Source organism: Myodes glareolus, chromosome 4 (genome assembly GCF_982192425.1).
Source record: "Myodes glareolus chromosome 4, mMyoGla1.1, whole genome shotgun sequence".
In the NCBI taxonomy this organism is placed as follows: domain Eukaryota; kingdom Metazoa; phylum Chordata; class Mammalia; order Rodentia; family Cricetidae; genus Myodes; species Myodes glareolus.
Window position 1 is genome coordinate 74037048 of NC_142029.1, and position 53584 is coordinate 74090631.

General features: G+C 48.6%; 1 protein-coding gene across 7 annotated transcripts; it reads left to right on the forward strand.

The window, feature by feature from the left end:
* The first annotated feature begins 2309 nt into the window (after window positions 1-2309).
* Tmprss13 (transmembrane serine protease 13) lies at window positions 2310-31686 on the forward strand. 7 transcript variants are annotated; one of them, XM_087905609.1, is made up of 15 exons: window positions 2310-2455; window positions 11943-12110; window positions 12171-12432; window positions 13548-13652; window positions 15949-15987; window positions 16092-16214; window positions 17337-17466; window positions 19844-19936; window positions 20860-20903; window positions 21578-21740; window positions 22542-22714; window positions 26694-26792; window positions 29073-29215; window positions 29368-29520; window positions 30104-31686. In XM_087905609.1, exons 1-15 carry the CDS (start codon window positions 2435-2437, stop codon window positions 30128-30130), a joined length of 1743 nt encoding a protein of 580 aa, XP_087761735.1. In that variant the 5' UTR covers window positions 2310-2434; the 3' UTR covers window positions 30131-31686. The 7 variants fall into 7 exon arrangements, with proteins under 7 accessions (XP_087761735.1, XP_085544805.2, XP_085544806.2 ...); XM_087905610.1 differs by having other exon boundaries at window positions 2316-2455; window positions 12171-12304; XM_085688679.2 differs by having other exon boundaries at window positions 11943-12432.
* Window positions 31687-53584: the final 21898 nt, after the last annotated feature.

A 53584-nucleotide genomic window follows, 5' to 3' on the forward strand; every position in this document is an offset into this window, starting at 1 on the left:
CCTCTAAAAAGAGAAAACTACCAGTGAAGTCTTATTGCCTGGGTGTGCCGAGCCCAGCTCAGCACTGTGTTCTCCCCAGCAGTGGCCTGCTCCTCTCGTACCTGTCCCAGCCGGACCCCAGGAGCCAGAGGATCAGTATTCTGTGCTTTCTGAATCCACTCTGATGAGGACTCTGTATGGGTCACAAAGCTTGATTAGCAAAGACTTTTGGGCAGGAAACCAAGAAAAAGCTGACTCTCTGTGCTTCAAAGCTGTTTTCCTGGGTCCTAAGCGTCATCATCGCTGGTTTCCAGACGGCACACCCACTCGCAGACTTCCAAACTACCTTTGCCTTCAGTTGTTCCCCCTGACTCGCTCAGAACTACCATTTGTCTGAGCTCTTTCCAGAGGCGGGGGAGACCTGGATTGAAAAAGGCAAGAGACCTCCAGGCCCGGCCTCTGGATGCCGAGAGGCTCAAGCATACATAGACTTGTAGTTTAGTGGTACTCAGAAGGGGGTCTCCTTAGGCGATGGGAGAAGGAGGATCCAGGATACAACACCAGCCTGTGCCCAGACCTGGATAACCAGAGCGTGGACAGTAAGAGGGAGTGGATCAAGGCTAAGTTCTGTTCTCTTGGAGTGCAGTCAGTGAAGCAGCGCACCCAAATCAGAGGCTCCTTGGCTCTCTTCCTGGACCTTCCAGGATTTTTCCCATGATCCTCTGTGTTTTAGATTTCCTTGACCATCCTAAACTGGGGCAGTTTCCACATCCACTCATGTAAATGAGGGCAAGAGCCAGCCTCAGACTTCACCCTAGCTGCCATCCCTGATCACTTGTCCTAACTGTCAGGGTAACCCCAGTCTCCTCCATCCTTTCCTGCCTTGCTTTCCTCTGACTTCCCTGCCTGAAGACGTATGGCTCCATTGATTTGCTGAGTTTTGTCAGCCCCGCCCCACGTCAGTGTTGGTCCTAAAAGTCCAGGGGTCTAGCCCTTGTGGGCTCCTAGGACTTCATGTAAACCAAGAATTCATAAAAGAGAGTCTTATTCAGGTACCGAGTCCTTGCATGGGGGAACACAGACCCAGTTGGGGAATCCATGGTGCTCCTCCTCCGCAGGAGCGTGCCTAGCGGAATTAAGTGGGACTGGGGCAAATTTGGTGGTTAGAAACTGGAGCAGACCAGAGTGGCCACAATTTTAATTTTTATTCTCGAGGTACCAGGTTGAGGCAAACTGATCTATCTTATATTTTTCAACCCTTGCCAGGTGTTGTTAGATTTCGGAAATCAGTTTCTCTATCAGATTCAATTCCTCTTCTGGTATCTCTGAGGTAATTTGCTGACACAAAAATCCCCAAAACGTAGGAAAGGATTTTGGTTCAGTTTTGACCATTCCTCGGCCACGCAGTTGTTGGAGCCGGGCCAGGCCTGTCATGGACACTCTGTAAACACTTGTCGAGTGAATGGGTGGTGGATAGTGACGCTTGTCATGGGTGCTGGCATCTCCCGGTTGCTGCTGCGGCTGTCTGTGGCTGTTTGCTCCCTGTGAATTCTGCCGATGCCCTAGTCATTCTGGTCGCCAGGCTTTCGTCTGTAGAGTGAGACGGAAGGAATTGTCAGTACATTGCCGAACTCTCTAAATGCTCAGAACCTGGGGCATCCTTTCCAAAGTCCACCTGACGCCTCTTCCCCCACAATTCTTAGCACAGCTACTCTAGGCTAAGGACACACATCTCTTCCTGTTTCTTTTGTCTCTGACGATCAGAATGGAGTGCAGGGTAGGAGGCTGTGAGTCACCTTAATATTCCCTGGACCAGTTTCCATTCACATACCTACATGATTTATACTAATTGACTTCAGTATAGTTCATAATAGTTTATTGCTGTCAGTGGATGTAATTTGTTATGTGTGTTATTCAAAACCACCCGATTTAATTTTTTCTGTTGTTAACTGTTTTCATAAAAATAAACAGGATTCAGAAAAGCCTAGAAGTCCATCTCGTGTGCCCAGATTTGGGATTTGGACCTGGGAGCACTTGGGAATGAACACACTATGGGGACTGGGCTGTCCCTGGTATGCTCAGGTGCACATATTTTGAGTGTTTCTGAGAGCTTCCTACAATCCCGGAGTCTGTCTGATGCCTTCTGGGAGGGACAGCGAAGGGGACCCCACACACAGAGGCTCCACGTAAACTCTGGTGGTGGAAGTTTCAAGAGCCCAGGTATTAGCTGAGTAACAGGGATGGCCTGGGATGGGGCTGAAGGACAGGTCTGGCAAGTTCCAGGCTGTTTATACCCGAGATTACCTCACACATCCGACCAGTTTCCCCGCCCCATCTGCTGGGGGCCGGCCCTCAGCCTTCAGTCTCCTTTTCCTGACATGCTGGAGGACCTGGGGGTCAACATGGATCTTCCCCTTGACATCAGCTGAGCCTAGAAGACGCATCCTCTCAGACCATGGACAGAGGCAGCCACCGGGTGAGTATGCCAACATCTCCCAGGCTCTCCCAGACTTGAGCAGGGACGGGCTGGAGACAGGCGGGGCACTGCCAAGGCCTGCCCTGGGTTTAGGGACAATAGAATGCCTCTTCTAACTGGACGCTGCCTAGGACCCGGAGATCTCAACCTCCTTTTATCTTCATCCCTAGAAGGAGCTCTAGGAGGAGAAAACCATAAAACATGGGGTCTGGTTACTAGGCACGCCAGGACTGTGTGGCTGAGGCATGGACAGGACTTTGTCTATGCTTGGCAAAGACATCGCTGCTGTTACATGGTCAACTTGGCTGGTTGAGAATCTGATTTAATCTAATTTATTTTTTGCTGGTTTGAGAACCAAGAACCTCCTAAACCTTCCCAGGAAAAAATGTGACTTTTCTATATACATTTAAGATTTTCAAGGAGGATTTTATCTACTCTTGGTCACTAATTAGGGGACTTAATGCACATGGAAAGTTCTTACTTATGTCTAACCATAGTATCCTCTGATACAACTCAGGCTTCTTTCTTCTGCTGCTTTTAGAGGTGACGGATAGCAGTGGGGGTGTCCTTCGTGAAAAGCGAGTGCATCAGGTATCCCCAAAGCTTTGTTCAATGCACCCCTTTCTCCTTAACTTTCCCTTGGCTCCTGTTTTCTGTTTCTGTCCACACTTTTGTACTTTATTGACACTGTGAGATCTGAGACTCTGGGAAGGATTAACAAGTCCTGGGTTTGAGGATGCTCACCCCATCCTCTGTTCTAGGCTGCGGTTAGCTTGTGGTCCGTTCTGACCCTGGGTATGTGTCTGCTGAGGGTTCTGTCTTCGTCTCCTTTTCCAGACACCTCTAGACTCTTCCTCTCCTCAGCTGCCTCCCTTGCTCTCTCTACCCTCTGGTCCTTTTGGCTCATGTCTTCAAGCTCAGCAGAAAGGGGCTACACAGGGAAGAATGATGTATTGTAGGAGGCATGGGACCCCGTGGCCACAGCCATGGATTGCCCTTCTTGGAAATTTGCTAGTCCCTAGATTCAAAGAAAGTGCCTGAGTTATCTAAAAGGTGGTGAGTTTGAGCTGGGCACAGGCAGAGAGCTTACCCCTTTTCCTGAGCTGGGTTAGAGAGGTGATATCTATCTGAGGAACTTACCTCCCCAGAATTAGGAGCAAGGAGTCTATAGTTGCCCCCAATCTTGTCTCATAAGATTCCCTAAGTTAAATAAGAGCAGGATGAAGCAGCTAGGTGTGGTGGTGCATGTCTGTAATCCCAGCAACAGGGAGACAGAAACAGGTGGATCTTTGTGAGTTCAGGCCAGTCTGGTCGGCATAGTGAGTTCCAGTGGTGGTCAGTGGGCTTCAGTTGCTGGTGCTCCTGCAGCATGTGCTGACCTTCAGGAGGCTCATAGCAAGGGGTGGAGAAGGCAATGTTGCTGCTCTGTATTCTAATAGAAAGCAGAGTTGGATGAACTGGGTGGTACCCGTCTGCTATGCCCACTATGCTGGAGGTTGAGGCAGAAGGATAAAGAGTTAGTCCCAGGCCTCCCTGGGCTACATAGCAAGACTGAAGTTGCAAAATAACCCGAGAAAGAGCCACTCGTTATGGTAGACAGAAGTGATAGAACACATTGACTTCAGCTTCCCGGCCCTTGGTGTCTTCACCTATTAAATGGAGCAGCTGTCTCAAGGACTTCCACAAGTCTTCTGTATAGTCCGGCTCCTTTTGAATGGCATCTGGTCTACCACAGCTGCAGACACAGTCATGGCATGTAGCTTTCTCATCTCCATCTCCATCTGGAGTCTAGTGTTGGCTCCTCTAAACTGGGACAGACTCTTCTTGTTATACCTCAGTTTCCTCACCTGACAAAGAGAAGGGCTGGACTAATGGTCCTGAAGATCTCTTTCTGCTTTCACGGTAGTTGCTGGAATGATGCACAGTGGGATTGCAAGTATGTACTACTGGGTGTACGTGCTGTTCTTGTGCTTTTGCCAAGGGGGTCATGTTTTTCAATGCTTGGAGGAACTGAGTGCCTTCTAAGGAAGACTGAAGTCAACCCATTGATCAAGCAGTGGCACTTTGGAGAACAGATTTTCCTGTGTCTGGAGTTCCTGCAGTGCGGCTGGCTATATGTGAGGATATGTGAGGCCCAGGCTGAGTCAAGACGCACACCCTTCCCAAAAAGCTGACTGTGTCCACAAGATGGAGGACCGGTACTCTCAGGACCCCTTGACACCCTACTGCCCCAACCTGAGGCACTGTCAACAGCTTGCCTTTGTCCTGTCGGGTCACACCCCTCTCTGGAACACCTGTTTCGTGCTGTCACTGGTGCTGATCAGCATGCACCTGGCACACCCCACCGAGTCTCATTCTGTCTTGTCCCCTGTGACTTAGTGTGAATATGTGGGAGTGAACATTGGGCTCCAGGCTCAGCACTGGGCGGGAAGAGTGGCTGATGTAACAGTGGCCACTTAGCTTAAGTGTCTTGTTTTGGCAACACAGCTTCCTCCTGTATAGCAACAATGGGGGTGGACTGTACCCTGGCAGGTGGACAGGTGGGAAAACACAACAAGACATCAGCTTGTCCTCCAAATGAAGGCCTTGGCATTCATGGGTTGAGGCTCCTCTGTTGGAGACAGCCTAAAATACCCACTAGGCCCTAGTTCCGTACATCACCACCTTTGTGTGAAGACAGGAGAGGCTTAGCAGGGAAACAGAGGCAGACAATACCATTTGCTTGGCAACATTTTGAGCACTCAGTGTTTTGTTTTTATTTTTAATCTTTATGTAGTTATATGATGTATAGGTGTTATACATTCTCTCTCTCTCTCTCTCTCTCTCTCTCTCTCTCTCTCTCTCTCTCTCTCTCTCTCTTTCTCTCCAGGGCTTGTGTGGGAGTCAGAGGACATCCTTGAGAGTTGGCCCTTTCTTGAGATGGACTCTCTGATTTTCACTGTTGCATACATGCTTTAGGTTAGCTGGCCCATTCCCTTAGAGAAATCCTCCTGTCTCTGCCTTCCATCTCACCATAGGAGCACTGGGATTACAGATGTGCGCTGCCATGTTTGACTTTACATGGGTTCTGGGGATTTGAACTCAGATCTTCACACCTTCATGACAAGTACTGTATCCCCGAGCCATCTCCCTGGGTTCACACACCATGTTCTTTGAACAAATGAGCAAATGATGAATGAACAGATGGATGAATGAATGAAACAAATGAATGAATGAACGAATTGATGAATGAATGGCTGATCCATCAAGTGAAGAGTGAGGTATGATCTCATGGTTCCTCCTTTCGATCTCTTTCATGTGCCAAGGCATTCTAAACTGGAAAACTTGGGATGCTCGCTCACCCACGGCAGTCATTTTCAAGTTCTTGCAGTAGTTGCCTCTTCTATTCAAACGAAATACTGGGTAGAGGCCACTGCATGAAAAAAATGTGAATTTCTGTCTGGAGGGGGGTAGAGGGCTCAAGCCCTACCGTGAGGGCCCATGACTGAACTCCATGCTAAGTCTATGAGACCTTAATGTTATGGAAACCTCTGGGAAACAGTTGCCAATCCCTTCATTTTAGGCATTAAGGAGCCCAGAGCCTTCAGGGACATAACTGTCCCCTAGCTCACACAGCTGCCTAGGCTTGAAGCAAGCTCTTGTACTTCACACAGCGTTTGCTGGTCAGGCTGACAGGGTCCCTGAGCTCATATTGCATGCAAATGCTGGGAAAGCTGGTACTGTGTTTGGGAAGAGGCAATAGAGGACGGCCTGTGTTCTGAAGGGGCTTGTGTCTGTGGGGTTCTCTAGAGGAGGAGCATTGGGGAGAGCCATGTCCCAAGGGGCACCATAGAGCCTGGCTTTGTGTTGGACCAGTCTGGTCCTCGTGGGGGTGGGGTTTAAACTCCCCTGTCCTCACTCCAGTAGCCAGGAACTTCTAGGTTTATCAAACGCAGATCGTGGACTAGACAAGGGAAGGCGTATGTTAAAGAAGGAGCGGTGGGCTGTGTTCCTGCCCAGATCCAGGCTAGCTTACTCCCGAAATAATTACAAAGAAACTTCATTCATTTAGTCACTGCCTGGCCCTTTATCTGTAGCCTCTTATTGGCTAACTCTTACATATTGATCTAACCCATTTCTAATAATCTGTGTAGCACCACGAGGTGGTGGCGTACCGGGAAAGATTCAGCATGTCTGACCTGGCGGCTAGTTCCATGGCGTCTGCCTCACTTCCCTTCTTCCCAGCATTCTGTTCAGTCTACTCCACCTATCTAATTCCTGCCCTATCAAAAAGCCAAGGCAGTTTCTTTATTAACCAATGAAAGTAACATATAGACAGATGACCCTCCTACATCAGGCTTACCTATCATTCCAGCTCTTGAAAGGCAGAGGATTGGGAGTTTCAGCCCAGCCTGGGCTATATAGCAAAATTCTTGAAAAACACAATGATAGATTAAAAAAAACAACAACAATAGTTTCCAGTAGGAATTAGGACTCCAGAGTGCTGGGCTCTGACCATGGTCTAGCCCATGCGTCTCCTCCTTTGACAGTCCCTAAAACTTAGGGTCACTAGTAAAGAGGGATGCCCCAGAGCCCAAGTTTGGGCTTGCTTACTGGAGGTGGCAGGAAGAAAGCAATGGCACATACGGCATTAGATAGCAGCAACTCAAGGATGGGACCAGGTGACCTGTGGCCCTGCCACTGCCTCCAGATGGCCTCTTGGGCTCGTCAGAGCCTCTCTGGACCTTGGCCACCATCTTAGAAAGAAAGCTGCGATTAGTGGGGTTTCAAGGTCCTTCCATCCCTTGACGGTTCTATGAGGGAGTGGCCCTGGAAGGGAGCTCCCACAGGCCTGTCTGAGGTGAGGCTGATGGTCTGTCACTGCAGAGGCCGCTGCACATTTTCTGGGTCCAGCAGAAAAGCTTGTGTGGGGCTGAGGAACCAGGGAGCTCAGCCTACAGCAACAGCTAGCTAGCTAATGAACCTCCAGGAGACTCAGGGGAGGTCAATCAGGACACACTCCGGCTGTTAACTAGCTCCCGTGCCCCACCACCTAAGAGAACAAAACAATGCCCCATTCACCTGGGGGTGAGGAATCCATCCCTGGGAGCTGAGGTAGAAGGGACACAGGACTAGAAATGGGGACTTGAGGGGCTTTAGCTCCTGTTCTGTTATATGGGTCTTTGGAAAAAATATACATATGTGTGTGCATGTGTGTGTGTGTGCGCACGCGCTTACCTGCATGCATGTGCTCATGTGTGTGGTGCATGCATGTGAGTGCACAGGTATATGAGTATGTGGCCGTCAGAGCAGGGTGACTACTGTCTTCCTTTATTGATGTCCTCCTTATTGCCTTGAAACAAGGTCTCTCCTTGAACCGGAAGTGTACTGATTCTATTAGCCTGTGCCTGGTGAGCTCTAAAGGTCGGAGTCTCCGTGTCCCCAACACTAGGATGACAGCCACACACAGCCATGTCCAGCTTTCTGCCTTCCTTCATGGTATACCCTTCCTGCCCTCTTGGTCTCTAGTGACGCACCAGGACCTCTAGACAGTTCAACAAACTGTGAACAGGTTCCCCGAAGCTTCTCAGGCGCAGCCAGGAGCATCAGAGGTGACAGCATGTAGCGTGTTTGATGCCTGATTGTTATGAAAAAGGATGACCTTTGAGACCATGGGGTGGGATCAGAAGGAATTAATGGTAGTGGTAGGAAATGTCCCGAGTTATCCAGGTGCTAACTTGGTCATCAACACCTGCCCATGCAGCTTGCATGGCCTCTGCAAGGCCTACAGTCTGTAGGAGGTGTGTAAATGCACGGCCTCTACAGGCCTACGGTCTGTAGGAGGTGTGTAAATGGCAGGGCCCTGCAAGGACTTGATCACAAGTTCTTTTCCGGGAGGCTGTGCTCACTGGCAAAGGCTGGGATTGGGAGGCCTGAGTTTTGGTCCCCTGGTTCTACCTTAGTACCTAAGGACGTTGGGCAAGAAGTCTCCTCCCTTCCTGGGGCCCCATCTGTTGTCAGGGCGAAGTCAAGCCTCATATGGGAGGGTGGCATCTCTGCCATTGCTTTCCAAGGATGGAGGGGGAGGAAATGAGTTAATGCTGTAGTAGGTTAGACATCAGGAAACACTTCCAGAAGGGTGGAGTGGCAGGACACGAAATGCATTCAGAGGGAGGCTGTGGGCTCTGGAATTTTCCTCATGGGCTCTGAAGATGAGGGTGCTTCCTAATGACCTGTGAAGTCTGGGTCAAAGTTCAGTGACTTCCGTCTTCTTGTCTTAAAGCTGTCCTTCCATTCTGACTCCTTCCTGGGGCTCACAGTTCTCCTAGTGTTATTTCTCATGAAGATTTTGGGGTTCTAGGTCCTACCGCATAGGTCTGAGAGGCCCTACACTACCCAGTTCCCCAACCCCCGCCCTGATAACACAGTGCTAAGTCTGTCAAGACTGGGGCTGAGTACTCTCTGACCCGGACTCCCCACCAGCTTTCCAGCAGTTCCTCCTCTAGCTTCTACGAGCTTCTCACCTTGCTGTCCCAACACTAGTTTCTTCTCTGTTCTCACTCTCTCTCACTCCAACTTCACAAATCTCCCCTCCCCTAATTTCCCTGTATTCCTTGCCCTGGACCTTCTTAACCTCCTCCCCTCAAGCCCTTTGTGATGAGGTGCCAGGATCACAGGGTCAAGCTCAGTTGGAGACAGCTAGGGTCCTTGGCTGGGGACTCAGAATATTGGGAGTTCCTTTAACTGGGAAGCTGGGGCCATTCCCCTGAGTCCCTGCTCCCTTGGATAGAGTGTGGATGGCTGATCCGTGACTGTGGCTTAGGCAGGTAGTGTGCAAACCTAGGATGTACAAAGCCCTGGATTTGATCTTCACCTTTGCCCAAACTGGGTATAATGACACATACCTGTAGGTAGATCAGAAGTTCAAGATCATCTCTGGCTACATCAGGAATTCAAGACTAGCCTGAGCTACATGAGACCCCATCTCAACAAACAGACAAGCAACTGTGTAAACAAAACCAGAGAAGGAGAGCAGAGATGGCCATTCTTACCAGGCCCTTTGGGAGAACCAGACTGGACAGTATGTGTGAAACTCTACAGATGGTGAGTCCAGGAGTCACGAGGGAGACTGCTCTGATCATTTGTGACATCATTGGTTACAAGTTGGTCTGTTTAGAACACAAGCCCTCTTCCTTACTCGACCTAGAAATTTGAAAATTGATCACCTTTTTATTATTAATTTTTTGCATATGTGTTGTGTGTGGTACACTCACAAGAAGGTCAGAAGATAACTTGCAACAATCATTTCTCTCCTACCATGCAAGTGGACAGGAATCAAACTCTGGTTTCAGGATTGACAGTGAGCTCTATTACCAGTCCTCAGTTCTAATATCTGTAAAGTGGAGCCAACACTATCAACTACAAAAAGGGAGCAGGAGCTTGACATGGGACCAAGTAAGGTGCTCATGGGCTGTTACCTTCATTATAGCTTGACCCTCGTGTATAGTCCAGGCTTGTTCACATAGATTCCCGGTTGTATGGGGAAGGAGATGAGATTAGCCCTGTTTATGCAAGTCAAACAAGCTCTGGCTGGCTCTTGCCCTAGCAGGGAATGGGTGCAGCCCTGCTCAAGCAGATGAATCTCGAGCCAAGCATTCTCAAACATCAGGCAGACCCAACTGTCAACAGCCAGTGTCATCCCAGCCCTTACTATGTACAAGTGCTTTGCATGTCACATCTATGACTATTGAGATTCGAAGCCAGGTGATTACCCCCACCTCGCAGATAAGGAAGCTGATGTGGAAAGGTGTGAAGTCGCTTGCTCATATCACGAGGTTGAATTCGGGCATAGTCGCTGTAACCCTAGTGGCTGTAGTCCTGGGTCACAAGACTCCAACCAGGCCTGGTAGTCAGAGGGAATGGGGACAGGGAGGCAACCATAATTCACAACAAAAAGTACCACAAGGCCAAGATCCTACCAAGAAATCCCTGGGTTCCGCCTCAGCCCCCAGCGGAGCCCCTGCCTTACAAGGCCCCAGACACCAATTCTTTGGTCAGGCTTCAAATGCTCAGAGGGCCCTGTGTCAGTGTTCAGAAAACAGCACCAACAGTTTCTCACGGATGTAAGGAGCCCCGGGTGGGATCCTGACTCTGGTTTTGGTAATCCAACTCTAGAAAATTATCTTCTAGATGAACCAACTCTCAGGATGAGTTGAAAACCCCACAAGGACACAGATGTGAAAGTTTGTTGTAGATGCTAAAGTGTACTTTGCTATGTCAGACCATAGGAAGTTCCCCAGTGGTGGGGAAGAGTGGAGCGAGTTTGCAAGGATGGGCACCAGGGGAGGTGCTGTCACACGGGTCCCTGCCAGGAGTCAAGGTTCGGGCCACCACTGCTGGGGAGTTCGCTCAGGACATCGCATCGCTGAGGCCTGTCCCTCTAAATGAAGGGCCACAGTCTGGCTTTTTCCCAACACTCTTTTCTCCTCTCATTCACCCATACTCCATGGCCACTGCATCTCGGTTCTCTTGACCCTCTGCATGGAGAGACAAGGGGGAGAAGAAACCGTCATTTACTAGGTGACTTCTGCATCCTGGGCCCCAGCGAGGACTCCCCCGATGAGTGCCAGACTATTTTGCAGATGAACAGAAAGCTTTAAGAGACTCAGGGGCTGGTTCCAGTCCTTCTGCTATGCAAAGACGGGCCCAAGATTGGGCCCAAGGGCTGCCTGACTCTGTCAAGTGGATTCTCAGAGGAGAGAGTTGCTCAGGGGCAGAGTACTTGCCTAGTATACCCAAAGCCGAGTTTGGGCAAGGAGTGTAACACAGCGATGGAGCATTTGTCTGCCATACACGGTGCCCTGGGTTCTCCTCTCAGCACCCGTAGAAACAAGTATGGCTTCTCTAGTTCTGCCTTCCTTGTTCCCATCCTCCTTGTAGGGGCCAAATAAGTCAGCTAATTTTGGAAATCTATTCTCTAGACAGCAGCGGAAAGAGGGTGACCTTGGTGTCGGGACAGCTGGGGCAGCAGAAGCAGGTGCCTGAATGTCCCTAGACACAGTCAGATACAGCCCCGTGCTGCCAGCTGGGATGAGGGCACTCATGTGGAACTACCCCTGTCCATGGATGGGCCCCAGCAGTCTCTATGGGAGACTCTCTGGGTCCTGCCTTGAGTGTGGTCAAAATCTTCCTTGACCCCAGTACACGGGCCCCAGTAAAGTGAAGATGTGACCAATCCAATCACCTCTGAATCCCGGAGAAGAGGACTCGAAAATTATATTTGCTGTGTCTATGCAGTAGTGACAATGATCCCTGCTTATGTCCGATGTTCTCAAGAGGAGAACTCTGGACTGCTCTGCTCAGGACTTGTGTTGAATATGTTCAAGCACAGGCCGTTCTCTGTCCCCAGCCACTTGCCCCAGATTGTTCACCTCCCATTCAGTAGGGCCCACATCTGGAATGGGCTGGCTGGGAGTAGACACAGGAATGTCCTTCGCTCTGTTTGCAGGATGTTTCTCCAGCAAGGACACCACCTCAGGCTTCTCCAGCAAGGACACCTCCTCAGCCTTCTCCAGCAAGGACACCTCCTCAGCCTTCTCCAGCAAGAACACCTCCTCAGGTTTCTCCAGCAAGGACACCTCCTCAGCCTTCTCCAGCAAGAACATCTCCTGTCCTGGCATCTCCAGCAAGGACATCTCCAGTCCTGGCATCTCCAGCAAGGACATCTCCAGTCCAGGCATCTCCAGCAAGGACATCTCCAGCCCGGGCATCTCCAGCCCGGGCTTCTCCTCCTCAGGCTTCTCCAGCAAGGTCGTCTCCAGTTGGGGTATCACCTACCAGGTCATCGTCGGGCAGGTCATCATCTGCCAGGTCAGCCTCCACGACATCCTCCCCAACGAGAGTGTACCTTGTTAGAGCAACACCATTGGGGGCTGTCCCCATCCGGGCATCTCCTGCCAGGTCAGCAGCAGCCACCAGGGCCACCGGGGAGAGCCCAGGTAAGGGGGGCATCGCAGGGAGGGCAGAGAATCAGGGCAGTGTCTTTGGGCAGAGAGATGCTCTCAGAAATCACTCTGCTCCTCATGACCCTGGAATAATGACACGGGAGAGAGCCAGAGCGGGACATGGGGTACCTGGAGAGGTGAGGGTAGACAGGGACCATAGCATGAGAGCCTTAGACAGTGGAAAACTAGAGAAAAGGAGGGGGATCCCAAAGCCAGGAGCTAGGAAACTGTAACATTGAAGACTGCTCTGCCTATCGGAGAGCTCTGATTCCAAGAGCAAGGGTGCCTGGCTGGAGATGGGGCTGATCTGCATGTGTGCCGGGGAAGCTAGGGTCTGCAGTAGTGCAAGGTCATGATCAGTGTGTCTGTTTCTATGTGGAAGAAGAATGAGAGGGACTCTGACACTCTTCAAGCTTCCAAACTTGTGCTTGTGCGTGCTCTCTCTCTCTCTCTCTCTCTCTCTCTCTCTCTCTCTCTCTCTCTCTGTGTGTGTGTGTGTGTGTGTGTGGTGTATGTGGCAGGGAGGCGGTGAGGGGGCATGAGGTAAAGCAGTTCAATTGCTGGAAGGTCAAAGAGCGTGGTGGGCCTCCAGTCTCGGCTCTTCCCCTCAGGAGACTGCTCTCAGCCTGATCTCGTTGCCTTACCCCCATATACTCAAGCCTGGCTACTATTTGACTGTGAAGAAACATTCAAGGTTTAGGGTCCATCCTCGCTTGTCCCTGTCCAGGGTAGGAGAGGCACTTTGGTGGAATGGATTCTGAAATGAGACACTGCATTGGAATCTCTGACCAAATAGTCACTAGCTTAGCGACTTTGGGTAACTAATTGCATTTCAATGAGCATCAGTTTCCCTATCTAAAGAAATGGACCTAATAAGACTCAGCTCATGGGATGCTGTGAAGATGAAATGGTAGGACACATGCACAGTGCCTGGCCAAGGGGAGGGGGCTGCACAAGAGAGGTGGAGATGAGTAGGTAGGGGCAGAGATACATTGCAAGGCGCAAGGGTCCTAGCAAGATCGGCAGGGGCCAGTTTTGCTTCCTTCTCTGTCTTCCACCATGCTGGACTCCTCCCCAGCAGTTTTCCTTCCCTGCCACCCTGTTCTTAGGTCCCAGCTCGCCCAAGTTCTCCTGGCAGGAGACCCAGAGACAGCTGCCCCTCATCGGGTGTATCATCCTTCTCATCAGCCTGGTGATCTCACTCATCCTTCTCTGTGAGTTGAACAGAGGGGACAGGGTGGGTTTGGGTCATCTCGGAATGAAATGGGGTCATGGAGCCATACCACAGGGACAGAGGAACTCATATCCGCATAAGGGCCTTGGATTATGGGTCCCTTGAGACGACTGGGTTAAGAGTGTGGAGTACCATGGGATTCCGGGTTAGGGCCCATCATTATAGCTGAATTCTGATGATTCACTGGAGCAATCGCACTAACTCTATTGGGTTGTGTTTCCATAACATTAAATGGGATCCAGTTCATCATTAATCATTCAATTCAGCCCATACTTCATAAGATTCCACTTTACCTGGACCAAGAGAACTATATAAGGGAAGTGTACAATTTTTGGCATAAAATATCACTATGAAAACATATAGCTGTCTATGAAAACCCACATGCCATTAAAATAACGGAAAAGTCTCCGAAGGTCAAGGGATCAAAGTGTGCTGTCTGGGATACAGGCCCTTCATGTTGTCCTTTGGGAAAAGATACTCAGAACATGCCCTAGGCTCCTTGATCAGCAATCCGTTAGAAACCAGCCCAAGAGGGGGAGCCTAGAAGGGAGCGAAGATGAGCGCATCTCATGCTGTTCCGTCCCAGGAAGGGTCATCCACTCCTGAGGAACAGAGCTAAAAGTAAATCAGGCTGAGTGGCCTCAGTGCCACTGTTGGGAACAAGAGAGAGGGTGCATGCAATTCTAGGTGAGGACCTGGAAAGTATGAGAGCAGACGTGCCTCTCTTGGACGTCAGAGGTGTGTGTGCCTATGGGGGGGCAGGTGATAGAGTTCTGCATTGGGTGGAGGAGAGGAATGCATCTACCCAGCGGGGAGATGCACATTTGAGAGCCTGGAGCCCATCTGTTTAGTTACACGAGGCCGGAAAGCTTTAACCATAGACTGAGGATTCTGTGGAAGAGGCAGCATGAGATGGTAAACGGAGAGATGGATGGGTGCATGGAAACTTCCGGATGTCGCGGCTGTGAGGGGACGAGGGTAGCGTGCTGTTATAGCATAGTTTTGCGATCACACATTCCTGCTCTAGCATCCTGCCTCTGCTCCTCATGAGCCGTATGATGTCAGCAAGTTGCCATTTCCAGTCTCAGTTTCCCACCTGCTGACTGGGTGGTGCGGTCATGTAATGGCTTCCAGGTTGCCTTGATCTTGTATCTGCCCCTTCTCCTTTTGCCGGTAGAGTGCATTGTTTCTGAAAACAATGGGAATGACCCATAGAGGGACATGAGGCACTCAAAGGCAAGCTCATCGAGTAGCCTTAAAGCTCTAACCTGGCTCTGCAGCATTTCCCGAAGTCTCCATAGTTCCTTCATGGAGGCCAGAGAGGTAGTATGATCTATAGTCAATCCTGGCCTCCTGGTTTCTCTCCCATCACCACTCCATCCAAAACACTTCCCAGGGGTCCTAGACTGTGCAGTTTCCCAAGCACTGAGAGGAGCGCCCAGGACTCCTTAGAGCTTCAGCATCTGGGGTGTGGGAGGAGGAGCGAAAGTCACTGAGAGGAGAGCATACAGCCCTGAGGGAATCGGAGGCTGTGTGTCTGCACTGGGAAGGGACTGTCTCAGCAGGGGGCCTTCTCCTGAGTGACCACGACCATGGTGGAGCTGGGGAGACAATATGGGGTCAGAGCTGAAGAGATGCAGAGCTGGGATTCGGGATTTGGGGTTAGATGACAGGCCTGGGGGGCAGGGGGCTGCATAGAGAGCTGTCTCGGGCAGTAGAGTGATAGATCAGGCTTAGAGGCAGAGGAAGACTTGGAGCTGGTTCCTCAAGAAGGTGTGAGAAGCTTCCTTGCACATTTGGAAGTGGCCAGACGTTGTTGCTGACTGAGAAAACACAGAAAGGCATAAAGAGAGGCAGGGAAGCAAGGGCCAAAGACAAACGACACACGTTTAGGGGTGAGGGAGGAAGATGCAAACTTAGATCTGTTCAGAAAACAGGCCAGGTGGTGGTGGTGTTCTCTCTCCTCTCTGTCTCTCTTTCTCTCTTCCTCCTTCCCCCTTCTCTCTTTATGTTTGTGTGCATGTAGCACAGAGAAGAGGTGATTCCAGAGTGGTTCCAAGAGGGAACTCTGGGTACTGAAGGAGAAACTTCCTCTGGCTACTGTCCTTTCTAGCATATAGGGTAAAGAAGCTTCCAAAGTATGATCCTTGGCCATCTCTGGTTATTTCTCTGGTCTCTTTCCTTCTCTGGGTAGCTGGCTGTTCGAATCTGTCTGGGGCTGCTCTGATTGTGGGAGCTTTCTAGAACACTCCTGAGCAGCCTTTCTCTCCATACAGATGGGGGACGAGAGCCCCAGAGTCCAAGAGGGACTGCAGGTCGGTGTCTGAGAATCCCCAGGGCCTTGGGCTGCTGAGTGTGCTGCCCCTCAGTTGCTGGTAATGACCAGCTGTCTGCTCTGTCGATTGTTCTGTTTTTCTAGTCTACTTCTGGCGAGGCCACACAGGGATTAAGCACAAAGAACCAATAGAGAGTTGTTCCAACCACGCCGTTCGCTGTGATGGAGTGGCAGACTGCAAAATGAAAACTGATGAGCTGGGCTGTGGTAAGAAGACTGAGCACGGGAAGGCGTGCGTGTGTGCGTGTGTGTGTGTGTGTGTGTGTGTGTGTGTGTGTGTGATGGAGTGGCAGACTGCAAAATGAAAACTGATGAGCTGGGCTGTGGTAAGAAGACTGAGCACGGGGAGGCGTGCGTGCGTGCGTGCGTGTGTGTGTGTGTGTGTGTGTGTGTGTGTGTGTGTGATGGAGTGGTGGACTGCAAAATGAAAACTGACGAGCTGGGCTGTGGTAAGAAGACTGAGCACGGGGAGGCGTGCGTGCGTGCGTGCGTGTGTGTGTGTGTGTGTGTGTGTGTGTGTGTGTGTAGGCACCTGTTTATACACTCTGGGGACTTGACACAGTATGAAATGTAGTAGCTCGGGCAAAGGCAATGGGCAGAGAATTAGAAGATCTTGGTTTGAGTCACAGCAGACAAAGATTTGAAACTTGGTTTTGAACATTATATGACATGGGTGCACTACCTACGTCTTAGAGCTTCTGACTGCTAACTTGTGAAATTAACGGGCAGGATGAGATTGGTGACAGTGACATAAACTCTGTCGGACAGAGAAAAACAGGAAATCTGACTGGAGACAGGCCGAGGGTGCTCTGAGCCCAATTTCTATGTTTAGACTTGTGACCCCTTTGGTTTCTTCAAGTCCTAGCCGAGCACAAAGACCTGTTGGGCCCTAGCCCTCTGTGGCTGTGCTTGCGTGGTCTCTCACACCCTACTGAGGGGTGTGGCTGTCCCATCCTTTCAACTCTCCATTTATTGATGCACACACCCTTGCCCATGGCGCACCTATCTGCGAGCAAGCCTGTCCCACGAGCACACACTTGGGTCATCGATGCTGTGCTCCTTGTCATCTTTTCTTTTGAGCATGTCATTGCCTTCTAAGGGTGAGATGCTTGTCCGTCTCCCAGGAACAGCCTCCGGAGTCCTGATAGATGAACCCATCCATGTCCCTTGGCCTTCACTCTGTGCTTATGAAGGCCTTGGGCCTCCAGACATCACTGCTTGGGCAACCCAGCCTTCCCACAGCTCTCCCAGAGCCTCCCACAACTTGTTCCCAAGAGCCTGGAGTTTCCTGGATGCTGAGACCCTGATCTGCCCTTCTCTGTCCTGCAGTCAGGTTCGACTGGGACAGGTCTCTGCTGAAGGTCTACTCTGGGTCCTCTGGCGAGTGGCTCCCTGTCTGCAGCAGCAGCTGGAGTGACAGCGACTCTAACAGGACCTGCCAGCAGCTGGGTTTTAACAGGTAAGCGTGGAATGAGAGTCCGGCATGAGCTGGACAGAGATCCCACCTCAAAAATTAAAGGAAGAGGAAGGAAGAGAGAAGGGGGAGGAGGAGGAAAGGAGAGGAAGTAAGGAGGGGAGGGAAGGAGGGAGAGAGGAAAGAACAGAGGGAGAGAGGGAGGTAGGAAAAAGGGAAGGGGCCCTGCAAGACCCTTGCTGATCCCACCAACCCAGGACACTTAAAAAAGGCAGTGTCCTGGGTTTCCCTTTGTGTTGGGGAATCTGTGATTGCATTGGTCTCCCCAGGGCTCTTTTTGTGAAAACATCTTCCGGGCCATCACCAACTGAGTGGTTCTGGGATGGCTCTGTGAGGAGGGTGGGTGTTGGTACAGATCTCATTTCTTACACTGGGCACTAAGAGCTCAGATGTGCAAAACTTTAGTATGCTTTGAACGACAGCAGTTGTGGCTTAGTTATGAAGCTCATTGAATGAGAAACAGGACAGGACAGGTGTGGTTTGGCCAAGTCCTGTGAGGCTTTGGCTTTAAAAGTTTTCCACCAAGGAACCAGTGTTGGGGGCCTTACTACTTGAAGGCTCCTCTCACCTGAAGGCCAAATAGGCACCTCCAAGATTCACCATCATGGTATGAGGTGTGTGTGTGTGTGTGTGTGTGTGTGTGTGTGTGTGTGTTTGCACAAGTATGTATGTATGTAGGCCAGAGGGTCAGCTTCAAGTATTTCTCAGGATTCAGTCACCTTATTTTTTTGAGAGAGGGCCTCTTTTTTCTTTCTTTCTTTCTTTTTTTTCTTTCATTCTTTCTTTCGTTCATTCTTTTTTTTTTTTTTTTTTTTTGTACCTTGGAGGGGCAACCGTGGGAGCTGGGAACTGAACTCATATTTTTGGTTGTGAGTATAGCCTTTAACGGCTGAGCCATCCCTCCAGGATGAGAGGGTCTCTTACCAGCCTAAAGCTTGTGAGGTAAGCTATTCAGGCTGGCCATCGAGCCCCAGGGATGGGCCTGTCTGTGCTTCACGATACCAGCCTTTACACAGGTCTTCACGCTTTTGTGACGCACTTTCCCAGCTGAGGTCATCCTCAGTCCTTTCTCTGAGCTCTTCAGCTGAGTGGTTTAGGGCTGAATGAGTGAATGTGAGGTCGTGAGCCCCCCTAGAAGAAACACCTAAAAAGACAGGGTTGGAGCTAGGACTCAGAGTGTGTTCTCTGCCACTACCTTAGTCTCAGAGTCCTGGTGTATAAAGGAAGGACGGACTGTTCCAGGCTTAAGTCCCAGCTGTCTTTGTCCATGTGTGAGCTCTTAAAAGCAGAAAGCCCTCTGCATTCTCTTCGATTGCCATCTATGCAAAGAGCATCCACAGAGCTTCTAGGAAATTATGGGACTCATAGGCATAAAAAAACAAGATCAGACCCTCTAGTGTGATGTGGGAAAGGGTTATCCCAGAAGGCCCACACCAAGGGTATGTGGGGGGCTCTGCTGGGACACAATGGAGAGGATTCTTAACTGTGCTTGGGGAGAGGAATGGCATATTCTCAGGCCCAGTTCACGAAGGATATAGAATGTTCTAGAAACGTATGTAAGTTCCAGGCAGAGTAGAACATACTGCAATCACTGGGGTGCTTGTGAAAATGGACCTCACATCTGAATCGCCAGATTTAGGACTTAGAACTTTTTTTTTTTTTTTTTAGCAAATGCCCACAATAATTCAGAGGCAAGCTGTTCTGAGAGTCACTATCATATATACCGGGTCACTCTCCGGGTGACCGTGAGTGAGCTGTCGGCTTCTCATCTTGCTCAGCTTGCCTTTTTATACAGCTTAGTACATCTGCCCAGGAATGGCACCACTCCTAGTGAGCTGGGCCCTCCCAGGTCATTAAGGAAGAAAATACCCTACAGAATTGCCTACAGGCCAGTCCTATGGAAGCATTTTCTCAATTAAGGTTTTTTCTTCCCAGACGACCCTAGATTGTGTCAAGTTGATGTAAAAACCAGCCACTCCCAATATAAAGGGCTAGCTGAATGTTCTCAAAGTCAAGGGTGCACCAGAACTTCCTGGAGCTGTTAAGACATAGGTGGCTGGGTGTCCCTCAGAGCTGTTTCAGTCCATTTGAGGTGGAGCCAAGAACGTGCCTTTCGAACCAGGACCTGGTGCTGTGGCCATACCTACACCATACTGGAGAGTTATTGGGCTAGCTAGTAGGGCTGGCGCAGGGGAGCGGCAGAGCCTGTGACAGAGTCAGGCTTTGAATATTGTGCAGACTTTGCCACCACCCGGGCCATCCTGGCCTGCCTCTGTCTGCTAGGCCATAGGGCTCTGATGCTGCTGGAGGACTTAGGGTCGGCTGACTGTTAGTACTCATTCTCCCTCCCTCCTCTTTGCAGTGCGTACAGAACAACCGCAGTGGCCCACAGGGACGTCACCAGCAGTTTTCTACTGTCCAAATACAACTCCACCATCCAGGAAAGCCTGTACAGGTGCAGAGTAACAACCGACAGTGCAAACAGAGGACTGGGGGGGGGGGGGGAGCGGGGGGGGGGGGCGGTGCTTAGTCAGGGAGCCCCTCGCTCCTACTTTCCCGGAACCCAAACTCCCAGGCTCCATTGCAAAATGCTATGGACACCTAGGGCTCCAAAGATCTTATCTGAGATCTGGGGCCGAGATCACCCCAAGGTCAGAGGCCCCTGCCTTCTAATCTCAAAGGGCTTGCCTGATCTAAAAGATGACTAAGAAACCATGGGGCTACAGAGATCTAGTCCACAAGGCTCCCCCTGGTGGTGGTAGAATGGAAAGATGCATCTCTGGGGACAGGAACAGGGGACTGACAGGCACAAGTGGCCTGGACCCAGGAGGTTCATCTGTGAAGTTTCAGCCCCTCCTGTCATCTTTGCACACAGCAGTTCCTCTTGATCCCAGCCATCCCCCACCCCTAAAGATGGAAGTCTTCCTGCTAGGATTGCTTACCTAATGTGAGGGTGAGAGGAGCAAGCCTCCAGTTGAGAGGTCCCTAGGTGCCTGCTTTGGTCTAGGCCCCCTGCGTGCTACAATGAGGAGCAGGAGGCTATAAAAGAGGATCATTAGAGTCTGCTTAACTGTAGAAAGAGTTTAGGACCATGGAGGCTCACTGGGGCTCAAAGAACATGGAACTAGACTATATGTGTGGTTCACCAAAGGAAAACTGGGAGGGCAAGGGGATGATGGTGGAGATAGTTCCCTCGCATCCATATTCCTGGCAAAACACTAAAAGGAGAATCACCCACTGGGAGAGGGAGGGTCTGAATCCCCACCTCCTTTGCTAAAGGTAGCTTCCTTGGAAATGGGACAGGATTTGAGCAGGTGCCAGTCAGGAAAAGGAGGCAGCTATTGACCCCTTTCTCACCTTTTGTGTCCCGTGCTGCAGGTCTGAGTGTCCTTCTCAGCGGTATGTCTCCCTCCAGTGTTCCCGTAAGTTTTTCTTCTTGGAGTGTGGCCTATGAGGATGGGAGTGAGGGGGCTTTCTAGGGCAAAGGGATGGAAGCTTTCTAGGGAAGATGGTTGCTCTTGGGATCCAAGCCAGTGAGTCTGTTTCAGGACCAGAAAGTCTAAGGTACTATTTCCTGGGTAATATTTTCCTCCTGGTCCTCTGACCTTGGGGAGACCAGCCCTGACATCTCTGTCATTCCAAGGGAGTCATATGAGTCTCCTGGACTTTTGGTAAGGGCTGAGAACTGAGGGAGGACAGCGGGTGTGGGCAAGCTGGGAGTTTTGTGTCAATACTCATGCTTGTCCGTGGAGGGTACCGCGCCTCTGTCTGTACAGATATGGCTGTAGTTACTGACGTTGAGAGCCCTACAGGGCAACTGCCATTACTACCCAATGTCCCTTGCCTAAGATCAGAACACAGGCAGGTGAGGAGGCAGGCATAGATAAACCAGATCTATGTTTTTGGTGAAATCAGGGTGCAGGCTGTGGTTGTAGTACCCACTGCTCAGACAGAATGCTGTTCTCTGTCTTCTGCAAGCCCCATATCTGAGCACACCCATCAGGCTGCCCCTCCTTGTCCTGAGCGAATCCCAAGGAGAGTAGGAGAGGCTCTAAAAGAAGCGTGGGTCATGTTTTGTCCTCTCCGTTACTCCCAGGCTGTGGTCTGAGAGCTATGACCGGGCGGATCGTGGGAGGGGCTGTGACCTCAGAGAGCAAGTGGCCTTGGCAAGTCAGCCTGCACTTTCGCACGACTCACATCTGTGGGGGCACACTCATCGATGCCCAGTGGGTGCTCACCGCTGCCCACTGCTTCTTTGCGTAAGTGCCTGGGGTCGAGGGGGGGGGGCTTGATTAGATGCTTCTGGGGACTTGGAGCCGCTAGGAAGGGCTTATGGACACTTTAGTGCAAGCCTAGTTCCTCAGGGTCGGTTGCTGCCCCAAAGATCAAATGTGAATGAGGGTTTGACTTTGAACTTGAGCTAAGGATGAGAAATGAGGCCCCTATGAAAAGTGAGGCAGACTGGAAGAAGACCTTCAGACCCTTTCCCGGAGAGCAGATGAAATGAAGCTCCAGGCTTGTTGTTAGCACCTCTTGCTGAAGAACTGACAGCACAAGAGTGACGATTGGGAATGCTGTCTCAGGACGTGGGGGACAGGGACAGCTGGAGGGTGGCACAGCTGGCTTCTGAGGGTTCCTAGCAGCCTTTGGGGACCCATAGCACAGGTCTTGTGGAAACTGGCTCCCCGCATAAATAATCTTCATTACCTTGTCCTGTCTAAATCTCCGTGGCTGGTGACATCTGTCCCACCCCCTGGGTTCCATCCTTAGTGGCACACAGATGGGGTAGTGGGGATGCGTGACACGCAGAGGAGTTACTCGTTCATTCGGTTTTCCCCCCCCACTCTAAGGCTCAGGGCAGCCAGTTCAGAACAATTTCGAGGAGAATGAGAGGCCATTTTTAGGCTTCACGAGATAGAGGACTCCTTCAGAGGTCATTTTATCCATCCTCCTGTCTCCAGCCTAGTGCTCCCGCTTTGACTGCCCGTGTGTAGCAGGTCTTGCCGGTGAACTGTGCCCAGGTGTATAACTGCAGCCCTCATACTCTGTGGCTCTTGTAGGACCCAGGAGATGGTTCTGGAGGGTTGGAAGGTGTATGCAGGCACCAGTAACCTGCACCAGCTGCCTGAAGCTGCCTCTATCTCCCAGATCATCATCAATGGCAACTACACCGATAAGCAGGATGACTATGACATCGCCCTCATGAGGCTTTCCAAGCCTCTGACCCTGTCATGTGAGTGGAGGGGTCCCTGATTCCCAGCACCTTGACTTGGAGGCCCTGTTCATTAAGCTTAAGGCTCCAGGAAAAGCCAAGGAAACTTAGAGATTACATGAAATACTGTTTTATAAGTCAGAAAACTGGGGGTTTAGAGGAAATGAGTCAGTGCATAAAGTGCTGGCCACTCAAGAATGACGACTTGAGTTCAGATTCCCCGAACCAGAGTAAACAGCTGGGCATGGTGGCAATGTGCCTGTAACGTCTGCGCTGGGGAGCAGAGACAAGAGGATCCCAGGGGCTTGATGCCAGCCAAAGCTTCTAGTTCAGTGAGATACCTTGTCTCAAAAGCACAGGTGTAGAAATGATTGAGGAAAGACATCTTGACCCCCATACACTTGCGTGGGCAACAGCATCTACACGTGTCTGCATATGCATACATATGAACACACATACATATGAACAACACATAGAGAAAGGAAAAAAGAAAATATTAATTGGGGAGACTTAGGTCCAAGATTTAGAAATCTGTGTTCCCCCAATGACACATCTCACGTTATAAATTGGCCAAAGGGATAGGGCTTGCATACTGGCCTTAATAAATGTAAATGGATTGAATTGACTCACTGCTAGTAACTATGCACACAGAAGCTGCCAGGCAGTGTGCATCAGCTACTCATCGCAAGGCTGTGTCAGGACACCTAGGAGAAACATTCTAAGGTCAGAAGGATTTATTGGGTTCACGGCTGGAAGGGATGCAACCCATGGAGGAGAGGCACAGTAGAAAGCATGTAGCTTCAAGGCAGCCGGAGTGTGTAGCTGCTTGTTCCAAGTGAGATCGAGAAGTGGGGATGGGCTACGAATCTTTAGGTCCATCCCTGCAATCTACTTCCTCTGGCAAAGATCACCTTCTAAATATTCCACGATCTCCTAAAGCAGAGCCACCGGCCGGGATCAAGTGCTCAATCACATAGGATGCTTGTGTGGGGCATTCTACATCTGAGCCATAACACATTGGGAGATACTTGATATGTATGCCTGTGTGTACTCTTCCCCACCAGCCCAGGAGAGCTGAGCCTCTGGGCTCCTTCTGACCTATGGGGAAGAAGAGCTTTAGAGAGAGGTGTTAACTGAGGGTGTGAGCGACAGGCAGTAGCTCCTGAATGGTATCCACAAGGATCTGACTCCAAGTCAAGGTCCTCTCTCCCTGACTCTGGTGGAGAACACGAGATAAGCACAGGTTTGAGGGGCTCACTGCTCCAACTGGGGGGCAAAGCTACGTGACAGAAAGGCTACAAAGTTCTCAGATCATTGGGGACACTCATAGTCAAAGAAGCCTTCTTTCATTCGGTCGTTTATGTGCTCACTTCTTCCTATATGTCGGTCACACAGACAATGGCAATTGGAACAGGTGCACTGAGACCACCAGAAAGGGCCCACGGTGCCACGTGAGGGAATCAGAAGGAAATGAGAGGGCAGTCAGGCGTGGCAGGCTGGGGACAGTGCAGAGGACAGCTAAGGTGACTTCTTAAAGAACTGATGGGCTGGAGGGAAGACTCGGTGGCTAGGTGCATATACTGCTTTACTGGGGGCACACACGGCCCCAGCACCCTGTGTTCAGCGGCTCATATACTCCAGCTCCAGGGGACCTGATGTTCTCTGGTGGCCTCCATAGACACCTGATCTCTTGTGTACGTAGCCATACATAGACACGCACACACACGTAACTAAAAATTAAAGTCTTTAAAAAGGTTGGCGAAGACAGGTTAAGGAAGCTTAGAAGAGAGACTGAAGAACAGGGCGTAAGAAAAGTCTCATGAAAGTGAAGCAGGCACTTCTCCTTCCTTGGAGAGCTCCAATTAGTCCAGACATCTGGAGTCTTGAGTCTATGAACTGGTGTTTCCTTGCACATCCACAGGAAACAGTGTCTGCCACCCATCAGAGCAGCTAGCTCATCTGAATGGGGTGAGGAGAAAGAGCACTGGGCAGAACTCTGATGTTCAGTCTTGTCTCTGAACTATGTCTCTATGGCCACACCCATCCAGGCTCATCTATGGAGCCTAGGGCTATGGACACACCCACCCAGGCTCAGCTATGGAGCCTAGAGCTATGACCACATCCATCCAGGCTCAGCTATGGAGAGCCTAGCGGTATGACCACATCCATCCAGGCTCATCTATGGAGACCTAAGCTGGGGACTCAAGCAACATTTTTCCCTGCAACTCACACAGACAAAACATGAACCTGGACAGGGATTCTCAACTTTGTACAACTCTGAAACCACCTGGCTGAAACAACTACCTGTGTTTAACCCAGTTTCCCTCCTGGTGTGGACACGTCCTGGGCATGAAGCAGACCTGAAGTCTAAAAACCACAGTTCAGATTTATGTAACCTATGGTCACCATATGTTTGGATTTTTGGTTTACAAATCTGGGCAGGATTTTCTTGAATTACAGTATTTTCAGTAAAAACTCAATGATTTAAACTCTTTCCCAAACAAGAGCAATACAGCTACAGAACATATACAACCATGTTACATGTTAAGGCACATTTCAACAATGAGCATAAAGAGGGAATCATAATTTAATTTTTTGTTAATAGTCGATATTACCCTTTCATTTTCATTTGTGTGTGTGTGTGTGTGTGTGTGTGTATCCTTGCTTGCTGCTTTCTCCTCTCTTAGACAGTCCAGAGCTTAGCCTGTGCAATGTGTGTGTGTGTAGATACCAGTATTTGGTCTAATAGACAAAAATGTATAGATACTAATGTTTAAGACCCAATTCATGAAAGAATTTATCATATGCTCCAATCTCATTTATGTTGCTGTGATAAAGGACTCTGACCAAAAGGTACACAGGGTTGGGTGGGGGTTAGGTTAGGTTTTATTTGGCTTGCAATTTCAGGTTATGGTTCATCCTTTCAGGGAAGTCAAGCCAGGAGCTCCCCCAGCTAGTCACATCACATCCACAGTCAAGAGCAGAGAGAGAGAACAGAGGCATCCTTGCTTGCTGCTTTCTCCTCTCTTAGACAGTCCAGGGCTCAGCCTGTGCAATGGAGCTGATCAACTAACATCATGATAATCCCCCATAGACATGCCCACAGGCCAACCTGATGTAGATAACTCCTCAATTGAGAGTCTCTTCCCAAGGGATGCCAGGTTATGGCAAGTTGGCATCTAAAATCAACAATCACAACCCAAATTTGCCTCTCCTTCCCTCCTCAAATGTTCATGGATCCCTGAGCCTGGGTCAGGCCTAGAAATGGGTGCAGAATGCAGTATTGAATATAACAGATGACTGAGCATACCGCAAAATTCTACCAGTGAATATTTTCCTTCTGCACTTTGGAGCTAAGTGGTCAGTATCACAGACCACCTAAGGGGATCCCATGCTGAGGGAGCTTGCGAAGTGATGGACGGTAACACTTGGTAGATGGTGCCCAGCATGGGAGCTGGTTATCAGGGGTTTGTGGTCTTGGCTTTCAGGTATGTGCTCTTCCTGCATGGACAGCTTCCTTGCCCCATGGAGGATGCCTGTTCAGACAGAGAGCCCCAAGTGATGGCCAGCCAACAGGTGCCCCCCTGGATCAGGTGGCATGCAACATAGCCCTAACATCAGAAATTTTCATTCTCTACACTTTGAGGGAAAGACCTGGGAGATTCTTAGACAGAACTGCTGTTGCTGGGGAGAGACTTCCCTCCCTGTGCCAGCTTGGCTTCAGCAAGCCCCCAAAGCTATACACCAAAGCTATGTATCGAGTGCACACAATGGCACTGGAACCAGAATGGCTGCGTGGATGCTGGCAGCACGCTGAGGCCTGCAAGGGTCAGCTGAAATGACTGACTTTCAGGTCTAGTCAGTCCAAAACCTTAGAGGATTCAAAGCTACCGAGAGAGCAAGGATCACACCCCTACAAATCATTTGCTCTGCCTCACCCCGACCTCTACCCAAACCCCCAGCCTTGTTCTTTTACTGACACCTAAATGTCTTGTTGCAGCTCACATCCACCCTGCCTGCCTCCCTATGCATGGACAAACCTTTGGCCTCAATGAGACCTGCTGGATCACTGGCTTCGGCAAAACCAAGGAGACAGACGGTGAGAGGAAGAGATGCAAGACTGTGTGTGTGCATGTTTGTACACTGTGTGTATGTGTGTGTCTGTTGTAGGCCACGTGTATGCAGATGAAGGCCTATCCAGGTGAGAGTTTGAATGTACAGGCTCATGGTTAATATATGAACATAGACACCTGTGATTCTATCGGCGCAGTCTGTCTGAGAACACCTTCTAGGCAAGACTGCTAGGAAGTCCCTCCAGTTGAACAGTGTGGGTTTACTGTTCATGACAGTGAGGGGAAACATGGGAAACATACTTTTCAGTAAGAGGCTGTTAGAACTGGAGATATGGCTCAGTTGTTAAGAGTTCTTCCTATGCTTTCAGAGGACGTAGGCTTCATTCTCAGCACCCATATAGTGGCTCATAATAGCCTGTAACTCCAGTTCCAGGGACCCAAAGCTCTCTTCTGGCCTCCAAGGGGACCAGGTAACATAGACATACGTAGATAGAAGTTTCTGTCCCATCCAGTCCCGCCGCCATTCAGTTCCAAAGAAACTCATAGAGGCTTATATTCATTAGAAACTGTTTAACTTATTAGTTCAGGTTTATTGTTAGCTAGTTCTTACAACTTAAGTTAACCCATAATTCTTGTCTATACTTAGCCACGTGGCTTGGTGACCTTTTCAGTGCAGCATTTTTATCTTGCTTCCTCTGCATCTGGCTGGTGACTGACTCTCTGTCTTTCCTCTCCCCAGGATTCTTTTAATCTGGTTGTCCCATCTATACTTCCTAATCGGCTACTGGCCAATCAGTTATTTTATTAAGCTAATACTAGTGATAAAATTTTACAGTGTTCAAGAGCATTATCCCACAGCAGACATAGACAAGAAAGTTCATACACATAGAATGAATATTTTTTAAAAGAGACTATTAAAACGGCTCATTGTAGGATGTGGGTAGCTTGGGGAGAGTTCAAGGAAGTGGTACTTTTCTCTAGGTTGGATGCTGTTGAGGAGCAGTGGCTGGAAAACTTAATAATCTCATCCAGAAGGAAGGTAGAGCCTACGACTATGATGGAGGAGAAGCAGTGAGCCCTGGACTGACTGGGAGAGATGTTTCATGTCTGTCCTTTACTTAAGGACTTCCTACTTGCAGTACTGGGTCTTGAATCCAGAGCCTCTTGCTCATGTTAAAAAGAAGTGCTCTACTACTGAATGGCATGGCTAGGCCTTTGTACTCAGCCCAAGCTGAAGCCACACTCATTTTGCAGTCTAGGCTTGCCTTCAGCTGATCCTCCTCCTTAGACTCCGGGTATTGAGATTACAGGCCTGCACCGCTAAGTCTGGCTGGGGCAGCGAAGGGAGAATGGTGGGGTAGTTTCACTTGGACTCATTCAGTCTGAGCACCTTGTCTGGGGTCAGCTATAGATGACTGTCCACGACACTGTGACCTGGCCAACCTGGTCCTTACATTCAGGCCACCTTCACCAGTCAGGTCACTATTTCCTGCTCCCTCTAGTGGAAACCTCACCGATTAGCTATAAAGAGATGGGCAAATCATTTCTTCAGTCATATGGGTCTAAACATATAAGTGGGAAATCAAGACACGCCCTAAAGTCTTGAGGCTTCTGGAAGCAAATGGCATATGAGATGGTACTTTGAATGTAAACGAGTGTGCCAGCTCAGTGTGTTCATTACCTTGCCCGTGGCTGCCACAAAACACCTGGCAGAATAATTTAAGGGAGGAAGGGTTTATTAGCTCACAGTTCCAGGATATAATCCCTCGTGCCAGGCATGTCATGGCAGCCTGAGCTTAGGCAGCTGGTCATACTGTGTCTGTAGTCAGGAAGCAGAGAGACTGCTATTAAGAAGTATTACTAGTATTATTTTATTGGTACTGCTACTCAGTTCTCTGTCTTGTTTATATTCAGCCCATGAAACGGTGCTGCCCAGATTTAGGGAGGGTCTCCCTACCTCAGTTAACTAGACAAGAAAATCCTTCCCAGACGTTCCCTGAGGTTTCTTTCATAGGTGATGAGGCCCTGTCAAGTCTGTACAAACCATCGCAGTCAGGTAGCCCACAGGCTTGTGAGTTCACGTGGGAACAAGCCTCTGTTTCAGTATGTCCAGTGAGCTGTGTCTGATGTGAGAATGTGTGTTCCACCATGGAAGGCCTCCGTGGGGTGGGTTTGGGCACAGACAGGGTGCCCTCTACTCCCAAAAGACTCAGAGACTGGGTCCCAAGGGAGCAACTGACGGCTGTGAAGCTTCTCAGAGTCTGATTGGTTTCCTATCCTCTCTCCCCACGTTCACCTCACTGAAGATAAGACATCTATCTTACTTCGAGAGGTTCAGGTCAACCTCATCGACTTCAAGAAGTGCAATGGCTACTCAGTCTATGACAGTTACCTTACCCCGAGGATGATGTGTGCTGGGGACCTGCGAGGAGGGAGGGACTCCTGCCAGGTGAGGTCCTTGTGGGTGGGACTCAGGTCTCACGACCCTGGAGATGGGAGACGGCAGGAGTGCTAGGATAACATGGGGATCAGAGAGCCATCCTTTCCTGGTTTACCCCTCTTTTGCACCAGACTGGCTCACTCTCTGGCTCTTGCTCGCAGGGAGATAGTGGAGGACCTCTTGTCTGTGAGCAGAACAACCGCTGGTACCTGGCAGGTGTCACCAGTTGGGGCACAGGCTGTGGCCAGAGGAACAAGCCTGGTGTGTACACCAAAGTGACAGAAGTACTCCCCTGGATTTACAGCAAGATGGAGGTGAGAGCTCAGCACAGGGATGAGCCTGGAGGAGGGTGGGGTGTGTTTAGAGAGGGGCCACCTGAGCCCTGTGCCTTTGGGAATGTCCAAGACGGGGTTAGGTGTCAGGCTTGGGACCCGACCAATATGTCCTTTCCCTTGGAACAGTGCCCAGAGGGTTATAAAAGGGTGAATCTAGGCTTAGCTTCTGCACCAATATTATTCTCTTCTCCCAGCGAGAACCAAAGGTATACAAATTGGCCACTAGAGGGCGCTAGGAGGCTACCTTCCATGGCAGGGAGGTGACCATCAGGACACAAGGATCTACTGGCCCTGCCTCTTTGCCAGTCTCCTGTCTATAACTATAAAGCTGGTGCTATGGTCACGCCTTCCCCATTCTTTGGGCAGGGGAAGACAATGCAGAATACAGAGGGAGACTGCACCAGAACCCCTGCCATGGACCTCAGAGTGCAATTCCTTTCTCCCAGAGAATGTGTCTGCCGGCATTCAGCTCTAGGGATGATGGCAGGCCCTGGACTTTCTAGTCCTTGGGCTTCTATGTTTCATGCCCACCCTTACTCTAATTTCCTGGTCTCTTCCTCAGAGCGAGGTACGCTTCCAGAAATCTTAACCAGTCCTTCCTACATCGCCGACTGATATGAAGATCCTGGCTAAAGGGACTGGCCATTTGCTGGACCTGGACCAGTGGTCACCAGGCACATTTCACCTTCCACCTCTGTCTGCTGTCTCCATGAGAGTTCATCTGTGGTGCACATGTGCTTACATCATGCGTGCTTCTGTGTGTGTGTGTGTGTGTGTGTGTGTGTGTGTGTGTGTGTGTTCAAGTTCTTCAGCAAACAGGAAAATTTGGCTCTTCCCAGAATCCCAGGCTGGAAATCTGGAGTTAAGAGTTTGGGCACCAGGTGTGTTCCTAAGCGTCTATAAGTGGAGGTGGAGCCAAAAATGAGCCCAGGAAGGGCCTGGAAGATGACAGCAGCAGATGTCACTCTTCTTACTCTGATCTGGAGAACCAGCCCAGATTGCACAGATACCCAGAAGCCAGTGTCCGTTGCTGCGCTTGGACAGCAGCAAGTTTTGCCAGAGTCTGCCTTCTCAGTGCCTGGACCATCTGTCCTTGGTGGAAAGCCAATCCCATTGGTGTTGCGAGTTGCAGGCCCTCTCGGCCTCTTGGGATTGCCGTGGACCCCAGAGCTGGGCTCCACTGTGTCTGTCCATCTCTGGGTGCTGCTGTGGGTCCCAGAGCTGGCCTCTCCTGTTGGCTGTCCATCTCTGGGTGATGACTGTGACCCAGGCTTGCTGTACTTTTGATCGCAAGCTATTGGGATGGATTTTATTTTATTTTTATATTTAAAATATAGAAATCAGTGTAATTTTAAGGAGTCTCAAAATCCTCAGGACCTTGGAAAGTTTGGCATGAATCATTTCATGAGCTCCAGGGGACTCATGGGAGTTGTACTGCTGAAACATCCTATGATATATTATTGACTTCATGAAATTAGGTCAAGTCCTCAATGAAATCCTCAGGAAGAACATCAAGTATGGCTGCTAGGGAGGAAAATCGTCATTTTTGCCAAAAGATAAATGCTGCTCTAGCCTTCAAGAACTGCAGCCAGTCTGAAGAACTGAAGATGTGTGTGCTGCCCTGCTTAACCTCGCAGGGCCCCTGGCAACCCTGGCAAAGTCTAGGCACACCACATTATTTATACCCAAGGGGCTGAGCTGAGACTATGCGGTTTGTTTCTGGCTTTCTTCATCTTTCAATTTTGTACTGACTCACATGGCCATGAGGAGAAAGCAAGAACTGTTCCCAGAAGCTCTGAACAGCCCTTCTGGGAGGCCTAAGTCGTCCTGGTCTTCCTCGAGGCCTTTTCTCTTGGTCACCTGCTTCTCCTCAGCTCCACTCCCCTCACCTTTCTTGTCCCTACCAGACCTCTTGTGAGATGCCATCTCAGAGGCAAGTTCAAGATGAGACGCCATCTCAGAGGCAAGTTCAAGATCAGACCAGCTCGGGACAGTGCACACAAGCTGGAGGTAGCCAGAGTGGTTGGGCAGCATCAGAGCTGGAACATTAGGGAATGTCTTCCAGGCTGGGAAAGGGGACAGACTTCACATCTGCGGGAGTTCCCAGCAATGAGCTTCATTAATAAAAGTGTGTGACATAAAGAAGTTGTTGCATGTTTCATTGATGATGCAGGTAGAGAATCAAGATGGCCTGCACTCTGCCCCAGTGCCCAGGGATCGCAGACATGCTTCTTGCGGAGTTTCTCACCTTTGGCTCCTGTCCACCCAGTCCCACATCTGTTCCTTGATTCCTTCCCCAGTGATGATACCAGGTACTCACGCCAAGCCCAGGCGATCCCCAGAGCAGCGTAGCACCCTCGAACCTGTGCGATGCAAGTGATGAGTAAGTGTGGATTCCATGCTTGGAACACGGACATATGAGCCAGCCACGTCTCCAGAGGTCAGCAAAGGCCTGGCTGGGAGAGGAGGTTTGAAGCGAGTTTGAAAGAGAAGAACATTCCTAAAGTAGACGTGTCATGGTGACGGCCCTCTAGTGTCAATCTTCCCCCTCTTCCTCTTCCTCCACCTCTATTAGCTCAGCAAGAAACGTGTTCATAAGCCCCAGTGATTACCTGCTTCTTTACAAAAGGGCTGGGTGGGTGACCTTTGGCCTCTTCTGTCATATTTACCCCTCCATGCTGCTCCCTCCTTTTTTTTTTTTTTTTGCATTTCCTACATTAACTGTAACAGTTACGACTCCACCACTACCACACATGTGCATGTCGAGGCCACACACAGCTTTTTCCCAGTCTATTTGTGCCTGGACTGTGATACTTCTATTTACTTTGTCTCTCTTATTTGTGCCCAGGCAATCTCTCCTCTGACTCTTTCTTTGCTTTGTCTGCACAAGAAGGCATACAGAAGGTGGTGGGGGCTGTGGCCACTGTATTCCTCGTCTCAGTATCAGGACTCTAATAGTGCCTCAATTTTCCACAGTTTAACTCAATCAAAGTCTAGGTCTCAACCATTAACAGTCCCTCGAGGGCGTTCCATTAGCTGGAGGCTTTCTTCCATGTGGGGTTTCCAGGACCTGGGACTTTCCATCGTGTGACTGTCATTGCCATCTTGTCTGCTTTTGACCAGAAGGAAAACATGTAGATGACACACCCATTTCTCAGATGTGATACATGGAAGCATGGTACATGGTGTCACTGAGAGGTTGTGGGGCCAGGAATTACAGTCTTTTGGCTCACACCCATAGGAGACAACAGCCAGGTATCTCTGTCCACCAGAAGAAGCTGGCTATGACTCTAGAAGCCAAACCTGGGGCAGAGTAGCAGGATTTTGGCCACTTCTGTTCACCTTTCTTCACTTAACCAGTTCTTTCCAAGGTAGGTCAGTGAGACTTTTCAAAGTATAAGCTGATTGGCAGGTAGGAAAGGACAAGGTAACAGAATATATATATATATAAAAATCAGATTCTGCAAAGGATATGGAAAATACATTTCTTTAACCCGGGATATCAATAAAGGCTAAAAATCTTACAGAAAGCGGGTGATAGAACTTCCCAAACTAGTCCAGAATCTCCGGGGAGGTACGCAGTGGCAGGAAGTGGCAAATATGGAATACTGTCCCAGGTTCTCAGACCCCAGACATCTCCACATAGCATCAAACCCTTCAGTTTCAGCATCTCTGTTAGCTGTTAAGTTTCCATGGGATTTCTCTGGGATGCAAATGAGAACCTTGTGAGCTGTTGGGAGCAGGGCAGGTGATAGCTCTGTGGAGAGGAGCCACTTCCAGCTTGGCTGCTGATCTGGTTGCCTCTGGGGTTTGATTAGATTCCCAGGGGCCATTGTTTCTCATAATTGCTTGTCCTTGTTCTGATGCAATTGGGAGAACATGAGGAGATGCACATGGAGAGCTCCTGGCAATGACAATGAGGAGGAGAGGGGCAATAATTCCGCAGATGCCACGCTGATCACCTGCCTCCATTATTCCTGTACGCCTGCCGTTCCGCAGAGCACACACAGCAGCTATCCCCTACTCCGTAAACAAGGAGACAAAGGCTTGGCTGAGCGAAGTGCGGCTCCCAAACCACGCGGCACTCAAGCTCCAGAGCTGGACTTTGAACCTCGAGACTGTGGTTGTTAAAGCCGTTTCCCTGCACTCTGTATATAGCAGATTCCCAAAGCCAGGGAAGCCTCTCCTACTTGCGACCTCAGTAGAGTCTGCCATCTGGTTCTGTGTATCTTTCCGGGATAGGAGAAGGGAAACATCTCCCTAGAGACAGCTGGGCACAACCTTTGGAGTGTCACATGGCCGGAAATTTAGACTTGGCAGTTTTCAGCACCCTGGAGGAAGCCCCTCCCTCACCTACAAATGGATGGTTTCCAAGACGCCCTCTCAAGCCATGACGAAGCTGCCACTCAATACACCTCCAGGTCTCCTTGATCTGGGTCAATGACTTTAAAAGGCACATGCCATTCATTCCCTACCTGCTTTGCACTGGTCCTCACTCCCTGTCATTTGAGAAAGCTGTGGCTCAGCACAGGAAGTAAACAATGTCTGTCCAGAGAACCGGGAGGGCCATATACTAGATGTTCAGTCCTGGGCCACCCAGAAAGAAAACTGCTAAAGAAGACCCTGCAAAAGGGGAAGGCCAAACCTGATCTTTGAGCCTCCCCAGCTCTGCTCCTTCTAGCAGGACAAGGAATGTGGCTATCACCAATGGCTTCTCTACCCAAGTCTTAGAAGAGGTGGCCACACCTGTGCCTTGAGGAGCTGTTGTAGTAGAGTGGGGTTGGACCCGGAGGATGTGACGGTGCAAATTCCGGCTCTGCCACTCGCTTAGCTGTGCGATCCTGGGCCAGCCAATCCCTCTATTTCCTCATATGTATAGTGTGCGTGTGTCTCCTGTGTGCTGTAGAATTAAGTGGAATGGCAGACATAAACAGAGACACAAAGAGATTACCCAGGTCCTTCGTCACTGCATCACTTGAGAGGGTATGCAGGCAATTCTTCAAGTTCTAGTAAGCCTATTGTTTCTCTCAGGAAATTTTCCCCTAGTTCTTTAGTAGCCAGTGGACTGATCTTTCAGGAGGGGACACTTACCTAGGGCAGGTGGGTAACCGCTGGCCGTTTCTCTAAAACCACTAAACCCCAAGTTGAGTTCATCTTCTCCCTTTGTTGTTGATGGGCTAGTTGCCTGCCCATGGAAGAATTCTCTAGAACTTTGAATCGTGTCCAGTGGCCTCTAACTCTTCAGCTAATGGCGTTGGCAAGTTCAGAGCTGTGAGGGTCACATGTCCGCAAGCCTCAGCCTCGCCCATCAGTCGTCTGCCTACTGCCCCATCACAGGATTGAAAGCCTGTGTCGTCATATCCGGTAGAAACGTGCAAGTTCTCATCTTACAGAGACCTCCGTGGTTTTTAACTGCTGAGCATTCCCTCTTGACAACTAAACTAACCTAAAATGTCACCAACTCTGCCCCTTCCTTCTCTGGACCTCTGGTGGACTCTTCTCAGTGCTCCATAAACTCTGTGAAGATGCTGCCGGGAGATTACCTCGGGTTCTCCTCTCCTCTGTGGTACATGATTATGATGGTTATTTCTCTTCTTGTGGTGATAAAACACCCCACCGAGGCAGCATGAGAGAGGAAGACCTTGTTCTGGTTCACGATTTGAGGGAGTTTCTGTCCCTGCTGATGGGGAAGGCACAGTGGACCAAGATGGCAGAGCGGCTTGTGACATCTTGGCAGTAGACTGGAGGCAAAGAGCACTCTGTCAGAACTCTGTGTTATCTGCTCCTCAAGCTGCCTCAGGCAACACCCATCCAAAACCAGATTCATTTCCTCCAGCAAGGCTCCAACTCTGTGTTAGTCACTGTTCTGTTGCTGTGAAGGCATATCGTGACCACGGCAACTCTTATAAAGGAAAGCATTTCACTGGGGCTGGCTTACAGTTCAGAGGTTTAGTCCATTATCGTCATGGCAGTGAGTAGAGTGACGTGGAGGCAGACATGGTGCTGGAGAAGTAGCTGAGAGTTCTACATCTGGGTCTGCAGGCAACAGGAAGAGGAAGTTACTGGGCCTAGTTAGGGTTTTTAAAACTTCAAAGCCTACTCAGCGATATGCTTCCTCCAACAAACCTATGGATATCATTCTCATTCAAACCACCACAACCTCCTAAAGGTTCCACAATTACACACACACACACACACACACACACACACACACACACACACACTGTCCAAATAACATCACTATCAGCCAGCAGCTTGGGACCAAATGTGAGGGACATTTCTTATGAAACCGTAGCAGTAAGCTATACTAATGCTCACTGTTCCAGGGTCTATATCATCCTCTTCCTGGGTTTCCCAATGATTCTGTAGAGCCAGCAGGAATTTGTTTCATATCACTAAGGTGCAAGAAATGCCACAAATGCAAAAAATACCAGACTTCAACATTATAATCAGACTAAGCCGCTGCAGTCAGACGAAACACTACCCACCTTCACGTTCTTCCCTCAGAGAGTACAGGGCAGGCACACACATACCACACAGACCACACACACACCACACACACACCACACACACACCACAGACCACACACACCACACACACACACTACATACACACACACCATACACACAACACCACACCCCCTCTCATACACACACCACACACACACCACATACATATCACACACCACACACACACACGACATACACACCACACTCCACACTCACACATACCACACACACACCACACACACACACCATACAAACCATACACACACACCACACAGGATAGGAGTCTTTGTTGGAAATGTGCTTTGTAAATACTTTCTCTGTGTAACTTGCCTCGGTCTCTTAAGTCTCTTAAGATCTCTGTGTCTCTTAAGGTCTCTTAAGGTCTCTGTGTCCTTATCTAAACAAATTATTTTAACTTTGTAACTTCAGTTTATTAACTTTGTCTCTGAAGATTGTTTAACAGTCAGACTGCCAAATCCAAGTTCATAAGAATGTCATTGATATGTTTAAAAAATTTTAATGTTTTATAACTTACAATCAGGACAGTAATCCATTTTGATACTATTTAGATATAGACTAAGATTTGGTTTTGCTTGTTTGCAAATGGATGTCCCAGGGTCCCAGCATTCTGTATTGAAAAGTCTATATTTTTCATCCAATTGTCTATGTGCTTCATCAATAACTAACTGAAAATGTTAGCATGCATATACATACATACACACTCTCCATTCTGTTTCATTGAGCTATATGCCTATTGTTATAATTTACTATTATTGTTGTTGTTATTATTTCATGCTAGGAATGAAATCCAGTACCTTAGACAACCCTAGACAAGTGCTCCATCACTGAGCTGAGCTACCTCAGTCCTGTCTATGCTTTACCCAGTACCACCCTGTGTTAATTACTGTATGATTCAAAACTGGGTGAAGTGAATCCTCCATGTTCATATTATTATATAATTTTTTGCTTATATTTGATATATACATTCAGAATATAAATTTTAGAATCGATTAATTTGTATTTCTGAAGAATCCTGCTGGAATTTTGGTTAAGATCTGTAACATGGAGGGGCCTCCTTGTTGGGATATCTGTCCCGCCTGGTACCCCACAACCGGCAAGCCCCAAAGAAAATCACACAGAGAACTCCATAAGATTATAAACTGATTGACCCACTAGCTCAGGCTACTTATTAGCTTTTATAACTTATGTTAGCCCATTATTTTTATCTATGTTAGCCACACGGCTCAGTGCCTTTCTCAGCGTGGCAGCTTACACCTTGCCTCTCCCGTGGTCTGGGCAGAATTGCAGAGGGAGCTTCCTGCTTCCCAGAATACTCTTGTTCTCATCGTCCCACCTATACTTCCTGCCTGGCCAATCAGTGTTTATTTAAAACATGATTGGCAGAATACAGACAATTCTCCCACACCAAAGATCGTGTTAAAACTCTACATCACTTTGGAGAGAATTAATCTGTTACTGATAATTGAATTTTATAATCAATAAACATGGCATGCTGTTATATTTATTTAGATTTTTTTTATTTCTTTCAAAAACGATTAGATTCTGTAGTTTTCAGTATGCATATCCTCCCTCTAGTTGGCTAGATTCCAGCTAAGTATCTGTGTGCTAACAAAACATTTTAAATAAAAATAACCATTAAAAATGGGAGAATTATTGAATATTTTTGTGAAATTTTTTAATATATATCTTTTTGAATATTCATTTTTATGAGTCTTATTAATGTGTCTGTGTCAGTGTCATATGTACAGGTGACTGTAGACGCTAGAAGATATCAGATTCACTGTAGCTGGATTTATAGGTGATTGTGAACCATCCTATATGGGTGCTGGAGTCCTCTGGAAGAATAGCACTCTTAATTGCTGAGCTACCTCTCCAACCCTGTATATACCTTAATAAACAATAATTGGATTCTAATACTTTCTTCTCTATTCAATATGTTGTGGTATATTATTTGGTTGAAACACATGAAGAAAATTCGACTTCATAAAGAATTGTAAAGAAGGTTATTGAAAACTTTTCCTGATAAATGTGGATATGTGGATGCTTCTATTTATGACTACACTCAAACTTGGCAACGTAGCAGCTGAAACTATACCAAGGACCCTTCTCCTTTTTATTTTAAATTGAGGTCTCTTGCTCTGTGTTATGCTCCGACTGAGTTTCACCCGTGCCTAATTTTGTAGCATCGTTTGAATGGCCATTTGGAAAATATCAGTTAATTGAATTTTGAATGTCTTTTAACAATGGCCCACTTCATTATGCAATATGGAGATTACATGTAATAACATCTGAGAAAAGCATTAGAGACCAGACCACTGTCAAGTTTATGGCGAAAGAGACATGTTTTCTTGAAAAATTCCAATTTTCACCTGAAAAACTCTCTGTGATTAGCGGTATTATCAGCTTCTGTCCTTGGAGCGACAGCCTATTTTGTTCATTTGGGAAGATGACTCCCAACTATCAGGTCTTAGTGATCACAGTTTGCCTGTCAATTTTCATTCAAGGAAAAATAATGTTTCCAGGAGAAAAGTGGCTAGTTCAGCATATGGCAAAACAAGTGCTTTTTCCTAAAATAAACATGATACTTGGACATGCTTCAGAAAGACTTTGTGAGCCCTCCCTTTTTGTCACAGCAAATATTAAAAAACTGTTTGCTCAATGTCAAGACTTAATGATGGTATTAAGTTTATTGCTTCACCGAGGATGTTCTTCAGTAAAGCTGACAAGGGCGTGAATGCTGAGGACACAGTAATTGTAGGTCTACTTTGATGCCCCTGCCTTGATTCGTGGGAAGGAGCCAAGAGTTTCATCTCTCATCACTTTTGTGCCATTAGTGCAAATGCTGATCCAATGAAGAGGTCAAAGGACACTGGGGTATGATTAGGAAAGTACTTTTGGTCCCTGGAAAATGTCTGTGGACTCTAGTAGTACTCAGGTTCTAGTTTGAAGACCGTTACACTAAACATTGAGCCCCACCACCGCTACACTGAACACTGAACCCCATCATTGTTACACTGAACCCCACCCCACCACTGCTACACTGACCCCACCACCGCTACACTGACCCCACCACCGCTACACTGACCACACCACCGCTACACTGAGCCCTGCCACAATGAAACCAGCTGAGACTGATTTCAGATACTTCCTGGAAATTCTCCTGGAACTGTGTCCTCCTCTTGCCCTTAGTTTCCAGTGTTACGGGGAAAGTGGATAATCTAAGAGGCCAAAGGCTTTGTGCTAAGAGGCCAGGTCTAGTAGAAGAACAGAAACATTGATGTGATTGTAGCTTCACGGAAAGCGCAGTGGACAGGGAAAGAAGAGTTGACTAGGAATTTGTGTGTTCTTAACTTTCTGCTCTTGATGCATTAGCACCCTGGCGAGTGTGCTAATACTAGTAAGAAACACTTGAATCATTTTCCCCAGACCCAGGGAAGGCAGCACTGATGTTCTCAAAATCTGTGGGAGATTTGGGTAATGTCTTAGTGGTTGGAACAAGAGATCAGAAAATACTGATCTCTGTTACCGTTAATGTTAATTTTCATCTTGACAGAATCTAAAATCACCTAATTATCATCTTGACAGGATCTAAAATCACCTAATTATCATCTTGACAGGATCTAAAATCACCTAATTATCATCTTGTCAGAATCTAGAATCACTGGAGAGATAGATCTCTATGCAGACCTGGGGGCAGGAATTACCTTGATTATGTTAACTAAGATGAAAGAAGACCTACCCACTAAGGGTGGCGCCATTCCCTTGGCTAGTATCCTAGCCTACATTAGTGGGAAAGGGGAGCCAAGCAGCAACTCCCATTCACCCTTCTCTGTTTCCCGGCTGTGGGAGAAATGTGCCCAGCTGCTTCTGCTCCTACCTTGACTTCTTTGCTGTGATGAGCCTTGCCTGATTCTAGGACCAAAATAAACTTTTTCTTCATTAAAGTTGCTTTCTTCAAAAAAATTTTATCATGGTAACAAAAAATTAAGACAGTCCCTCACTGATAATCCCTCAGAATAGTTAATTTTGATATCAGTATGTTGGGATTTAAAACCACCTAGGCATGTCTTTAAGAGTGTTTCAAGAGAAAATGAAGGTAAAATGACCTCCCTGAATGTGAGTGGTACCATCCTACAGGGTCCTGTGCAGAATAAAAAGGAGGAAGTAAGCTGAGCACTGAGCAGTGTTCATCTCTCTCTGATTCCTACTGAGGACACAAGGTGACCAGCTCCTCATGCTTCTGCCACTGTAGTGTCCCTGCCGTGCCGACCTGTACTCTCACCATGAACCTAAACAAACCCTTTCTTAAGATGCTTTTGTCGATTATTTTGTCTAATATAGCCTCTAGCTGGACTAATTGATGACCCTCATTCTGTAGTATTGAGTTGTCATGACTGTAGGAAATGCTGGCAGTTAGATAGAGGACACACCTCTTCTTCTTCTTCTTCTTCTTCTTCTTCTTCTTCTTCTTCTTCTTCTTCTTCTTCTTCTTCTTCTTCTTCTTCTTCTCCTCCTCCTCCTCCTCCTCCTCCTCCTCCTCCTCCTCCTCCTCTCTCTCTCTCTCTCTCTCTCTCTCTCTCTCTCTCTCTCTCTCTCTCTGTGTGTGTGTGTGTGTGTGTGAGATATGCTTTCTAGGAACCAAGCTCCCTGCTACTGAGCCATCCTCCCAGCCCTATTGTATCCTTTCAAAGCTTGACTGCATCTGTAATGTACTTTAGATCTCATTACAGAAGCTCTCAAAAGAGAGAGTCACCAAACAATCCTGAAAAATACAAAAAAATAAATAAGAATGACTATTTATTGTGCAATAAACTCAACATATTGTCTCATACTTTATTTCATTTAATCTCTTAACATTATGAAGTCGGTATTATTGAAGGAAGAAATTAAATTCCTTCTAGATCTCACCACATAAAGGAAAACATTGTGAGCATTTGGGTGAAATATTCCGGGAACTCCCTCTACATTTTCACAGATAGAGGTACATTTTTGTATCTGTAAGATCATATTATATAGATGGTTTGATACCTTGTTTTGTTTGCTTTTGCAACCGATTTCTCTGTGTAGTCCACCAAACTGGCCTCAAACTCGGAGATCTTCCCCCTCTCTGCTTCCTGAGTGCTGGGATTAAAGGTGTAAGCCACTACGCTAAACTTTTTCTTATTAATAGGGATCAATGCTTTCTCCAGGAGTTGGGTATTATCATCATTTCTAATTGTTTCAGAGTATCTTGGTGCGAGGCTAGATCTGTTTACCTAATGTGTGAGTGGAGCGATGTCAGGGTAGTAAGTAGGATGGCTCATAGGTGGAACTTTCCCCTTAAGAGCTCCTGATCAGAGCCGAAGTCTCTAGCTAGAGCAACCAGTCACAGACAGATAACCAGATGATGAGGGCTCGGATACACCAGTGGACCTCTTCATTGGGGGATTCATAATTTGACAGCATTATTGAGAAGCTGTGGCAATGTTAGGAGTTGGGGACTGGTTGTCAATGGTGAGGTTATTAAAGGTGTATTCTTGGGGTCTCTCTATGGTCCTGGGTTCCTTCCTGTCTGCTTCTTTGCTCCCTGGCTGCCCTGGAATAAACAGCTTCCCTCCATCAAGTCCCTTCTCCATGAAGTTTCTTCCTTGCCATGAACCTAAAATCCACAGAGCCAGCCAACTAGGAGCCAACAGCTACAACCCCATGAGCCCAAACACACCTCTCCTTCATGAAACTTAAGTCTGACACAGTGCAGGAACATTTGATTAATGCATCAGGATAGCTTCTGCCTTTGAACATAGTTTAACAAACTAGGTCTGAAACTGTGAGAAACCCAATGCATTCTCAGCAAACTGACATCTAGAAACTTAACAACTAAACTCAGCCTGCCTTTGATACATGAAGGAATAGGGAAGGGAGAGCATCTGGGAGGAGTTCATGGAGGGAAAAACCTAATCAAAATATATTGTATGAAAAAATAGAAACAGACATTTTAAAAATACACGAAGAAAAATTATGCAAACATCTGATCATCTACAGCAGGGCTCCTCCTTGTCTGGTGATGGTGATTGGGGCAGTAGGAGAGAGAAGAAAGGCTTCATTGGAAAGTAAATGTAGAGCTTAGAGCTGACGCTGAGGAGACTTCACGAGACAGCAGGAGCCATGCTCAGGGAAAATAAGCAATGTCCCTTGTCCCACATTCCCTGGGACTCTACATATCTCCTGACTGCCACAAAGAGAGCATCTTGCCCGGAATTCTGTCCACACAGAGGGGTTCCTGCTTTTAGCCTCAGTTCTGGTTCCAAGTTTCCCCTCTGGAGGCAGGAGACCACAGAATTCTGGAGAGGTTGGAGTTCAGAAGGTCCCAGGATGCATGCAGCTAAAGGATGCGGAAGAGGCAGTCAGAGCACCTCTGTCTGATTGTGCACATATGAATGTGTACGTGTGTGTGAGTCCATGTTGAATACCCAAGTGCTGTTGGGAGGTGTAAGAGTACACTGGCTCTCAAACTGAGATCGCTTGGCCCAGGATCAGCCTCCTTTTGGGGTAGTTCTAGCAATCTGTGTCTCATCAAGCATCCTTCACAATGGTGATACATACTCAAGCATAGGAACCCTGACTTGGAGGTTGTGTTTGTCTGAATGCACCTGTGTGGGCAAGGCTTGGAGCTAATTTGCCTTGCAGGTGGAGATTTCCATGTGTGCATCCTGTGACAGGAGATCCACTCCATCTCACTTGGCCTTATCCTCTCCAGAGCTCTCCTAGTCCAGGGTGGCCACTCTGGGGGCACTTTGCAAATACAAACGATGCTGTTGCTGCTGCTGCTGCTGCTGCTGCTAGCCAGAAGGCTCTCCAGCCAACCTAGCCCATCATCTGTGCCAGACCTGAAGGAGAGTAGCCACATGGCTCCCTCCTTTTTTATCACAGACAGAAATCTAACCTCACAGCGTAGAAAGCAGGAACAAAATAAATGACCTATTCAGAGTTGAAAAGATCACTTGCGTGTTCCCTTAAATTTTGCCAGGATGAAATAAATAGTTTCTATCCATCCTTGGTAAATAACTTGGTATGGAGGTTGGTGCAGGGAGTGGGAGCAAAACCTTAGCCCTACGCTGGGCAGGATTTGGAATGGCTGGTGGATGTGGGAATATGTGTAGAAGAGGCCATACCACCTTCCCCAAAGAAGGCCCTAAGCAAGCATTTCTTAGCTCCCAGATTTCTGTTCTAGCTCTAATATTTGCCAGCTGACTGATCTTGTACACGTTACTTTATCTCTTCTGTGCTCTTTGTCTCTTCTGCGTCTCCTTGTCTCTGGAGCACAGATGGCAATAGGATCCACATAGCAGGCCTGTTGTGCCAATTAAATAAGATGAGAAGCATGAACTGATTGGTGTAAGATCCAGTTCAGCTGCCTGTTGTATCTGTGCTGTTTCCTCGTTGCCTCTCCTACCAAGAAAACTACATCAGTTTCCTGAATCTACCACCTGAGCCCAACTCAGAGAGTTAAAAGGGGTTGCCTAGGGCTACCCAGACCCAGGGCTGAAACCAATGCCTATTTTGTCCCTCTTGAAACACTCAGTTTCCAAGTATTGTGCAACGATCTGGTCATATAGATTCCTGTCCTACAACTTGCACCCCCCTGACTTAATGTTTAAAGAGATGCACCATAGATAGAGTCATAGGAAAGAAACCTAGCTGCCAGGTTGCTATGTGTGGTAAAGTGTGCCATAAACCTACTTGGTACCTGGCACATAGTAGGCATATAGTACATGAAGTTCTATCTTGGTTCTGGATTTGCTAGTATTGGAAAATCAAGAACAATTATTGGAGCTGGTTAGATTGCTCAGTAAGTAAAGGGTTTGCCTTGAAAGCCTGAGGTCATGAGTTCAATTCCCAGAACTCCCATAAAAAAATCCAGACACAGTGATATGTGCTTATATTCCCAGCGCTGGAGAGGTAGAGACAGGCAGATCCCAGGAACTTTCTGACCAGCCAGCCAGCCTACTTGATGAGTTCCAGGTTAGTGAGAGACTGTCTTTAAAACTTCACAGTCGGTGCCTAAAGAATGACATGCAAGGTTGTCTTCTTCCCCTCACATACATGCACACATACCTACATGCACACACACTCATATGTGTGCGTGTATACCCACCCCCACACACACAAATGCACACAAACATGCACATGCACACATTTACAACCCCAGCCCCACACACATTAGAAGAAACAAATATTTATTGTGCAATCACCAGTGTCTGACACTTCAGCAGCTATGTTATCCGTGCGAATCAATCTTTGCAAGTTCACGGAATAAGTAATACATACCATGAGTATTAGCGTAGCACATGGAGAAGCTGATGCATAGAGAAGCTGAGTCACTTATTCAAGACTGACAGTGATGAATGAATACCAAAGAATGATCATGTGAGCTCATTCTCCTCCCCTCGATAGTCTCTGAAAGCACCATGTTCTATGGCATGAAGTCCGCAGACAAGATTATTGATCCCTCTACTGAATAAGAATTATTTGCCAAGGAGGGCTGGGGAGATGGCTTAGTGTTTGCTGCACGAGATTGGGAACCTGAGTTCAGATCCCCAGCACCCACCTAAAATAGGACACGGCACACCTACCTAATCCCAGTAAAGACAGAAGAATTCCTGGGATCTACCAGACCAGCTAGCCAGTGCATGGAGAACAAGATATTCTCCCTGCAATGGACAAGGTGAAAGATGGAGACTGACAACTAAGACTTGACAGTCTGAACTCTAAACATGTTCCACAACACACAGGTACCTGTATATGTACAGAAAGAGAGAGGGAGGGGAGAAGGGAGGGAGGTAGGAAGGGAAGGAGACAGGGAGGTAGGCAGGGATGGAGGAAGGCAGGGATGGAGGCAGGCAGGAAAGGAGGGAGGCAGGGAGGGTGGGAAGCAAGGAAGGAGGGAGGCAGGCAGGGAAGGAGGCAGGAGTGGAGGGAGGCAGAGGGAAAAGAATTATTTTTTTGGTACCCAGCCTGGCCTTTCCTGCTACAGGCAAAAATGCCTTCTCTCTTATCCAGCCTTCAGCAAAAAGCAACCGAAACTGGTTCAATAGCTTGCTCCATGACCAGTGTTTCTTAAAAAAAAAAAATGAGGCATTAAAAGCAGTCTTGACTGGGTCCTGTCTAGAGTCCTCCTCTAAGGATAAAGGGAGGCTAAACTTTGAAGGAAGAGAGAGAGGCAGGGAGAAGCCCCTTATAGCTCAGGTGGTTTTGTCCTTCATATCGGCCACCTTCTTGGCCCTGCATGTCATTCTCATCAGCACAATTGACTCGGCATGGGCTCAGGGAAGTCTGTAAGAAGGTCCTCCCACCAGGGATATTTCCCAGGGAGCAATGTACAAATCCGGCTCCACACCAGTACTCTCTTCACTGTTGTACAGCAGCTCGCCTGTAGATCCACCCGCCTGGCTCCTACTCTGTGCCTCAGAATGCCTGTCCCATCCCCAGCCTTCCAGGAAGATGGCCCCGTGAGTCCCACAACAGAGTCCTATCCTTCTGCTTTGGGTGCTATCGGTAGACACACGTTGACTGGGACAGCAATGAGCAGGCCTCTCATGCATGTAACTCATCAACAAATAGTTCATGTATTTAGGAAAGCATTGTGTTTTCTCACTCCACAAAAGTCCCAAGAAATGTGTGGATTAAGAGAACTGAGCTAGTTTCAGAAGACTTCACGCTAGTTTTACTGCAGCCACCCACAAACTGTGTGATTCTGGGAAAGCCACTTGCTGTCATAGTTAACGTTAGTTGTCAGTTTGACACACCTGGGACACCTGGAAAAGAGAACCTCCACTGAAGAGTCACCATCGTTACATTGGTTTGTGACCTTGTCTTTATTGCTGGTTAGTAGCAGGGCTCAGTGCACTGTGAGCCATGTCTCTTGCCAGGTGGACCTGGGCTCTGTAAGAAAGCTGGCTGAGAATTCGTGAAGAACATGCCAGTAAGCAGTGTCCTTCCAGGGCTTCTGCTTCAGTTCCTGCCTCCAGGCTCTTGCTGGAGTTCTTGCTCTGACTTCCCTCAGTGACACAGTGAGCCGAAAGTCATAAGATGAAATAAACCCTTTCCTCCCCAAGTTGATTTGGTCCTAGTGTTTGTAACATCAATAGACAAGCACACTAGGACAGGAGCCCTCTCTGAGCCTCAGACTCCTAGTTTCCAGAGTGTTCTCCAAAGCCAGATCCTATTGCAACATTTCCGGCTCTGCCTCTTTGTTTCTCCTCCAGTTCTGAGCCTCAGACACAGAAGTCTCTTAAGCCTTCTTCTTTCTGAAGCCATTTTTCTAAAGCTGTCCAAAGCCCCTGAACACGTGCATCCCTGACAGGCTGCAGGCCAGGTCACGCTATTCCAGACTCTCAGTGTCATATGCCACGGCCGTGCAGAACTCATTGGAACCTCAGTTCTTAGTCCCGGGGGGGGGGGGGCGGTTGTGAAGATACAGATGCCCAGGTCTTGCTCTGGTTCACAGGATTGAACCAGGTACCTCTCACCCACGTCAGCCATCCACTCTTGTCCCTCTCTCCCGTGTCAGCGTCCACTCTTGTTCCTCTCTCCCGTGTCAGCATCCACTCTTGTCCCTCTCTCCCGTGTCAGCATCCACTCTTGTCCCTCTCACCCGTGTCAGTATCCACTCTTGTCCCTCTCACCCGTGTCAGCGTACACTCTTGTCCCTTTCTCCCGTGTCAGCGTCCACTCTTGTCCCTCTCACCCGTGTAAGTCATCCACTGTTGAAGGACGAAGTGGCCCCTGCTGTTGTATTTCAAACAATAGCTACTTTATTTGCTCACCATCCGTAGTTAAGGAATAGGGATAAGGCCTCTGAATGGTTCCCAGGCAAGGTCATCGCAGGGACCTGGCTGAGAGCCTGGCTAGATGGAAACATTCTACGGGAATGACATCAGGACTCTCCCCTGCAGGGAATCTGTGTCTGACGTCTTGCAAGGCAGGCAGCTGGCTTCCACCAGACAAGTCCACATTCCACACATGGAAGGTAGAAGTCACACAGTTGTTCAAAGCCCAGTCTAGAAAGTCAGCATCAGTTCTGCCTCTTTTTTTTTTATGCTCAAATTGAGTTACAGGCATGGGCATGGCGGTGAATGTTGGTAGTTCCAGCACTAGGGAGACAGAGATCCCTAGGGCTTGCTGGCCAGACAGCCTGGTCTAAACAGTGAGCTCTTAGCCAGTGACTGGCCAGTGACCGGTGAGGAAACTTTATGTAAAAAGAAGAAGGGGGGATGAGGGGGTTAAGGAAGAGGGAGAGAAGGAGGAAGAGGAAAAGAGTGATCAACTCCTGGGAGCAGTTGTCCTCTGGCCTCCACATGCACATCCATACATGCACACTCTCACAGTCAGGCACCCACACAATAATAATAAATCACAGAGCCTAGGCTGAGGAATAGGCAGACCCCCCCCCTTTTGAAGAAGGAATAGTGACAGCGTGTCATTACAGATGAATCGGAGAGACAAGAAATGCTACTGAGGCCAGCTCTGGGCATCTAGATTGTCATCATTGTAAAAACACTTTCCCGGTGAGCCTGATGTATCTGATGTCTAGCAGCCATGTCCTGAGGACCTGCCTGTCATCTTCCCCTTTCTTCTCCTGCCAATTAAGGCGCAGCCTCGGACAGCATCGCAGTCCTGACACTAATGGACCAATGATGGATGTGTCTTGTGTTTTCCTGTGATACCAGTCTTTGTATTCGGAAAGTGATCATCATACACCAATGGTCTTGGTGAAGGGGGAGGGGAGGAAGGAGGCTAAAACACACCAGCCGTCCTTCCCCTTCCTGTCCTCAATTTGCCCCCATCCAGGAGCAGACAACTTTGTCAACTAACCGCCTGGGCTGAACCGCTGCAGCCCTTTCTTGGTTCTGAGTTAGTTCCGAACTAGGCTTAGGGAAGTAACAGCGAATCTCTTTAACAATGTACCCAGTGGGGAAATGTTGCGGGTGGGGGGCTATGAAAGTGTTTCATGGGGGAGAATTACAGGGTGGGATCTGTTTTACACCCGTCACTTCTCACCTACCACATCTAAGATCCTTAAAAGGCCCCAAAGAGAAAATTATCGGGGCGGGGGAGTGATATTTTAAATGGTGGTCCTAAAACAGGCCCTGTTCTGAGAACTGATTACAGTATCATCAAACAGATGCTGATTACAGACAGCTGGGAGGTGGAGCACACTCTAGACCCAAGTCCTTTCTACACAAACAAAAGAGGCAGAACCCCTATGGCCACAGTGTCTGCTGAACCCTTCCCCCGCCCGTCCATGTTCCTCTTGGATGTCCAACGTCACTCAGAAAACCAGGCTTGCCCTATAGGTCCTGATGTCACACTGGGGGAGGGAAGCTCTACTCTGTCACGGTGGCAGTCGCTCTCTAGATTCCCATAAGTTCTTTGGAAACCACAGTCACCAACCGATTCTTTCCCTTGCAGCTCAGACTTTTGGGGGTGGGGATGAAGTTGGGAGCAGAAGAAGCCAGAGAAAACGGGCAGATTCAAATCGCCTTCCGTGCCCAGCAAACACGACCTGGCTGCCGTGGTACAGACTCCTTGCACAGCTATTGAGCCAACTGAATGGAGAGCCCCGTTGAGTTGCTAGCTTTCCTCCTAGTTCACGGACTCCGCTCAGGCTTTCATTCTGAGCCTTCATCCTGTGGGCCAGGAGCAAGTAGATGTTGATAAACAGGTGTGTCTCCCCATGAATGCTGGCTCCAGGCACTCTGGGTGAGGCGGGGAGTTAAGGCTCCTGCGTGTGTTCACAAGCTGTTTCTCTGTGCATGGAGAGGCAGGAATATGAAGCTATTCTGGTCTTGTCTAGGGAGCCATTATGTCTTGGGTTTCCAACGTCATTATCTCCAAAGGGCAACATTGTTTCTTGTTGCTTCTATTTGCATGTACAGGAAGACAAATGGCTGAGGATTTGCAGTGTGGAAAGGCGTTGGAGCGGTGGCCATTGACACTCATTTGGATAAACCAGCCCAGCTCTCTGGGAGATGTGTGCTTCCAATTAGAGAACTTAGCGATCGGCACCTAGGGGTGATATTTCACACTTACAAGCAAGTTAAGTTAATCAGGCAGCAATGGGCCCTCCAGACTAATGGGATGGGGGTGGGGTGGTTTTTTTTCCACTCAGAGAAAATAATTTCATCCATATTTGACTTGCCTTGTGTAGCGCTATTTTCTTGCTTCTTTAGCTCTCTTGAGTGAAGGGCAAGGCTTTATTAACAAAGTTGATGCATGGCATAGATGTGGTCTAGGCTGAGGGTACTAAAGTTCAGGGCACCAGCTCCAAAGATCTTTAATGGCCTCTGGTAAGGACCTTTGGCTGAGCTTGGCTGTCGCTGGCTGAAGAGACAGCAAGGAGGAAGGTGTCCAAGATTAAGATAAAAAGGTTGTTTAGGGATGAGATCACACAAGGGGCTCATGAGTCAATAGTTACAATTATTTACATTGAAAAAATTGTCAGTGGATTGCCAATTGCTAGACACACTGTGCACACTGTGAGTAAGATGTAAATCTGACTGAAGAGGCCCCATTTCCATTAGAGCAATCAACCTACTCCTTTGAACACACAGTTCAGAGCGTGCTATATGTACAGTTACAGTAGAGGCACATTGTTGCTCACGATGGCGGGGACAAGAGCCTTAATTCCAACAGGTCAGTATTTGCTTTAGCTTTGAGAGGTAGGTAGGAGTCTTGGATGAGGATGTTTCAAAGGAGAAAGCCGTATGAGCCAAGGTTAGAGGGCAGGAAAGCAGGTAGTGAATATAGACGTTGTGAACTCTAGGGTTGGCACCCAACACTTCCTTCATGGGGATGACGAGAGTGACAGAGGGGTTCAGAAGATGAAATAAGAGCAGTAGGTGGTCCTGGGTTATAAACACTAAATGTGATGCTCAGAGTGTGGATCACAGACTTACAGGAGTTGTGGGAATTAGGTCCACTGCGATGGTTGGCCTTCATTGTCAACTTGGCTGGCTTTAGAGTTACCGTGGAAACAGACCCCTGGGAGTGTGTATGAGGGCATTTCCAGAGAGCCTTAACAAACCGGGGTCACTCACCCTGAATGTAGGCAGAGCCATCCCATGGGCTGGGGTCTGGATGGAATGAAAAGGAGAATGTGACCTAAGCACCGACTCTCTCTGCTTCCTGGCTGTGGATGCGATCGCCCTGCCACCTAATACTCCTGCTGCCATACCGTCCCTGCTGTGAGGTACTGCACCCTCAATCTGTGAGCCAAAACTACCCATATTTCCTTAAGTCACTTGTCAGGCCTTCTGTCACAACGATGATGGAAAAAGTAACTCCCACCTCTACCAGGCAGGAGTCAATGGAGGTAGAGGTGGGAAAAGTGAAGGACAGCCAGCAGCGGGAGGCTGCTAATACGTAGGCCTGATCTATCAGGCAGCAATGGCTACAAGACAGTGCACAGTCAAGAGAGGAACTGGGGGAGAAGGGAGGGTGTCACACGGCTTTTTCTGGATGATGAAGCAAGCTGAAGACAGGGCTGCTTAAATGAAGGAAGATGTAGGGCATTGGGAGAGACGCTGCTATGGCTTCTGACTTAGATATGGACCGTCCCGCGAAGACCCATGTTCTAAATAAAGACTTGATCTCCAGCCCATGGTACTATTGGGAAGTGGGAGAATCTTTAAGAGGTGCAGCCTAGTGAGACTTCACTGAGCGTCCTTGAAAGAGCTAGTGAGAACCCACGTGCTCCCTCACCCCCCTCCATCTTTCCTGTTCCTCCCCTTCTTTTTCACTCTCCTTCATTTTGCTTTACCTCAGACAGCAGGAGCTGAGATTCTCTCCTTCACCATGCTCTGTGACCCAACACAGGCTCAGATCAATGGAGCTCCTTTACCATAAACTGAACCCTCCAAAGCCGTGAGCCAAACAACCCCTTTCTCTTCCTAAATTGACTTGACTTAGGTATGTGTTACATAGGGGAATGATAACTAACACATTCAGGATGCTGGATTCAATATGTGATGTTCCTAAATTCTTTGTCCACAGAAGAGGCCTAAGTATAAGCCAGTGCCAAAAATTTCGCTGTTGATCAGATTGCTTGGAAATTACATAAAGAGACAAAGAACCTGACACAAAGTCCAGAGGAATGTGGGAAAGGTTAGGGAGGAGGACGAAGGAGTGGTTTGGAATGACCAGAGAGTCTGGGAGCTGCCCTCTTCTGGGGTAACAGCCTGCATAATGAAGGGGGTAAATGGGTACACAGCAGCAGTTAGTGAGGAGAACATCTCCCTTTTTGTAGTCTGTGCCCCAGGAAGAAACCACACCCAGTGACTTCTGGCATGCAGTCCTGCCTCAGCTACCCCTTTTCCTCAGGCTTCTAGAGAAGCAATCGCTTAGCAGGGTTCCACGCTCGTTTCTCCGTACTCTTTCCACAGCCTTCCAAATCCTGATTGCGGAAACCTCGGGAACTCTTTGAGCCAGCCTCTCCCTAATTCTTGTTCACAGTGATTTTCTTAGGCCCTCAGAGGCTTCCCATTGCCCAGAAAAGAAAAGCTGGGATCCCTGGCCTGGCATCTATGCCCTTCTCCAGCCTGTCTCCTCCGTTTACTGCCACGCCAGGAGAAACGCCAACCCTAGGCACTCAGCCTCGGGGCCTTTGCACACACATCGCTTCTATTTCAGAGCTGGAATCATTTCCCAACCCTTCTTGACACCTCAGTTCTTGCTTCTTTCTGCTTCTTTCACCTCATTTCCTTAACACTCCCTGAACCTCCGGCTTGACTTGCAAACGTTACATTCTCAGGGCTCTGAATCATTCTTTAAACATCTATTTCACCCATTATCTATCCCGGACAATGGCTTTCCTTTCTCGGTTCTACCTGCGGAGTTTGACCCAGGACTCACGAAGAGTCGCCCCTCACAGGGCTGTGTTGAATGAGTGGAACAACTGTCCACCTCCTTTAACCCCTGGGTACATCTATCGCAGGAACCAGATGTGTTTCTTTACCCCTAGAAGGGAGAAGTGACTCTCCCAGAGCAGGGCTACTATTGCTCTGTAGTACTAGCACCCCAAACTCCATCTGGATAAAGAAAAAGGAGTGTTATTTGAGAGGCAAACCCTGGCCAGGCCTCACAGCCTTGACTCCCATAGTCCTTCTGAGTCAGGATTGTCAGCAGCGGCAGGCACAAGCCTGGGAAGTACTGTGGCCACATCCTCTGGCGGGAAACAGACTGAACCAACAGGTGGTTAGGCTTTGGAGTTCTGACTTGGTCTGGCCTTTCCCAAACAGGGATGCAAATCCTGGGCCTGGCGTCTACTTACAAGGAGCGGCTCCCAAAGACAACTTGTAAGTGGGCAAATGTCAGGACTCAAGGACACTGGGAGGGAGGGGCCGATCTGCTTGTCCAGGACACGGGATTAGTAAGGGATGTGGTGTCATCTCTCCCACACTGGGCAAGTGGAAAGGGACAGGAGATTACAGTCCTCAGCCGACAGAGGAAATGTTGGGGACAGAGGGCCAGGCAGCTGTCTCTAGCCACGTGGATCAGCAAGGCTTGAGCCAGATTTTGATAAAAAGCATTTTCACTGTCACAGGAACACTAGTGACTTTGAAACTGGGCCAGGGTGGAGTCCTTTCAGTCCAACGTCCTGCACTCAAGGGGTCAAACTATCCTCCGCAGACTCTGCTCAAGCAGGGTAACTCAGGCAGCCATTGACGGCTTCTCTGCCAACTCCAAGGCCTATTTGATTTGTGTCTATCTCCTGCCTTGGACTTCTGAGAGTCAATCATTTATTAAAAATAATTCAGTCAAGTTGAAAGACCACAGAATTACCAAGTTCCCCTCTTTTTAATTTTTTTTTCTTTTTGTTTTTTTGAGTCTGTGTAGTCCTGGATGTCCTGGAACTCACTTTGTAGACCAGGTTGGCCTCGAACTCACAGATCTGCCTGCCTCAGCTAGGATTAAAGTTGATCAACACCTGGCCCAGAGATTCCCATCTTTTTTCACAAATGAGAACTAGCCTGGGGTTCGGGTGCTGGAGAGGCAGGATTGGGACTCTTGATAGCAATGCTCATTACTTCAGGGTTTGGAGTTGTGGGGAGTCCTTGCGACCAGACTTAGAACTGGAGAATGACAGCTGCTCTCCTCAGCCCTTTAACACACTCTTGACTGGCTAGGGTAGCCTTCCTCACAGCAGGATGTCCTGGCTACCAACCTGGAGGGGTAGCTGCCCTCTTAGAGTCAGTGAGTCAAACACTTGCTGGGGGTTATTCTCACCTCCCCTTTCCCAGGTGAGAGAATGGCAGATACCCCATGTGAGCATTCCAGCTGATGCTACAGGTCGGATTGCAGAGCGAGGGTGTACATCGTCAAATTCATTTGGTATCTCGAATTTTGTCTCTTAGCGACTAGACTGGAGAGATCTACTCTTGCAACCTTCTGACAGGGTCAGGGTTGGAGGGGGCGTGTCTTGAAAACGGGTTCTTGCGCAGCAAAACCCTGGTTCAGGTGAGGGCCTTGTCCTC

Excerpts from the sequence above, each read along its gene's own strand:
- Tmprss13 (XM_085688679.2), top strand. The coding sequence starts at position 2,435 with ATGGACAGAGGCAGCCACCGG. Across the intron at positions 2,456-11,942 it reads TGGACAGAGGCAGCCACCGG|GATGTTTCTCCAGCAAGGAC; the intron begins GTGAGTATGCCA and ends CTCTGTTTGCAG. Across the intron at positions 13,653-15,948 it reads GATCTCACTCATCCTTCTCT|ATGGGGGACGAGAGCCCCAG; the intron begins GTGAGTTGAACA and ends CTCTCCATACAG.